We start from the raw sequence: 70,308 nt of genomic DNA, 5'->3' as shown, positions 1-70,308 counted from the left end.
GATTTAGTGTTTTTATTTAGAGCTTGATTGTTTTCAGTTGCTGAAATGGTTTCTGGCTTTTGTTTTTGAAAAATCACTTTTTTGCCAATCAAGATTTTGGAAAAAAATGATTCCTTAAAATTTAGGGAAACTAGTTTTTTTTAAAGTTACCACCTATTATATACAAAAACCAAAAGCTGTGTTTTCTTAGATTATGGCCAACGTTCTTTTTATTTAAATTATTTTATTTTAAAATATTTTATTTTAAATTTTTCCTTTTATATTTATTCCATGTTTATCTCCTATTTCTACTCCCACACATTTGTTCACCGTCATGTTATCAGTTAAACTATGCAATAGAGCACTAAAATAAAGAAAGAAATTAAAAATAAAATTTAAAATAACTCAGAATGCAAATGGTGGATGATTATATTCATGTAGTTTCGAGTTCCACAAAAATATTCTTTAAAAATTAAGTTATTGGAGTTTTATTTAGCTAAATTAGTTTTATAATTATTTAATTAATATTCATACTATACTATAAAATTAATTAAACTGTTATATAACTGTTATACATTAATAGATTCATTCTAAAAAAATAGATAGTCATTCTATTTTTACCATATTTTAAATTTAAATTTTTTTTTTTAATTTTGTTTTACTATATTAGCTATTATTGTGTATTGTTCTGAAGATATAGAATTAAAGTTATTTTAAAATATAGCTATTAGTTTTTATTCTATAATATATTTTAAAAACTTATAATATAAGTTTATTTATTTTAGTGATAATAAAAACAATTAATGGTGTCTAGAAGAAAGATTTTATATTATAATATTTTAATTCAAAAAACAAAAACCAAAATCTAATGTCACCAATCAGCTTTTTGAAAAAAAACTAAAATCTACAGAAAAAATCAAAACTAAAAACTAAAAACTAAAAACTAAAACCAAAATCTAAAGACTAAAAACCAAAAACCAAAAATAAAATCTAAAAAACTATGCAAACAATCATCACCTTAGAGTTTAGGATTTATGCAAGGGTTTTAGGGTTTACCTAAAAGTTTAGGGTTTAGTGTGATGTTAAAAAAAAATTTAAAATAATATGTTTTGTAACTACTATTATTTTTTTATTTTTTTTATTTAAAAAAAAACATATGTAACTTGACAATATTTTGTTTCATTTTCTAAAGATATCAATATAAAATAACAAATCATATTGGTTGGTGAACTTTTAGGTTCACCATACGTGGTGACCCAAGAATACTCCAAAAAAAGGAACAATAAATAGTTACAAAATATTTTTATCACCAAATTACATAGTTAGTTAAAAGAACAAAAATGTACAGAATATTTGTTTACATGCCTTAGATTTCGAGTTTTAACAGGAAGCATGTACAAATGTATTTAAGGCAAAGCGAAGCCCGCAGGAAGGATATTTTCGAGTCTTTAGAATTAGTGGCACCTCCGTCGACGCAAATGTGTTGACCTTTATATGAAGCCGCATGAAAAGAGATGCCACAAGCGATGAGACTTCGTTTGCTTCCCTGAAAAACATCTCCAATGAGACACAAAAATGTCCTTTATATTCTATATTAAATAGATTAACTTTTATTATAGAATTGAATTTACTTCAATGGTTCACTCCATAAGAACATCTTCAATGGAACACTATTATATCTTCTATATTTTACACTAAAATAGAGTAACTCTATTATAAAGTTAGATTTGCTACAATGTTTCACTCCGTAATAGAGTGAAATATAGAGGGATGTTGTTTTTTTCTCTATATTTGGAATAAAAAAACAAGATTCTTCTATATTTCACTCCTTATAGAGTAATTCTATTATAGAGTAAACCACTGGAGCAAATTCAACTCTATAATAGAGTTATTCTTAGTTTAGTGTAAAATATAGAGAAAAAAAATAGTGTTCCATTAGAGATGCTATAATAGAGTTACTCTATAAGACCATCTCCAATGGTTTACTCTATTTTTTCTTCTAAAATAAAGTTACTCTATAATAGAGTTGGATGTTGCTCCAATGGTATTCTATTTTAGAGTAAAAAATAGAGTATGAACAAAAAGTAAAGAAATTACTCTATATATAGAGTAAAAAATAGGTTTACACTATTATAGAGTAGAAAATAGAGTATCATTGGAGCATTTTTACTCTAAACTCTATTTTAAAGGATAAAATAGAGTGAAATTGAAGATGCCCTAATATAATAATATAGAGTAATATTTTTTTACTCTATATTTGAAGTCAAAAAGCAAGATTACTCTATATTTATTTATTATAGAGTGAACCATTGGAATAAATCCAACTCTGTAATAGAGTTACTTTATTTTAGTATAAAATATATATATAGATAATTTTTGTGTCCCATTGGAGATGGTCTAACACGTCTCATCGGTGTTTTACTCTCCACTTCTTCTTTTTTTTATCCAAACTCTCCACTTTTTATTTACTATCCTAGTATCGCAGAGATTTTCTGTAAAGTAATCAAAATTCACTTAGTGTCCTAGTATCGGAGAGATTTTTCATGTAAAGTAATCAAAATTCACTTAGTACGAAAAATCAACCAAAACCTTCTTATAAAACATAGTAAAAATAATATCTTACATTGCGATCAACCATGGACATCCTAAGTTAACCCTTATGTTGCCACTTTCCCACTCACAATCTATATATAAGTTTCTAGTCAGCTGATTCATAGCTCCTGGAATGTGTCCAAAGATTATGTTTTCTTTTGATTACCCTAACATTTCTGAATATCGTTAGGGGTTTTCATAGGTTTTAATTAATGGAGAGTTTTTTTGGATTAGGGTTAATTAAGTATATCGTTTTTTACTATCATAACATCTCAAAAATGAGACACATTTTTTACATCAGAAACACACAAAACAGATTATAATTCAATGTGTAAACATGTTTTTATACCCAACTTATTCACAAAAGTGTATCATTCAAATCAAGCTTATATGTAGTTATTTAGAGTCTGGGATGGAGATCACTAATCATATACTACTAGGTTTGAAAGTCCAGTAAAGAAGCTTCTCTACAAATGTTTGTCAGTATGCCTCTCTGTATTAAAGCAAGAAAACTGAAAGAACCAGAACTCCGGGTGATCATCCAAAGGTTTGACACAAGAAGACCACTAGTGATGCATGCATAAGGTCGGTTGAGTTTTTGGAGACCAAAAATACTTTAGAATAAAGCTTAATAACAATAATTTTTTAACAAATTGGAGGCATATATATATGTCAATGACCGGATGCAAAATTCATTTGATTTCTAGTACGACCAAGTACTGGAGTTCTACCGAAAGACGAACCCGATTCCGCTGGTTCAACCGGTCACAAGAGAAGTCATACCTAGGCCTGGCGCTTTTTTCTTTTTTTTTTTCTGATAATTTTGGTGTGATCTCAGAGGCTTTCTAGGCCAAAGACTAATCACCAAAAAACCCATAAAAATCTAAGTTTTTTTACCACTTAAGACGTCTATGGGTGGCCAAAGAGAATCGAACCCAGGACAGAAGCTCCAGCTGGAACCCCTTTACCACTAGGCCAAGACCATAGGCCTGGGCATTCGGATCGTTGGGTCGGATTCGGATCGGATCCTTCCGGGTCCGGGTCTTTCAGGTCTAAGAGTTTAGGACCCGATAGGGTAATTTTAAATTTTCAGTTCCGGATCGATTCGGATCGTGCCGGTCCGGGTCGGGTCGGGTCTTAAATAGTTAGACCCATTTGGGTAACTAGAATTTATCGGTTTGGATTCGGTTCGATTTCGGGTCAGGTTCGGTTCGGGTTCGATTAAAAAAGATCTAAAAATACAAAAAAAATATCTGAAAATATTTATATATCCGAAAATATTCGAAAATTTATCCAAAATTTGTGTTTTTATTATATTAAAATGTGTATATATATATTAAACTATGCGAGATACAACAACAATTTGTTGTCTCCTAGTGGTTGACCTCCATGTTCTCTAGACGAATAATCCGTCTTTGATTCCCCCTTCATGCATTTTATTTAATTTACATTATTAATTCGAGTACCCATCGGATTTGGGTCGGGTCGGATCCAAGATCCGCGGGTCCTCTGCAACAAGACCCGATAGAGTAATTTGATCGGATCGGTTCCTATCCGAACTGGGTTTTTTCGAGTCGATTTCGGGTCGGATCTTCGGATCCAGGTAAAATACTCAGGCCTACAAAACCACTTGGTTCCTGGCTCATTATTTTCATGGGCCCTATATATTAAGTTACGTCAAAGAACAACTAAAATAGTTATGCAAAAAGGTCCTAATTTTGTTGGTAAATGCTCCAAAATCTAACCAACAAATTGTAAAAAATATTGGACCCAGTGCACCTCTTGCACATGCCAAGAGCCAGGCCTGGTCATACCTTGAAAACTCCATCTTTTAACCATTTTTTGTTTGCATGTGATTAGTAATTACCAGAAATGCCACAGATTATAGATATACAATGAATGATTAAGTTGGTATTTGTGGTTGTAATTAAAAGAGAAGATGATTTAAACATGTAAACAAATGGTAGTCCAGATAATTTGAAACAAAAGAAGACGAAAAAATAACAAGCATCAATACATCTTAAATAAGATTGTACATTTAAGATGTATTAACTTTGGAAGTAGCTTTCAAGTCTCAACAATGAAAGTAAGAACTCATTTATTATGACAAACTGACAAAACGGGACAATGAGATTTTTATAGAGAGAGAACTCTGAGAACTGAAGGCAAACAGATAAAACGCGACAAGGTCATTTTTAAGCATGTGGTTGATAGGAGAAACCGTTAACCGTAAGGCCTCCATCAACACAAATAGTTTGACCTGTGATATAGGAAGCTGCAGGTAGACACAAGAATGCCACTAGTGATGCAACTTCATTCAGCTCACCAGCGCGCCCAAGTGGAGTTCTTCGGCATAATTCTTCATTGAACTTGACGTCATCAAGATACTTTAAAACACACAATTAAAAGATGATTAGAAGATTTGAGGTTGTTACATTCGTACACACACATTACACATAATATGTAAAAAACTGTTTTATTTACTGACAGATTGAGACAGAGGAGTCTTGATAACATTAGGTGCAACAGCATTGGCTCTTATGCCGTCTTTTGCCCATTCACATGCCAGATTTCTTGCTAGCTGATTCAGAGCTCCTATAATAAACTTTGTCTTACGATTTGTGGAATCAACAAAATAAAAGTTAAACTAGCGATAATTAGCTAGTATTGCCTCTATAATTGTATTTTGGTTACCTTTTGTTAAGTTATAAATGGATCCAGCGGTAAATGATAAAATGCCTGTAATAGAGGACATGAAGATGATACTTCCATAGCCTGAAGCCTTTAGTAGAGGATGTGAAAGCTGACAAAAATTGAAAGCAGGTTCCAAGTTTGTTGAGATGTGGAAATCAAAATCCTCTTTCGCATATTCTAACGTTCGCTTTCCACGAAGTACTCCCACATTGTTCACCTAAGTTGAACAGAATGAGAATATTTTTCAGTTTTCGTTAAACGGATATGCTTTGTTGTTTCAAGATTAAGATCATTTACTTACAAGAATGTTGAGCTTGCCATCGAACAGCGAGGAGACAGATTGTATTAATGATTCTCTCTCGGAAAGAGAGGTAACATCACAGACTGAGCCACTCACGTGAAACCCTTTATTTTCCCATTCGCTTAAGCTTTGATTAAGAATAACTTCAGATATGTCGCAAACATGGATTTTAGCTCCAAATCTAGCTAACTCCTCTACTATGGCATACCTAAACATTCAACAAGCATAGACTACTTAAAATCTTGACCATTCAAGATGATACAGAGAAGAAAGACGAACCCGATTCCGCTGGCTCCACCGGTTACAAGGGCAGTCATACCTTGAAGACTCCATCGCTTATCCATGTTTTTGAGTGTGACTAGCAATGGCCAGACATGGCATGTGTTATAGCGTGGATCAGATAAGTTTGAATGAATGAGTACGTTTGGATGTGTGGTGGAAATGTTATCTGAGAGAGCATGGCAATAATGTCTGTGCACGTTGTCCCATCACCCATGCAAAAACATACTGATAATGATCAAAATTGTCGACTAAAACAAATTTAGGACAATTCCTCAAATAGCCATTTAAGTTTTTGTCACAAAAATAGTATTTAAAAAAGAAAAGGACCAAAATAGTTCATTTTTATTTTGAAATTTTTATTTTTAATTTTTATTGTTTAAAATTTAAAATCTTATCCTCAAAACTCCACCCTTTAACTCTAAACCCTAAATTTAGATTAGTTAGCCCTAGAATAAAAACACATTTTTATTTTTTAATAAAATTTATTTTGGTCATTTTTTTCATTGAAACTATTTTTGTAACAAAAACTTATAAGGACTATTCTAAAGAATTTCTCAACAAATTTTCTCATTTGTCGTTTTCGCCTTGACGGAAAACGAAACCAGAAGTTAGAACAAAGTTTGCTTCATTGCACATTTTATAACTATGTGAGTTAGATGAAATCAAAACAATTTTGATATTGAAATTTTATTCACTTGAAACCAAACAGCATATAATAATAATTGTCTATCAAGTCAGCTCAATTTTCTCTACCTCTCTTTCGTGCACTAGTTTGCATAATAATTGGCTTGAATCAATTTCGGTTGCAGCAACTGTTCCTTGCATATGAGGAGGATTCTAGTGTCAAACTACTGGAGTTCTTCACTTTGGCTTTATTAACGATCGAAAGCAAAATTTTAAAACAAAACATAGGCTTTAATTGGTGACATGTAATATTAGATCTGAGTTATGATAAAAGTTATGGTTTGATGTAGTTTGCAGTAAAAACTTTGTGGTAAAAACCAAAACACAAATCGACTTAAGGGTAATCATAGACTAAAGCAAATAAACTGCTGACCCTAATAGAGAACCCAACATCAAAAGAAAAAAAAAAGAGAAAAAGGCTAAAGGAAGGAATTTTGAGACTGGTTAGTGAAAGTTACAAATGCTCTCTAATTTCAAAATGGTCTTTGAGCATTTCTCTTAATCGTGTTTATATGCTTATTATTGATTATTTGGAGACTAATTTATCATTTTAAGGCTCTCCATTCTTTAACTTAGAAGCAATTACAAACTACTTGGATATCAATAATGATGGGGAACTACATGAGTTTCTTCATTTTGGGTTTTATTAATGATCAAAAGAAAAGTTAAAAACAAAACATAAAGTAAAGCACGAATACACTGCCAACCCAAATACAGAACCCAACACCAGAAGAAAATAGGCTTGTACGCTGCATCACCACCACGCAACTCTCAGCTCAAGCATGTGGTTGATAGGAGAAGCCATTGACCGTGAGACCTCCATCAACACAAATGCTCTGACCAGTAATATATGAAGCCGCAGGTAGACACAAGAATGCCACAAGTGATGCAACCTCTTCTGGTTCTCCAGGGCGACCAAGTGGAGTTCTAGTGGACAAACTCTTGTTAAAACCAGCGTCATCAAGAAACTGATTATTCACAAGATTTAGAAACAAGAATGAGAAAAGTGCGTGACGTTAATTGGAAGGAGAAAAATAAAGTTGGAATGTGTCATTCATTACAGGTTGAGCCAGAGCAGTGTAGATAAAATTGGGAGCAACAGCGTTGGCTCTTATTCCATCTTTGGCCCATTCACAAGCCAGATTTCTTGCTAGTTGATTCAAAGCTCCTGCACAAAACAAGAATGATAGAAATTAACCTTTTCTTTTTACCAAAAAAATTTGAAATTCTCCTATATTGCGTCTAGTAATACTATGTACCTTTGGTTAAACCATACATGGATCCACAATCAATTGAAACAACCCCTGCAACTGAAGAAATGAAGACAATGCTTCCAGATCCTGAAGCTTTTAGAAAAGGATGTGAAAGCTGGCTAAGATGATAAGCAGACTCCAAGTTTGTTGAGATATGAAAGGAGAAATCATCTTCCAGATATTCAGTTGTTGGTTTTACACGAGCTGAGCCAACGTTGTTCACCTATGTAGAACGAAAACAAAAAGAAGAGTAACAAAAATCCTATTGTACAAAATTTTGTTTCCGAAAAGAATATCCTTCGTTACTTGAAACTTAAATTTGACTTACAAGAATGTTGAGCTTGCCGTTGAACATAGTTGAGACGGTTTGTATGAGTTTTTCTCTCTCGGAACGACATGATACATCACAGACCGAACCACTCACTTGAAACCCTTTCTTCTTCCATTCACATAAACTCTGATTGAGCAGAGTTTCGGATAGATCACATGCATGAACTTTACACCCAAAGCCGGCTAGTTCCTCTACTATGGCATGCCTAAAATATTAACGACAAAAAAAAAGAGATATATTAAATAAAAGCAGAAAACTAGCTAAATTTTGATATAAGCTAGAGAGTAGAAAGACTAACCCGATTCCGCTGGCTCCACCCGTTACAAGAGCCGTCATACCTTTGAGACTCCATCTTTTATCCATTTTTTTTTTTGTTTATGACTGGCAGAGACAAGAGATACCACATAAATATAGTTATATAACATCAAAGTAAATCAAATAATACAAGATGCGTTTCCTAATTAGCAATAGGGCCTATTGTTGACCACGGAACACACAGAACAGAACATGTGAAGCAGCTTTTTTAGACCACATGTTAATAGGATTGAAAATTCAGTAAGGAAGTTGCTCTACAAAAAGTCAGTGAAATTTTGTGTAGCATGCCCTCTCTATTCCGAAGCAAAGAAACTGATGTACAAATTATATTTTTTTTTTTTAACTAATATCAAACTAGAACTCTTTAACGAAAACTATTTGAAGAATTTATATTCTGAATATCACTTTTCTTCAAAAAACAATTATGAAAAAACAATAATCTTCTCTTTGAAAATAAAATATCACTTTCAGAATTTTTTTGGAGGGTTTCTTCTTCTAAATGAAAGACAAAGCAAATCCAAACAATGTTCATTTTGAATATTTATACCAAAACGGATTTGATCAACATATTAAATATATTCTCTGACGTATGCATTTTTTATCCAAAAAACTTCTTTATGACCAAAAACTTTATGATCTTATGAAATGTTACATGAATATACTTTGTGCTTACATATATGTGATTCTTATGTAGAAATAATGCACTACTATTCTGACACGCCCTTAAAAAAGGCGGATATTTTTTTTTGTTTACATTTTTTAGAAATTTAATTTTTATATTGTGTTTTTAGTTATATTTGTGTTTTTTGTATAATATTCTCTTAAATGATTAATAATAGGTTTTAATAATTGTATTAAAATAGTTGGACTACTCTATATCAATAGGTCATGTTCATGTTTTAAATGAGTATAATATATATTAGATTTTGACTCGCACTTCAAAAACACGGGTTTTTCTAGAATATAAACAAAATTTGATATGAATTAGTATTTGAGAATTGTTATACAGTATTATGTTAAAAAATCATATTATATCGAAAAAGCGAATATGTCTAAAACTATAATTTATGAATTACTTAATTTAAGATTTTTTATGTACACTCTTACATAACTATTTAGGCATGGCATATCCGGACCTGAGAAACCAAACCGAAATCGACATAAACATAATGTTTGGTTTGGATTCGGGTCCAGAAAAAAAATACATATTGGGTATTTTTGGACCCGCGGGTCTTGTTTCGAGTCTTGTTCCTACCAGAATCCCAATCGCGGGTACCTAAAATATTTTGCGTATATTAGTATATTTGGGTATTTCAATTTTCAGTATTACTATTTTTTTTCCAATTTTGGGTTCAGATTTTGATTAAAATGTCAAAGTTTTAAAAATATATGTTGGGCATTCGAATAAAATTTTGGGTGTTTTTTGGTTCTTTTATCAGATTTCGGGCAAACTTTGTGTTTTTCTGGTATTCAAATATTTTCAGGTATTTGTTTGAGTTTTCAGGTACTTTAAGTTTTTTGGGTCTTAAATACCCAAACCCATTACATATTTAAAAATTACATGTATCTGAATTATGGGACCTGAATTGTCATGGTCATGAAGTGAACCTATTTGAACATGAACCAAGAAAAATTTCAAATACCTAGTTAGATCCAAATGTCTAGGACTCGAAAGACTCGGAATCGAAAAGAAACAATATGTACCCAACTCCAAGATCCGAATGCACATGCCTACTCCATCTTATTATATTTTGTGTGTATTTTATAAGAGTTGTATTTATTGAGGTTACGAGACTTAAGATTTACTTGATTTTGACTAATTTAATAGTATAGATTTATATGATTTTTAATAGTTTTTAAGTTTATCTTAAATAACATATTTTTATTATTGATACTCTTTATAAAAATTAATTTAACGTAGTATATATAATTTTTAACAAATGGTTTGCTAAAGTGTTTTTATCAAATTTTATTTTGTCAATATTTGGAATTATATAATGTAAAATGAATTTAATGTAATTATGAAAGTAACTGTTGAATTATTCCCTGTTTTATAGGAATCACAATCGATACTACTTATGTCAAAATATGACATACTCAAAAAATATTAAATCTAGGAAATATTAATGAATAATTAAATGTTGTTAATATATATTAACCATTAGTTAAAAATATTAAATCACTATCTAAATCATTTCGGATGGTTATAATGGATTCTATATGTAAACCAATTTATAATTTGATTAGACCACTTATGAATTTACGACAATGTAGTATGTGAGATGGCGTGGATATACATATGTAGTATTGATGATTAATTGAATAATAGAAACACAGTATAATTAATTCGATTGATAACGGAATCAGTTTGTTAGATATGAAAATATTCTAGGAGTGAATATTAAGAAATATCATATTGATATATTTTTGATTGGTTAAGGTAAATATTAATTATTAAGTTTCTAGTGAATAGGTCCAACAACCTTGTTTAAGTAGATTTTTTCAGATTCATTCTCCTTGAATATAGATAGCTCAGCTCTACCTTAATCAACGCTCAACTTTGACACAAATAACTTAACCCGGTATTCTATCAATTTCCACTTACATAGTAGACAATTACAATTGATTACACCATCGGTCTTCAACAGATAGGAGGACCTCTTGCAAGGATAAAATTGTCTCATGAAGTATACATTGCATTACCTAAATCTCATGCATAATCCGAGTTCATGTTACTATAACTAAGCCACACTGTTGGCCTCTAAACATAAGCCTATACTTTGTACCCTTCAAAGTAAATTTATTACGTGACTAACCGCTTATACTGAATCTGACATGTGTAGACTCTTAACATATACAAATAACCAACTACATTAGCATAAACGAATTATGTCACATCTATGATATATTATAAATCTTTGGACATTGCGTTGTTGAAAGCATGATGTGCTCACCAAAAATGTGCAAACTGGGTTTGCTATTAAAATTGTCAAACCTTTCTAAGATCTTCTGTATATAACTTGATACTCAAGATCTTCAACCAAAACTTGTCACTTGTCTTTTCCAATAACTTTACGCACAAGAGTACTAGTGTCGAACATGCAATAAGCTTAAATCTGAGTCGGCGGAAGAACGCCGAATTCAACAAATATTGTAAAAAAAAAACAATTTGATATTACAGATCAAATAGCACAATATTTTTATAGAATATTTAGTTTCCGGGATGGAGATTGATAGGATTGAGTTTATATAAGATGTTGCTGAACACAATGACAAAGTAGAAAGTGCCTAGCTGATCGCAGACACTGAAAGCATCACAAGGTTTTAAAGATTTGATACGAGTTTTGAAGTGCACATGTATGAGTGTTACCAATGTTATGCTCAGTTAAACATGTTGATCGAGTTTCTCTCTCAGTTTTCTTGTTTTCTTCGAGTTTGATTCGCTTTTTCTTTGTTAGAACAAAGCAGAGTATAGAGGAGAAACTTTATGATGCATGAGAGTCTCTCTTGAGAGATATTGCTTTGCTTCAAGTTGTTGGTGCTCGCTAAGGTTCTCCTGTGTGATTGAATCTTCTATTCATACAAATGGCAATGTGTAGTCGTTCATATTTTTGCGCATGCATTCGTCGCGTGAGAAATTTTATTATTATATTATTTTTTTTTTTTTTTTGAGAAATTTTATTATAGATAATACTGTAAGAGTTTAAAGAAAAAAGAAAAACGAAACAAGGCTATTTCTTAAGCATGCGGTTGATAGGAGAAACCGTTAACCGTGAGGCCTCCATCAACACAAATGGTTTGACCTGTGATGTAGGAAGCTACAGGTAGACACAAGAAGACGGCTAGTGATGCAACTTCGTTTGGCCCACCAGCGCGACCAAGTGGAGTTCTACCAAACAATCCCTTCTTGAATCTAACGTCATCTAGATACTTTAAGAGCCAAAATATGAGAGATGATTAGAGGAAATGAGGTTGTTTAATATTTTTTTAAAAAGGTGTAAAACTTGTCTTGTTCATTACAGGTTGAGACAGAGGAGTCTTGATAACATTAGGAGCAACAGCGTTGGCCCTTATGCCATCTTTTGCCCATTCACATGCCAAATTTTTTGCTAGCTGGTTCAGAGCTCCTGTAAAAGACTTTTATGTGGAATCAACAAAAAAACACAAACACTCCTTGTTGACTACTGAATCTTGCCTCTAATAGTACTTTGGTTACCTTTCGCTAGACTACAAATAGATCCAGATTCAATTGATACAACCCCGGCGACAGAGGAAATGAAGATAATACTTCCATAACCTGAAGCCTTTAGGAGAGGATGTGAAAGTTGGCAAAAATGGAAAGCAGGTTCCAAGTTTGTTGCAATATGGAAATCAAAATCGTCTGCATCATATTCTATCATTGGCTTTGAACGAACTCCACCCACATTGTTCACCTATGATAAACATAAACAAAGTTTTCTTTGAATGTAAATGCTTAGTTGTTTCTATATCAAAGGTCATTTACTTACAAAAATATTGAGCTTGCCATTGAACAGGGTGGAGACCTTTTGCATCAAAGTTTCTCTCTCGGGTCGAGAAGTTACATCACAGACTGAACCACTCACTTGAAAACCTTTCTTTTCCCATTCGCTTAAACTTTTATTGAGCAAAGTCTCGGATATGTCACATACATAGATTTTAGCTCCAAAACCACCCAACTCCTCTACTATGGCATACCTAAACATTCAACACACATAATATAACTTAAAATCTTGACCATTCAAGACGATATAGACAGTAGAAAGACAAACCCGATTCCTCTGCCTCCACCGGTTACTAGAGCAGTCATACCTTGAAGACTTCATTTTTTTTTTCCATTTTGAGTGTGTTATGCATGTGATTTGCAATATCTGGAAATGCGACATTATATATACAGTGAATGTGGATCAATAAGCGTGAATATTTACTTATCAAAAAAAAGAAGAAGACAAATATAGGTCTGCACTAATGGGGTGAGTTTGTATGTGTGGTAGAAGTGTAATGTAGTTTTTTTTTTGGTAAAAAGGTGTGATGTAGTTGTATGCTTTAAGAACTTTATCACCAACAATGGTGGAATTTTAGCCGATTTAACAGCTGAGATTAACTCCCTATATCATTCCATCCTTTTCTACATTCTCTAGGATTTTCTATAAACTTATAGAATACGTTTAGATAATTAACATACGACAAAAGACTTAGAAAATGGCTTTCCAAGTTTTTTAAAGTTATCTCTTGGCTTTAAATTTTACTTACAAGAACGTCGAGCTTGCCATCAAATAAAGACAATTTCCTCGAGTGTTTCTCTCTCGGAACGTGAAGTTATTAAATCTCAGACTGACCCGCTCACTTGAAACGCTTTCTTATGGGAATAATTTGAGCTCAGATTTCCTCATATTTAATTATAGTTTTCATTGGACAAAAGTAATATCTATTATTCTTAAGGGATCAGGTGTTCCTAGAAACCCTCAACTACTTTGATTGACAAAATACCTCAACTACTTTGCACCACTTTAAATCAAGCTGTCCACTTATCATTGGCTTTGTCGAAAGCATACTAGAAATGTTTCTATATTGGGTAAGGGACAAAGGTACTACATGTACAACCTTTGTTTTAAAGTACGCACCAAACTCATGTCTATATGCAACTTCCATCTTTCTCAACCACTTTGTGTATAATGCGGATGGTAATCATTTACATTAACAAGGTACTACATGTATAACCTTTGTTTTAAAGTACGCACCAAACTCATGTCAATGATGTCAGAATCCAGAAATCATGACACAGAACAAACCAATGAAAGCTCACGGAATCAGGTTATAGCATGAAAAAGTTTCTCAGCAGCTTTCCACCACATAAGTTATCAGATGGTAATCATTTACATTAACAGTTATTAAATTAGTAGAACAACTTAAATCTCATGAACTATATTGAGTATCTCATATGAAGAATTGTCTTTCACAGAAACGAGATATACTAGTTAGGGATTAAAGAAAGGATCCCAAATAAATATCATAAATATGATAAGAGTGGCCTAAAAATAATGTGAACAGATAGCTTATGGTTTTGAGAAATATTCTTGGTCGCTTCATGACAACCTTATTACTCTTCCGAGAAACTTAATATTTCAAAGTACTAATCTACTCTATTTTGAATGATGTGTGTTCGTCATTTTAGAATGAATAGTATGAGTTCGAAGTTTTGAGATTAAATAGGGAACATGTATGAGTGTTACCCATGTTTTGCTCAGTTAAGACACTATCTGTCTTTTTCTTTGTAAGTACAAAACAGAGGATAGAGAAGAAACTTTGTGATGCATGAGAGTCTCTCCGAGAGAGATTGCTGCAAGCTGATGGTGCTGTGGCTTCCGGGTAGAAGAGTGGTGCTCGCTAAGGTTCTCGTGTGTAACTGAATCTTATTACAACAATGACAATGTAGACACGCTTATATTTTTGGATATAAACTCACAGTGTGACAATTTTTATTAGAGAGCAGACTTTAAGAGTTCAAGGACAGTTGCATGAAATAAACACGAGAAGGGCATTCTCAAGCATGTGGTTGATAGGAGAAACCGTTAACGGTGAGGCCTCCATCAACGCAAATTGTTTGACCAGTTATATAAGACGCCGCAGGTAGACACAAGAAGACCACCAGTGATGCAACTTCATTTGGCTCTCCAGCACGACCAAGTGGAGTTCTACCAAACAATTCCTCCTTGAAACTGACGTCATCAAGATACTTTAAGAAACAAAATTTGAGAGGGGATTAGAGGAAATGAGGTTGGTAATTCCAAAAAAAAAGTAAAAGTTGTCTTGTTGATTTACTGGTTGAGACAGAGGAGTCTTGATAGCATTAGGAGCAACAGCGTTGGCCCTTATGCCATCTTTTGCCCATTCACATGCCAAATTTCTTGCTAGCTGATTCAGAGCTCCTGTAAAACACTTTTATGTGGATTCAACAAAAGAAAAACACTTAATCTTGTCTCTAGTAGTACTTTGGTTACCTTTTGCTAGACTATAAATGGATCCACATTCAAAAGATACAACCCCAGCAACAGATGAAATGAAGATGATGCTTCCATAGCCTGAAGCCTTTAGGAGAGGATGTGAAAGCTGGCAAAAATGGAAAGCAGGTTCCAAGTTTGTTGCAATATGGAAATCAAAATCGTCTGCATCATATTCTGTCGTTGGCTTTAGACGACCTCCACCCACATTGTTCACCTATGGTGAACATAAAAAAAGTTTTCTTTGAATGTAAATGCTTAGTTGTTTCTATATCAATGGTCATTTACTTACGAAAATATCGAGCTTGCCATTGAACAGGGAGGAGACAGTTTGCATCAAAGTTTCTCTCTCGGGTCGAGAAGTTACATCACAGACTGAACCACTCACTTTAAACCCTTTCTTTTCCCATTCGCTTAAACTTTTATTAAGCAGTGTTTCAGATATGTCGCAAACATGGATTTTAGCTCCAAAACCAGCTAACTCCTCTACTATGGCATACCTAGACGTATTCCAAAAAATTAAATTACTTGAAATCTTGGTATTCATGATAATATAGAGAGAAGAAAGACGAACCCGATTCCGCTGCCTCCACCAGTTACAAGAGCAGTCGTACCTTCAAGACTCCATCTTTTATCCATTTTTTTTTAATGTGGCTAGCAATGGTCAGAAATGGCAGATATTATAGTGTAGATCAGATATGTGTGAATAAATGAGTATGTTTGGATGTGTGGTGGGAATGTTATGTGAGACAACATGCCAAAAATGTCCGTCGTCCCGTGAATAAAGTAATGTTACTAGTCAAAATCTTGGACGTAAACAAATTTGTCGTTCTGTGACGACGAACCTAGAAAGTCTGAACGGTGAACAACGTTTTGTCGGAACCAAATTTTACAAGTTTATTAGACTAATAACTACAATGTTGGATTATGGTTTCAATTTTATTGGATGTCCCCAAAGGGACCTCTTACATTTTCATGAAAAGCTATTAAGCGTACGTAAAAGATGTATAATACTTGTTAGAGATTAGAGAAAGGATCATAAAAGAACCTAATAAAAATTATAAGAGTGGCCTAAAAATAAGGTGAGCAATAGTTTATGGTTTTGAAAAATATTCTTGGTCGCTTGACAACCTTATTACTCTTCCGAGAAACTTAATATTTCAGAGTGAAAATAATAATAATAATAATAATAATAATAATAATGATAATAATTCAAAGTACTTCTCTACTCTATTTAGAATGATGTGTTCGTCATTTTAGAAAGAATAGTATGCCTTGTTTGTTAAATAAATGCTAAGCAAATATATCTCATGACTTATTGCTGAATACACATTAACGAAACTTGAGAGTTTAATTTTCGTTTATACATATATGGAACGTTATTGTGAGATATACATATACATTTTGCATGAAAACTTCTCTTAATTTGTACTTTATATATTTATGCATCCAACTCCGCAAACTCCAAATAAGAATTGAATGGTCAAAGTCTGCTTTTTCTTCGTTTTAAAAGAAAAATTATAGAGAAAAAGACTAAAATAGCACTAAATCAAATTTTTGTTCCCAAACTAGTACTCAAGGTCAAAAGTCACAAAAATAGCACTCAAGAGATGGGGTTTAGGGTTTAGAATTTAGGGTTTAGAGTTTAGGTTTTAGGGTTTAGAGTTGAGAAGTGAGGTTTTGGGGATAAGATTTCAAATTTTGAAAAATAAAAAAATTTAAATTTTTCAAAAGATAAAATGCTATTTTGGTCATTTTAGTTTTTGAGTGCTATTTTGTGATATAAACTTAGAAATGTGCTATTTTGGAGATTTGCCCAAAATTATTCATCTTTATTTTTTATAGGAATACTAATATTTGAAGTTCATTGTTTAGCAGTTTCAAGATATATTCATCTATTTCTTATATAGGATAGTGGCCATTACCAAAACCAACGCATTTTCTAGGCGACAGATACTGTGACGTTGTAATCATATTTTAAGTTGTGTATATAAAAACTAATGTCATTGTTGCAATTATTTAGATTAGAAAGGAATTTTGGAGGAAAGACCAAATGAAACTTTCAAGGATATTAACAAAAATATTTGTTTAGCCAATTTATAAGAAGTCAAATGCTCACCTGAGGTTTGTGTAGCGTCTTGGTATAAACAAAAAAGGTTTGAATATGAAATAGTCGAGCTTTCTTGAAGCTATAAATAGATATAGCAACTGACACAAGTAACTTCAAACTCTAAAACAACATAAAATGGCCATTACCTCCAAATCCATAGCTCTAACAATAATCTTCCTATTACTTTCTGTTTCTTGCGCCTCAAGTCAACAAGAAACCAAGTTTCTTAACCATGGCTTTCTTGGTGCTAACCTCCTCAAGTTCGGTTCTTCCATTGTCCACCCTAGTGGCCTCTTGGAGCTGACAAACACTTCGATGAGGCAAATTGGTCAAGCTTTCCATGGCTTTCCCATACCCTTCTCGAAACCTAACTCTTCGAATTCGATTTCTTTCTCCACAAGTTTCGTCTTCGCCATCACTCCAGGACCCGGCGCACCAGGCCACGGCTTGGCTTTCGTCATTTCACCCTCCATGGACTTTAGCGGAGCCCTTCCCAGCAATTACCTAGGCCTCTTCAACACCTCCAACAATGGAAACTCCTTAAACCGCATCCTCGCAGTTGAATTCGACACCGTGCAGGCCGTTGAGTTGAGCGATATTGATGATAATCATGTTGCTATCGACCTAAACGGAGTGGTCTCCATTGAGTCTGCAACAGCTGCATACTTTGATGACCGAGACGCGAAGAACATAAGCTTGAGGCTGGCAAGTGGAGACCCAATCAGAGTCTGGATCGAATACAACGCGACAGAGATGTTGCTCAATGTCACGTTGGCTCCTCTAGAACGTCCAAAGTCAAACGTGCCTCTTCTCTCAAGAAAAATGAATCTTTCCGAGACTTTATCCGAACAAAACTATGTTGGATTCTCTGCAGCCACAGGAACCGTCACGAGCACGCATCTTGTTCTAGGCTGGAGCTTCAGCATAGAAGGGAAAGCCACAGAGATTGACCTAACAAAGCTTCCTTCTATTCCAAAACCGCCTTCTCCACCGTCTCCATCCTCAACTCCTCCAGTTTCAGTCAAGAAGGATTCGAACAACACTAAGCTCATCATAATCTTCGCTGCATCAGCAACAGGCGTAATCATGATCCTGGCTCTCTTAGGGTTTTGGCTCTTCCGTAGAAGGCAAGTATTCTTCACAGCAGGCGCAAGAAAATTCTCTCACCAGATGATATCAAGCGCGACGGGAGGTTTCGACAACTCTAGACTTCTCGGAGAGAGAAACTCAGGAAGTTTCTACAAAGGGAACCTTACTCCTACAGAGATTATAGCAGTGAAGAAGATTACTTGCACCACAAGGCAACAGAAGACAACCCTAATAGGGGAGATAGCTTCTATCTCAAGGCTAAGACAAAGAAACCTTGTTAACCTACTTGGTTACTGCAGCAAAGGTAACGAGGTTTATCTCGTCTACGAGTACGTCCCCAACGGTAGCCTAGACCGGTTCTTGTTCAGCAATGACCGACCGGTTCTCACATGGTCAGACCGGTTCTGTATCATAAAGGGTATTGCGGCAGGACTTCAATACCTTCACGGCGAGGGTCAAAGACCTTTGATTCACGGAAACGTGAAAGCCAGCAACGTACTCTTAGACGAAGAGCTACACGCTAGACTAGGAGACTACGGACAAGGAATCAGGCACAGCAGCACCACGGGACACGTGGCTCCGGAGCTAGTCGAGACAGGGAAGGCTACGCGTGACACAGACGTGTTTGGTTTTGGGGTGTTGGTTATGGAGATAGTCTGTGGAAGGAAAGCCATAGAGCCGACAAAACCACCTGAAGAGATCAGTTTAGTGAACTGGGTGCTTCAAGGGTTCAAGAAAGGCGATCTTTTACAGAGATGCGACACGAGAATGAACAGAGACGAGTTGGTGGCTAGAGAAGTGTTACTGGTTCTGAAAACCGGACTTCTGTGTGCTAACCGGTCTCAGGAAGCTAGGCCAATGATGAAGCAAGTAGTTGGGTATCTCGACGGTACAGAACGTCTCCCTCATGACGACTAAAAGAGGTTGTTGTATTTGAAGCATTTTCGTTTTGTGGTTGTGTGAATTTAAAGATATGACCAAAAGTATTAAGCATGATGCATGTGAATAAAACAAGAATTGTATACTCCATTTGTAAATTTGAAAATAAGAAAGATAATACATTACTTTGTCTTGAATAATGGATACAATAAGTAGTGTGTGTGGCTATAACACAAGTCTCAAGAAACTTTGTGAAAATTTGACCCAAGAAAAAAAAAACTGTGTGAAACCAAATGTATTTTAAATGCAGTCTTTAGACAAAGCAAGGAAACAAACACGACAACAAAATATCCAAGGTGTTGGATCTTACGCTACACCTAAGCCACAGAGACTCCTCACACTAAATCTTCATCATTTCTAGACAGCACTTTCAGATTAGACGATCAAGTAATGGGCAACATAGCAGCGCTTCAGCTTGTGTTAAGTATTGGATTTAAAAGGGTAACGTATTAAATACTTCTGTTACAAGATATTGCAGTTTGGTAACGAAACATAGAAATTACCATTGTTCAGAAAAAATATATATAGGAGACACAACTGACAGAACAGAACAAAAGGTTGAAAATATGTTAGGATTTAAAACAAACAAACAAAAGCCATGACCTGCCGATTCTCACATGGTTAGATCGGTTATGTATCATAAAGACAATTGATAGCAACATACTATTAGACAAAGAGCTAAACTCTCGAGTATGAGACTATGGACAATGAAGCAGACACAGCTCAGGACATTCAGCACCAGAACTAATCAAGACGGGAAAATTGCAAGAGCTTAAGGTCAGGCCTATGCTAATCTAAGACGCACAAGAAAAGAGATTGTGTACTTCACCTTAACCAAGTCAAGACATAAATGAGATAAGCCACTTTCTTAGCCAAGTCCTGTAGTTGACACTACTCATCTAACAACAAAATCCCAAAGGACAAGCATGTTTCAGTATCAAATGGTATGTGACAGTTTATTTATGCAATATTACTACATAGAGCAACCGCATGAAGATGGTTGAGCATTCTAATATCAAACCCCAACTCAAAGCTCTGAATAAGCACATTCCCAGACAATCACAATACCAAATAATAATATATAACTCAATGCAAGAAACTTTTACCCGAAGATCAGAGCCATCAAATGTCTGCAAAAGTCTGTACTCAAGAATAGCAGCATAGTAATATCAGCCATCAAGTTGCTGCCACCAACAAACAGACTGACATAAGAAAGTTTGCAACATGTAAGACGTAGCACCACATGAAACATAGAAAAAGATAGTAAAGCATTGTATCTTCAGAAAAAAGATGTTCACATGACGCTGGATACTCCTCAATAACGAGATAAGGATTTAGTGGCTGATGCCCTTCTTTGCTTTCAGTGACTCCAGTGCTTTGTTTCGCAACTCAATCTCAAGCCTCTTTGGATCCGACTCCTCCCCATTTTTACTCTTCTCAGCTTCGCCTTCTGACGAATCAGAATACTCTCGATTCTTAAGTTTCTGCTTCTCACCCCGACGTTCTTCCCTTTTACGACGTCTCTCCTCTCGCCTGCGTTTCTTCTCCTCCTTTTTCGTTTTCTTTTCCTCCTTCCTTCTCCTTTTAGCTTCCTTCCTATCCTCAAGGTCAGAGTCGGAACTGCCGTTACTATCTGAGGCTGCTTCGTCCCTCTCAGACCTTTTAGTCTTTCTTCTCTTTTTATCCTTAGAATCAGAATTAAGTTTTGCATCCAGGTCGCTGTTATCCTCTTTCTCAACTTGCGAAGGACGCTGTCTCTTTCCTTCCACATTTTCTACTCTACCGAAGTCCTTATCTGAAACTGGAGACATCTGTGAACCGTGGTGCATTCTGTGACTAGAACGTCTCTCTGGCAACTTTTCACTGTTAAGAAGTTGAATAGACAAACATTTAGCTTACAATAAAATATTATGTCAAAAGATTATCATTTGAAAAAAGATCAAAATGCACCTCTTTCTCTCTTGCGCCTTAGCATGTTCAACACGTCCAACTTCTTGTACCGTCTCTGGTAATTGTTTCCTAGACAGCTTGGACTTTTGATCCCTATCCTCTCTACAGGCAATAGACAGATGGGTCAAGGAGTTAACAGCTATTGATAAAAAGCCTTTACCAAAATAAAAGGGTGAAAGGAGTCACCAAGAGCATACCTATCTCGCATTTCAGATGGATGTCCCGGAGATCTTCTGTCCCTCAGGTGTTTTCTTCCACTAGGTGAGGGAGGTCTACGGCGAACAGGAGGCGAGGGAGACCTAGACGAAGATCTGCTCCAAGATGGAGACCGTCTCCTTCGGCTGTCATCAGGTGATCGTGAACCAGATGGAGATCTTTGACTTCGCCGGGTGACAGGTTTTGGTGATCTACGCCGAACAGGAGAGCGCGCTTTTTGATGTCGAGAGGGAGGAGATCTACCTCGACCTCTGACAGGGGACATAGATCCACCCTGCTTGTCATGTGAAGGGGATTTTGCCACAGGACGTCCAGCTGGAGATAGGGAGCCTCGCTCTCTGGCAGGTGTCAGTGACCTGCGCCTTCTAACAGGTGGAGATGGTAACCCATTTTTCCTACCAGGAGGGGACAGTGAACTTGATGATGGTGATTTAAGATTATTAGCTGACTGAGGTCCTCCTAGCCTCATTGGTGATGGTGATCCTGCACGCCTAGGAGGTGGTGAAGGCAACCTTTGCCCAGCGGGTGGTGAAGGCAATCTTGGCCTAGCGGGTGGAGAGGGTAACCTTTGACCAGCGGGTGCCCTGCGGCTACCCACTAGTGACGGAGATCTCCCTGGTGAATCAGACCTTTCCCGCTTAGCCAGTGGTGATCGTGACCGTGATCTGTTACGCCTGTAGAGTGGAGATGGAGACCTGCGCCGTCTAGCTACAGGTGAAGGAGACCTGCGCCGCCTAAATGGTAATGGGGACCGCTGACGCCTAGCAGGCGGTGATGGTGACCTGCGTCTCCTAACAGGAGGGGATGGTGATCTGCGTTTCCTAGCAAGAGGGGATGGTGATCTGCGTCTCCTAGCAGAAGGGGATGGTGACCTGCGTCTCTTAGCAGGAGGGGATGGTGACCTGCGTCTCCTAACAGGTGGGGATGGTGACCTGCGACGCCTTGAAGGGGGTGATGATTGGCGGCGTCTCTCAGGTGTAGATACACGGCGGCGCCTTTGTGGTGATGGTGACCTGTGACGTCTGATCGGTGACCGCGACCTGCTTCCATAAGGAGAGCGTACCCTACGCCGCCGAGGAGACAGAGACCTACTCAAGGAACGTGACCTGGATCGACGCCTTGAATATGATGGTCTCCGCTTTCTAGGTGAGATGGAGGCATCTGACGATCGAGACAGGCTCCTTGATTTCCGTCCACTGTTGTACAAGATGAGCTATTAGCAAAAACTGCAGTTGTTTATAAATTAACCAACGCGTTGAAAAACAGAGGCTACAATTTCACTGGATTCATGAAAAGTAACTACAGAAGGCACATACCCAGAAGAACTTCTTGATCCTGAATTTGTTCTGCTGATCGACCTCGAACGTGAACCTCTACAAAGAAACCAATTAGTTAGACTCGCATATGCTAGAAGGCTAGACTAAATTAAGACTCCAAGTACACACCATAACAAAGAACACAAAGAGCAAACAGTGATGACCTAAAACTTGAGGTGCACTATCGAACTTCAATAAGATAACACAATATAGGTATTAAGAGAACTCTACCTCCTCCTTTCGTTGGCTCCTCCAACCTTCTCATCAACCTTTCTCTCATCCTCTGGACGATCTCTTGAAGGTTTTGCCTCCATGGCATTTGTCACCTTGTGTTCAACGCCGCTGTCCTACAGTAGTTTGAGGTAAAGCACATGAACCCTTATAATTGCAGAAGCTCTAAATAACATGAAAAGAAGAGGGGTTAAGAAACCAAAGGAACATCTATAAAGACCGAAACTCTAGCATGAACAAGTTAGTCTTACAATTTTCCCCTGTATGTCATCCTCATAGCACTTCCTCCTCCCAATTTCATTAACTAACTTATTGTTCTCATCTGCTTCTGCTTTTTTCCTTGCTTGTTCCTGCCACAAAAGAAGAGAGTCATTCACCATCATCAAAATCCAAACTTTTCTACAACAATACCTTAAACTTGATGGTTTCAGCGACAGAAGCATCAAGAAACTGCTGCGGGACACCACTAGAATTACTCTGGGCGCTGAGAAGAAGAGTCCAGAGCTCTTTCATGAACTTGACAGTGTTCTTCTCCATGAAGCCAGTGATAGCTATCTGAATCTCCTTACCGTTGACGACCTTGTTATCAAGAAGACCGTAGATGAAGTTGATGAGGACTTCATCTTCGAAACCAAGAAGCTCAGTGACTCTAGTCGCAATCCAAGGCTTCATAACATCCATCTTCACCTTGCTCACATCAACCTGAGGATAATCACAACAATCAAAACCCTATCCGATCTGATTTTTTTTAGAATTCAAGAAAACTAACAAACCAGAGTCTCCAGCTCCGAGGCGAATTTCTGGCTCTTCATCAGCTTGGCTTGCTTGTTGGAGAACCGAGTGTCCTGGTCCGCGGTAGTACCCTGAATCGAAAAGAGGAATCAGATAAAAAAAAAAACAGAGCGAATTGCGTCGATCTGGATCTAAGATGATCGGGGACTCACCCGGAAGAATCCGCCAGACATCTTTGTGGAAGCGACTCTTTCTTCCCTTCCCTATGATGAGAAAGATGGAGAAGGGGCTTGGGAGTTTTTTCGAACCCTAAAACTCTCTACTGAAGTTTTAGTTTCCATTTTTACCCTCAGATTTGTATTTAAATGACTTTGTTGCCATTTTGGAGGACATCGTATAACGTAACAAAATTATTAAGACTATGGGCTGAAGAAAGTAGTAGAAGCCCAGGCCCATAAGCCCATACTAATGTGAACATGCGTGAAAAAGCAAGCCAAGCTGACGAAGAGCCAGAAAATTCGCCTCGGAGCTGGAGAATTTGGTTACGGAGGCTACCGCGAACTATGGCCAAGCTTTTAACGTAACAAAATTATTAGACTACTAGTGTTACTGCCCATGCTACGCATGGATTAATTTTACTGTCTCTTAATTAATCACTAGTTTTTGACCCGCGCAGGCGCGCGGATGTATATTTTGAAAAATATGTTGATATTTGTTTTTCATGTAATTATTAGGATTTGGAAAAATGAATCCGAAGAACATAACCGATACCGATCCAAAGATATAGTACCAAACCCAAACATAAATTGATTAAATATTCTAATTATTCAAAATTTTGTTATTTAGAGAACTAGGGGTGGGCGTTCGGGTACCCGTTCGGGTTCGGATCGGGTATTTCGGATTTTCGAGTATTTCGGTATAGAGGTGTAGAACCCGTTCGGGTATTTCTGTACTTCGGGTCGGGTTCGGGTATTTTTAGTTCGGATTCGGTTATTTCTGATCGGGTTCGGATATTTAGATTTTGAAAAAAAAAATTAAAATTTTCATTTCTCAAGTTTCTTGTATTTAAAAGTATAACATTAAGTTAACTAATTTTTTTGTTTTTAATAGATTGAATGGTTAAATAGATTTGGACATAACATTTTAAAACTAAAAAGACACTAATTTAGTTATTTTTTTAAAAAAAAATTTGGTTGTAACTTTTTGTTAATTTTTGAAATAAAAAACTTGACATGCATTTTAAGTGAGTAGCAAATCATTTTTTCCGTAATTGTATGTATATCATATGAACTTAAAGTATGTGTAGTATCAATATAAATATTTTATATAAAATGAGAGATGTAAACTAGAAATATAAGGTTGATTATACATATGTTCGGTTATCTTCGGATATCCATTCGGGTTCGGGTATTACCCGTTCGGGTTCGGGTATCCAATCTCTCCTTATTCAATACCCGTTCGGGTATTTTGCTACTTCGGTTCGGGTTTCGGTTCGGGTTTTTCGGATCGGATTCGGGTGCCACTTCGGATATCGGGTAAAGTGCCCACCCCTATAGAGAACCGAATCTGATCCGAACCGAAGTATTTAGGTATCCGAATTTATCTAAAAATAGATTTATATACTTATATATATTAATTATTTTTAGATTTAACGTATATAAAACATCAAAAATGATACTTTTAAATTGGTTTAAATACTTGAAAATATATATAGATAGTCAAAAGTAAATATCTGAAATAGTTAAAGTATACTCAAATCACCAAAAATACTTAAAATAATTATTGATTTCGTATCCAAAATTTTAAATCAAGCCAATTGATATGTTAAGTTTAAGTATTATGACATATGTTATTCAAATTTATACGTAATATATTATTTTATTTATACATTTTGAGAAATTTAAAATATATAATGATTTAAGACTTTAAAAATAATTTAAATTAGTTATCCAAACCCAAACCAAACCCGCAAAGATCCAAATCGAACTCAAACTAAAATTTAGAAACATTCTAATAAGACTGAAATCTTTGACCCCGAAAATCCAAAATACAAACCGATCAGAACTAAACCCGTATGGGTATCCAAAAGCCCATCCCTAGTCATTATTATATATCGTATTTTATCATCATATAATTAATCGTATTTTATATGTACCATCATATAAGTAATCATATAATTAATAGTATTTTATACATACCATCATATAAATAATTACATATATTATATTTTTAAAACTTAATATGAAATATGAAAACCATAATTTGAGTTGGTATTTCAAATTGGGCTTTGTATTATATTTTTCTTATATATATTGACAATATTTTTTTATAATGGTTATTGAAAAATAGTTTAGTAAAAATCCATTTTTGAATATATGTATATTTTTGAATCAATTTTTGATATAAATCAAATTTGAATTATTATTTTGATTTGAAATATGTATATAAAGTTTAAATTTTGTTTTATGGTTAGTTTAGAAAAAAATTTTTAGGGAATTAGATTGACCCATTTTGGTATATTTTAAAAGTGGCCTAGATAACTTTCAATTTTTTAAAAAAACATAAGCTCATTACTTTTTTTCTTAATACTACTATCATTGTTTTCAAACAAAAATATTTTTTTTTAAAAGACTGCAATCCATGTTTCCAAACACTCCAAATTTTTAAAAGTCTTATTCAAGTCTCCAAACACTCCAATTTTGTACTTGAGTTTTAATAAGATAGATGTATACTTTTCAGTAAGAATAAGTTTTTCTTTTGTCAAATATTGTATGAACCTAAATAACAGTGTCTCAAATTTCAAAATTGTAAAGAGGATGGGGAAGGGTGTACAACAATAATTCTTTAGTATAGAAGCAATAATGTAATTATTATCCAAGTATATAATTAAATATATATTTAAATACTGAAAAGTAAAAAAAAATTGTTTTTATAAATACTGAAAAGTAAAAAAAATATTGTTTACCTGAAATTCTGAATGGTCAAATGGTTTGCAACTCTATTTAATTCTCTATCTAATCCATCTGTCTCCAACTTCCCCCAACTTAAGCTCTAGAACATACTTCATCCAAACTTGTCTTTCATTGCTTAGATCTTCTTCTTCTCGTACATGTCTGCAGCAAACTGAAATAATAATAAAAAAACTGAACAATACAAAGATTGATGCTTGATTTTCTGTTTACCTGTGAATTCTAGAAATTTTGGTTTTAGTGGCTCGTAAAGCGGCTGAAAGCATCAATTGGATTGTGGCTCGTAAACATCAAAATTGAACACTTCAGAAAAATGGTTTTAGTGAAGCTTATAAAGAAATTTGTTGATGTTTGTGTGAAACGAAGAGCGCTTTGTAAAAAAAAATATGTTGATGAAATGATTTTAAAGTTCACTTGAATTAGGTGTAAGCAGTTTATGTGAAAAAGTGGTGATCGTGGCTTTGATTGAGAAAAGGTTAAACAGATACATTTTAACTTTTTTTCTCTTTTTTTCTAACTAATTCTAAACATTAACCGTAGACACATAATTTGAATTACATAAAAAAAAGAATTTAAATTATATAAAAGAGAAATTAAGTGGAGTCAGACTTTTTCATTTTATTTTATTTAAAAACAAATTCCATGTGTCGGTTTTTGATTCGCCAAGTGACTTGTGCTTTAGTATATAAGGGATGGGCTGAGGAAAATGATAAAAGCTTGGCTTGCTTGTTGGAGAACCGAGTATCATTCTCCATCGTCTAGGCTCTAGCCTCCGTGAACTGATTCTCCTCCTACTCGCCCCTGGCTAAGTGTTCCCCGTGACTAGGCATGCCGGTTTGGGTTATTTGATTTTTAGTTAGGTCAGTTTATGTTGTCCAAACAAAATTTGGTTCAGTTCAACATTCGGTTCGTTTGGTTAACGAAAAATCTATCGAAATTAACAATTTTTGTTTGTTTTGTTTTAGCTGTCGTTCTAAACAGCTAATCATTTATGTAGTTTTTCCTATTATTTAACATTCAACTAGAATAGAACATGATCCATGTGCGGCTAAGTTTCATTTTAAACATTTATTTTGTTCTAAAGATAGTTTGAGTTCGTATTTTTTATATTCTAGAAGGATCATAAGTTGTCATTGGGATCTGAAACGAATATAAGTTTTTTATATGAAGTGTAAGCCAGAAGTCGATACCAGCTCTAACTCTAAATGAGTCATCCTGAATTAATAATTTTAATCTCAATTTTCCATCTAGTTTTAAATGGTACGAGATCTTATATAAATATTTTATATAATGAAATTTAAATGATTTAGATGAACCCGTGTTTGATAGTTCAAAAATTAAAATATAACATGTAAAGTCCAAAATATGATTTTAATTTAATAGATTAAATATATTTTTATTTTTTTTTTTAAATTCTAACAAAATATTTTAAAATTTTATTTCCAAAAAGCAATTGATTTCAGTTTCAATTATCAGTAAAATATAATTAAAATATTTATGTGATTTTAATTTTAATTTTTAAATCAAAACTGAATTAATTTTAATTTTTAATTATATTTTAATAATAATCGAATATAAATTAATTAATTACAAAAAAATAAATTGCAAATAGATTTTTGAAGATTTTGTTATAATTTTATTAAGGATTGTTTATTTTTATTTCAAATAAAAGATTAAGATATTATATTTAAATTATATGTAATTTTATAAATTTTCTAAAGGATAGTCTAAATAAAAAATTACACATAAAAACAGTATAAGACTCTAATTTAATAGATTAGATGCACCCAGACTTTTTATCTTCTCAATTATCCTTCTAAACTAATAATTTGATTAATAGCTTTTTCAAATTAACCTAAATAGGTTCGTGGATTAGAATTAAGAGTCGAATTTAAATTTTAATCGGATTAAACCATTAGAAAAATTGTTTATACAAAATTTGATTATGTTAATTAAACGTAGTTAATTGTATTGATGTTAGTAAAAAGGTTATTTTTCAACTTTAGTATTGTAAATCCAGTTACAAAAAGAGTATAATGATTATTTTCTCTTCCAAAAGTTACAACATATTAAATTTATTCATTTGATTCAATGACAAAAAGTTATATAATTGTTATTGGATAATGTTACTGGCTAACAAATAAATTCGGTGAGATGAAACAGTAAAGGAGAATTTTTGAAGTTGGTAAACCTACAACTAACGATCTACATTATTATGTTCTTTCTTACTTTTCTAAACCCATGATTTTAATCATCATTATTTACCATGATAACTGAAACACGCAACTAAACGCTGTTTTGAACCAAAATACCATATGAAGAACATAGATATTAGATAATACGGAAGAGGCATCGATTTTACGAACTCGTAACGTCTCGGCCATATCCACAACCAATAATTCCCTGTGATTGGAGAGAACTTACAAGAAAACCATACATAAACCAAGTGTCGACTCTGTTTTATAGCAAAAACAGCAAGAGCTAACCAGTGCAGTTTAAACCACTAACAATGCTAGTCAATTTTGTAATATCCTCTTTCAAGTTGAACTGAACCCTAATGCTGCTTAGTCTGCAACTCTTCTTGTAATTGAGATTTTAATCTCTGTTGCTTAAAACTTTTAAGATTTAGCTCCAATTTGAAACTTACTTCTTACAACCACTTTTTACTAAACTTGGTATTTAAAATTTCGATGAGATAAAAAAAAAATTCGATGAGATCTTAGCAAAAAAAGAGGTAAGAGTGTGACTATAAATTTGAAAATTTCCACAATCAAATGGAAGGACAGAACGCAGAAAAAATTATCGAATGAGTTACGTGTAGTGTGTTGACACAATAAGTCAAACCTATTGTTTTATGTAATCAAACCTACAAAAATCGTTTATGCAGATTGCGTAACATGGATACTAATAGTCTCATCACTTAACTCATTGATCAACCCACGGGAAGGTTGTCTGTTTTGGCAGTATTAGGGATGTAGTATGGTGAAATCTAATTCTGGATCCCTGGTTGGATCTGGAAAACATTGAGAAGGTTATGTTTTATTTACACGGTTATAAATGGTGTTTAAACTTATTCAACTATATTCATTTTCAATGTTTTTTATAGGTAGAAGTTAAAAACGAAACCCATTAAAAAATTTGGTCTCACTTATTTGTTCTCTACTCTTTTCCTGCTTAAGAACAAGACACCAATCTTAACTTACAGTTAAAAGATTCCTAATTAAATCCAAAGATTCCATGCTGTCAAATGAGATAAAAGAAAATGTAGTGTCTCATTTAACCAAAATTAAACATTGGATGCAACATCTTAATTGTAGTTACCAAATATCTAGAAAAAGTAGATGAGGCAGATAAAGGTAGAATATAAGGCCAAGTGAAGATTATTCCAACAATCGTTGTCTTATGTTGCTTGAAAGGAATGGATGAATTGGGTGAAGTGTCAAAGAGAGAGTCTTCCAGGAGACTGTGAAGATCCTCCTTAAGCTTAGAACCACTCAACACTCTCTTTTTTGTTGGAACATGTGTTTTCAAACAACCAACCGGCAACGTCCCATGTACTTACTGTTATATTCCATGTTTACTATAATTAATTAGTCTACTCATTACATTATTTAGTATCCTTAACTTGGTCTAACCACACATATATATATGATTATATTTCTTATCAAGTTTTCATATCTCGAAAAGCAAAAACGAAAAAGTTAGTCTTTTAGATTTATAAGTTCCTAAATTAAAATTTGATATGAAGTGTTGTATTTTTGAATTGCTATTTTGTATGAAATTAATAATCTTATTTATATTATTTTAGACTATGTTTTAGTGAGTTTTTGTATCCTATAAGCAATATTCATTGCAGAAGTTTTTTTTTAGTCATCTTCATTGTAGAATTTTATTAAGGCAATAAGTAAAGTACTGTTTGATCGTTAATTAGTGAGGCACGGGTATTCACTGATCAGAAGAGGGAGCGTAAGGTACAGACCAGACCCACATTAGTACCTCCAGGATGATGGTGTTTTATAAATGGTCCGTGGAAAGATAAGGAACTATTTTTGGGATAAGGATGGTATAGTATCTTACCGGGCTTTGATGGTTTATTAGGAGCAAGGAATGTAACGGCATGTATTTCACCTCTTCATTCGGAGATGGAGGCTTTGATTTGGGCAATGGAATGTATAAAGAATTTACGATAGTCTCAGGTTACATTTGCAACGGACTACTCTCAATTGGTGAAGATGGTTTCGAAACCAGAAGAATGACCAGCATTTGAAAGCTATCTGGAAGATATCAAGCTTTTACGATTAAGTTTTCTCAACTCATACATCGTTCATGTACCTCGGATGGAGAACCTACGGGCAGATAGCTTAGCACGCAGTGTTAGGAAACAACCATCTTTCGTCGTTCATATGGATACGAAGTTACCGATTTGGTTTACAAAGTCAATATGAGTTTGTGAATGTCTTGCTGTCAAAAAAAAAATATATAAAAAAATAGGAATAGTTTTGAATTTACTAGTTTTGATAAATATACATTCTAGTAAATACCAAAACATGAGTTCTTTAGAAAGATAATTGATATTTAGCTAATATCTCGATTATCTGTTTGTATCTTTTTTATTAAAGATAAAATTATCATTTTGTTGGTACACAAATTTAGATGTAGAGCTATGGTTACCATTGTTTATGCACTCAATTAGTTAACTTAGAATTCACTCGGACCGTCAACAATTGGACCAACTATAACATCAACACTAAATCATCTCATTCATCACTTATCCTAATAAATCACAAATATATTTTGTTCCTTGCTTTTGTTACCAACCACTACCTTACCATTCGCCTCTTTCCTTATATAAAAACAACATTCGACTTCTATTTACACACACACCACTTAAGAGCTTCACCAGAAAACGATATAACAAGAAAATCATACTTCTTACATAAATGTTCTGAAATTTAAAAACAGATTTTCCTTCAATATTCAAATAAATAGTATACATGGCTATGTGGGGTTTGCATTATCTTCTTGTGGCATTTCTGATCACCATAACTTACGGCATCAACGCAGAATCTGCAGGAATCACGCGACACTACACCTTCCATGTAATAATAAATTAGTCTCAGTTTGAGTCCATATATATTAGTTAAAGTCTTTGTTTTTTATATATGATATGTTTTAGTCGCTTACTCCAATTCCCCTCTGGCAGATTCAACTTAAAAACATCACACGATTATGCAAGACAAAATCAATTGTAGCAGTCAACGGAAAATTTCCAGGACCGAAGGTTACTGCAAGAGAAGGAGATAATCTCCAGATAAAAGTTGTTAATCATGTATCCAATAACATTTCCATACACTGGTAAATTATTAGTTGCTTTTAGTCTTACAATGATAATAAAATTTTAAACTCTTGTTTAATTTTCTTTAAGCCTCAATAAATAAATGAATGTATAAAATGTAGGCATGGGATCCGGCAGCTAAGGAGCGGATGGGCGGATGGACCGTCGTATGTGACACAATGTCCAATTCAGACGGGACAAAGTTATGTTTACAACTTCACGATTATTGGACAAAGAGGAACCTTGTGGTGGCATGCACACATTCAATGGATGAGAGCCACCGTGTACGGACCATTGATCATTCTCCCAAAACTCTATCAACATTATCCTTTTCCCAAACCCTACAAACAAGTCCCTATTATCTTTGGTAAATTATCTTCTGAACACATAAATTTTATATATGTCCCACAAGATTAGCGTTCTGTTTAAGGGATTGATGTATTTAATCTGAGTATAGGTGAGTGGTTTAATGCTGATCCTCAAGCAGTTGTACAACAAGCTCTTCAGACTGGTGCAGGTCCAAATGCGTCAGATGCTCATACTTTTAATGGGTTACCAGGCCCATTATATAATTGCTCCACAAAAGGTAATTATCATATTTCTTCTTGTTGTCTAAAACTAGAAACTGATTTAGTTTTGCAACGATTAAATATATCTATTTTTTTCAGACACATACAAGTTGGTTGTTGTTGGGGATGGATTTAACCCATCCACAAAGCCCATCGAACAAAGGGCCCAGTCCAGCAAACCGAGTCGACATCGGCGCAGAAGCCGATTCTCGAGAGATCGACTCGACAGGGAGCGCTGATAGTCGAAGCAGAGAGCAAGCGGAGCGAGGTTGATCGACTCAACGGCTCAGCGAGCATCTCATAATCAGGCCCGAAAGGCCGACAAAGCCCAATTAGTAAAAAGAGTTTAGGTTAAGGTAATCGAACAGAGTATAAAAGGAGAGGAAAGCAAAGGAGAAAGGCATCGACACTTAGCTACACAAACTTAGCGGCGAGATTAGGGTTTATCATCCGTACAATCATCTCTCTGCTATTTGTACTTTTCCGGTTTAAGCTCTCACGAGCTCCGGCTTGCTTTTACTTTCTCCACCTTTGTAACATCATCTCGAAATCTAATAAACGCCTCTGTTCGACCCATTTCTAGTATTGTTTACTTCTTCTGAGACCAAACTCACCTTAAACAATTGGCGCCCACCGTGGGGCAGGACAGACCCAGCGTTTCTAGACCGATATGACCACCGGAGGTACGAACCCTGATACCTCAGGAGAGGAGCCGGCACTCACGCCTCCTCCGCCTCCTCCCCTCCTCTCGTCGGAATTCATGAGTTCAGTCATAGCCCGACTTGCTCATCAAGAAGAAGTTCAGAAGACGACGAATGATCAGCTCGCCGCCATTGTCGCTGCTCTTAGCGCCTCCACCGGCAACTCACAACCGCTCCGTCGTTACCTCTTCAATACAAACCCTCCTACTCCGGCAGAAGGACGAACGACGAACCCAGTCGATCCCACTCTTCAACTCGCGGAAACCCTAGCCGCCGATGCTTCTCCTGCAGCGTCAGACCCATCAACTATCCGAGAAATCGCTGAGCTCAAACTAAATTTCCAACAAATGAGCTCGAGGATCCACCAAGCAACGAGCGCAGTACCCGAGATTGACAGTGTCATCGCATCAACATCGCGTACTCCTTTCACCGAGGAACTGACGGAGGTCAAACTCCGAAAGATGGACAAGTTGCGTCTTCCGGAATACAAACCAGGAGGAGATCCCGTCGAGCACTTGACGGCTTTTAATATTGCGGTAGCGAGGGCCAGACTCGCCCCCGATGAAAGAGACGCGGGATACTGCCAACTTTTCATTGAAACACTCAACGAGCAAGCCTTAACCTGGTTCTCGGGACTCGAAGAGAATTCAATTAGAAGCTTCAAAGAGCTCTCCTCGGCTTTTCTCAAGACTTATATCATGTTCACCAAGCGTGAAGCAACGGCGTCGACTCTCTGGAACCTCAAGCAAACGAAGGATCAGAATCTTCGCGATTACATGGAACGTTTTAAGTCGGTCGTGTCAAGAATCAATATCCCAGACCACATCGCCGTCGATGCCTTGAGGAACAATCTCCTTGTGGAATGTAAGTTCCGAGAAGATCTTTATCGATGCACCGCCACGACGTTGCAAGATGCCGTTGCTCGTTCTCACAACTTCATTCGTATGGAAGAAGACACTAAAGCCATCATGAGCAAGCACAACTCGGCGAAGCAATCAGCGCCTAAAAATGCCGTCACAGCTCACGTCGAACCTCGTCAGCATGCTCAAAGCGACAAAAATAACCGTAAGAGCGGTCTCCTTTACGTCGTCGACGAAAACGGGAAGAAGTGGAACACCTTTCATCGGGAAACCGATCCTCCAAGCGAATCCCCTCGAGCAACAGCGCCAGCCACGGTCGCCCAGGTCGATTCGGCAGCGGGATCTTCCCGGACCCCACCAGGGCTTACTAAATCGTGTAAACTCCACGGTGTAAAAGGTCACGACACTTCGGAGTGCAAAACACTTTTTGCGCAATTCCTCTCCTCACTCGAAAGCGGTGAAATTAAGATTCCTCCTCCGAAGCCAAAAAGCGAGAACAGTTGGAGCAGAAACAAGGACAGGAAAAATCAGCGAAAAAATCAAGCAAAACCGCGTCAAGACGACCAAAAACCAAAGGTCGCCGAGCAAATCCCACATCAAGACGATGACGGTGACGCCTCGGCTGACGAGGATCCGCCGGCAGCCAGACAAAGGATTGAAGTCATTCGAGCCCAACCGGAGTCCTCATCAGACGAAGAGAGCGATCTCGAGGAAGCCCTCGACCCGTTGGACTTACGTGTACTCCTCAAACGAAAGACCACGCCAACGACTGACAAGACTCTCGGATCATCCGACCTCCGAGTCGAGCTCAATGCTAAAAGAGCTAAGCATTCGCCGAGCCCAGGATCCTCATTGGCAACTACGGAAGGCAATCCTATCGTCGATCTACGAGATCAGCTTAACGCGCGAGTCGGTGATTTGCGTGCAAAACTGGACCACAAAAAGGCCGGGTCGCCGAAAGAAAGCGAAGACCTCCGAGCTCTTCTCACCAGGAAGCAATCAAGTGTCAGGCCGCGGATCAACGTGATTATGGGAGGATCTCCACCTTGCGGAGACTCCGTACGAGCAGTCAAAGATCACCGACGAATGGTGGACACCTCGCAGCGCTGGCCGCAGAAGTTCCCAACTGATCTCCCAATCTCCTTCTCAACTGGAGACCTTGTCGGAGTAACTTTCCCTCACAACGATCCTCTCCTCGTCGTTTTAGCCATCGATAAGTACGACGTCACCAAAGTGCTGATCGATACTGGTAGCTCGGTCGATATCATTTTTCGCGAAACTCTCGAAAAAATGGGAATCGACTTAAAAGACGTGAAACCGTCATCCAGGACTCTCACCGGCTTTAATGGTTCTTCCGAAGTAATCATGGGAACTATCCGTCTCTCGGTACAAGCAGAGGGAGTAGCACGGATGGTCAAGTTCTCGGTAGTCAGCACCAAGGCTCCCTACCACGTGATACTAGGCACTCCATGGTTGTACTCCATGCGTGCAATCGCATCCACGTACCATCAGTGCGTCAAATTCCCGGGAATGGATGGCACGACTAAAACAGTGAGAGGAGATCAACGGGCCGCGCGAGATCTCTTAATCGCTACGGTCAAACTGCAGCGATCTCAGTCACTAGTCAACTCGATCTCACCTCCTATCAGCAAGATCTGCCCACAAAAGGAAGAGGTGCTCGAAGTCCCAGTCGACGAATCGGATCCAAGTAAAGTGCTACGAGTAGGCGCTTATCTGTCGGACGAAATGCAACGTGATATCACGGATTTCCTGAAGCAAAACTTGTCTACCTTTGCCTGGTCGATGACTGACATGCAGGGAATCGACCAGTCCATCACGACTCACGAGCTAAACGTAGACCCAAATATTAAGCCCATCCGACAGAAGAGACGAAAGTTGGGTCCCGAAAGATCCAAAGCAGTTGTCGAGGAAGTCGAGCGCTTACTAAGCGCGGGCTCAATAGCAGAAGTTCGTTACCCGGAATGGCTCGCTAACCCAGTGGTTGTCAAGAAGAAAAACGGCAAGTGGCGCATGTGCGTCGATTTTACTGACCTCAACAAAGCCTGCCCAAAAGACAGCTACCCACTTCCGAACATCGACAGACTGGTCGAGTCAACTGCTGGCAATGAAATGCTCACGTTTATGGACGCTTTCTCGGGATACAACCAGATCATGATGCATCCCGACGATCGAGAGAAGACGTCGTTCATAACTGATCGAGGAACTTACTGCTACAAAGTAATGCCCTTCGGGCTGAAGAATGCCGGTGCGACGTACCAGCGACTTGTCAACCGCATGTTCGCTAAACAGCTCGGTACAACGATGGAAGTCTACATCGATGACATGCTCGTCAAATCAGTCCGAGCAAATGACCACCTGGCACACTTAAGGGAGTGTTTCGACATCCTAAACGCTTACAAGATGAAGCTAAACCCGGCCAAATGCACTTTCGGGGTATCGTCCGGAGAATTCCTTGGCTACATAGTGACGCAGCGGGGAATCGAAGCAAACCCGAAGCAAATATCAGCTGTCCTTGATCTCCCCAGTCCGAGAAATTGCCGAGAAGTCCAACGACTAACAGGCCGAATCGCAGCGCTTAATCGTTTCATCTCCCGATCCACCGATAAATGCCTCCCATTCTACGATCTCCTCCGAGGAAACAAGAAATTCATTTGGGACGATAAATGTGAGGAGGCTTTTAGTCAGCTCAAACATTACCTGACGACGCCCCCTATCCTGGCAAAGCCGGACATAGGCGACGTTTTATCTCTCTACATTGCGGTCTCATCCGCCGCAGTCAGCAGCGTGTTAATCAAGGAGGACCGAGGAGAACAACGACCTGTTTTCTACATGAGCAGGAGGATGACCGGACCAGAAACCCGGTACCCGACACTTGAAAAGATGGCCCTGGCCGTCGTCGAATCAGCGAGGAAACTCCGCCCATATTTCCAGTCACATTCGGTAGAAGTTCTCACCGACCAGCCGCTCAGAACTGTCCTGCAAAACACGAACAGAGCCGGCCGTCTTACCAAATGGGCGATCGAACTCGGAGAGCTCGACATCACCTATAAGTGCAGAACCGCTGCTAAGGCCCAAGTCCTCGCCGATTTTCTCGTGGAGCTATCTCCGGAACTCGCTCAAGATTTGGAAACCTCGGATTCAACATGGATCCTGCATGTCGACGGTTCCTCGACAAACAAAGGCTCTGGAGCAGGAGTTCAGCTTCAATCCCCATCGGGAGAGCTCATTCGACAGTCGTTCAGCTTCGGTTTCCCAGCATCAAACAACGAAGCAGAGTATGAGTCACTCATCGCAGGCCTTCGCCTCGCCAAAGCAGTCAAGGCTAAGCGACTCAGTGCATATTGCGACTCACAGCTCGTCGCCAGTCAGTTCAGCGGTGATTACGATGCGCGCAACGATAGAATGGATGCTTATCTCCGAGTTGTACAAGCATTGGCTAAAGAGTTCGAATTCTTCGAGCTCACCAAGGTTCCTCGTGGAGAAAATGTCTGTGCGGATGCGCTAGCAGCACTCGGAAGCAAGCTACGCGATCAAGTCAAAAGGACTATTCCAATTCACCGAATCGAGAAACCAAGCATCGACATCTCAACGGAGTCAGCTAACTTCGTCACCACAGAACTCGAAACAACGCCCTTATCTGAGACCAACGACGACTCCGAGATGACAGACCAAGATCAGACCAAGATCCGACCTCTGAATTCATCCAATATCTCACCGCGGGCACACTTCCAACGGATAAATGGGCCGCAAGACGATTAAAGAGGCGCAGCGCGCATTACGTCGTCATGGAAGAAGAACTCCACCGAGTAACGGCTAACAAGGTCCTCCTGAAATGCATTTTCGCCGAGCAAACACATTTAGTAATGGCAGAAACCCACGAAGGAGCGGGAGGAAACCACTCTGGAGGTCGATCATTAGCCTTGAAAATTCGGAACTTGGGATTTTTCTGGCCAACTATGAATACCGATTGCGAAGCATATGCCCGGCGATGCGACAAATGCCAACGACACGCTCCGAGTATCCACAGTCCAACCGAGCTACTGCGAACTTCCGCAGCACCTTACCCATTCATGCGATGGGGGATGGATATCATCGGACCAATGCCGAATTCTCGCCAACGTCGCTTCGTGCTGGTATTAACCGACTATTTCACCAAATGGATCGAAGCAGAAGCCTTCGCGCAGGTTACAGAGAAGGAAGTTCGTGGCTTTGTCTGGAAGAACATCATCTGTCGCCACGGACTACCATACGAGATCGTGACAGACAACGGATCACAGTTTATGGCCGGAAGTTTTAAAGATTTCTGCAACAAATGGAACATCCGACTAAGCCCTTCGACGCCAAGATATCCTCAAGGAAACGGACAAGCAGAATCCTCGAACAAGATTATCATCGACGGAATCAAGAAGCGCCTTGACCTCAAAAAGGGACATTGGGCCGATGAACTTGACGGCGTGCTCTGGTCGCACCGGACAACCCCCCGAGGAGCGACAAAATCTACTCCTTTTTCACTCGCTTACGGGATGGAGGCAATGGCTCCAGCCGAGGTCAATGTAACAAGTCTCCGCAGGTCCAAGATGCCCCAGCATGTCGAGCTTAATCAAGAGATGCTGCTAGATGCCCTAGATGGGCTAGAGGAGAAGCGCGACCAAGCCTTACTTCGAATCCAAAACTACCAAAACCAAATCGAGAGTTACTACAACAAAAAGGTCCGATCGCGTCCTCTCGATCTCGGCGATCTGGTTATGAGAAAAGTCTTTGAGAACACCAAGGAACCCAATGCTGGAAAACTCGGCGCAAATTGGGAAGGACCGTATAAGATCACTCGAGTCGTCAAACCAGGAGTATATCGACTCGAAACTTCCCGCGGAGCAGCAGTTCCACGAGCTTGGAACTCCATGCATCTTCGTCGCTTCTACTCGTAAAACGAGTACCCTTTCGGAACGAGTAAAATGATCTACATCACCGTTTTACTCGCAAAAAAAAAAAAAAAAAAAAAAAAAAAAAAAAAAAAAACCGAGTAGATGCACCCTACGGTCACTTCTACTCGATGATGAACTCCAAGTAAATGACTACCAAGTTACTTTTACTTGGACCAAAATGAACTACGAAAGGCTTGATCCTCCCCGGAGGTACGTAGGCATCCCCTCTACGGGGTCCAGCCCCAACCTAACAAAAAATACATCTCGTCTCACTCCCTCGAGTAAACAATGACGAGAGCCAAATGATGCTAGCCCCTTAACTCGAAAGCGGCGCACGAGCACTCATCCCACTTAGTCGACGATATCCTGATCAAATATCGAACGAAGGGAAAAACAGAGTTCCGCGTCACCGATGCTCAAGGCATTGACCGACTCACGAGCGAAATTTCTGGATCTTACTGCAAATCGAAGAATAATGAGTTGGCCGACCAAATTCCTCTCGGTTACCGCGGGGCATCCAGATACCTTTTCCTCGGAAACTCGTTAAAAGTCCAAACATTTAAAACTCGTTAAAACTTAGTTACGGACAAGGCAAACGGGAACGACTTAACGAGAAACGAGTTACGATTCGAAGCAAAGCAAACATTTGATAAAAGCCTTTAAAAAAAAAGGGGAAAAACATCCCGAGTATCGAACAACAAGACCCATATGGGCCAACGGTACATAAAGGTTCAAAGGTCTCAACGAGACCAAAGCACAACATAAGGAGAAAAAGTCTACTAAAAAGCAAACTGCGAAATTACAACAGGAAGAGAAGGTCCTCGACCAGATAGCCCTATTCGTCACCAGCGGGAAGGTTCTTGCCACCATCACCGTCTTTTTCTCCGGGACCCGAGATGCGACCAAATTTGGCTGGGGCTGGAGCAGTCGCGTCCGCAATAGGCATCCCCGCGGGATCATCGTCACCCTTCTCCGGGTCTTCCGACGAGGAAGCAGATGAGCTGGCATTCTTCGACGCCTTAGCGGGGGAATCTGTTAGCACAATGGTCGGCACTGCCCCGTCCTTGTGAACAACCGCTCCCGCCGATGTCTGCTTCGCGAGATCAGCATCTTGATCGGTGGGTTGGTTGGAAGATACAGCAGTTTGAGCGGGCTTCTCCACCGGATCTTCAGGACGAAGAGGAGTACGCAGAGCAATAGCGGCCTCCGAATCGATCAGATTAATATTCGACCCAAACGGGTCAAGCTGACGCCAAATTTCCTCGATCAAAAATCGAGACTCCAACACTAGCGGAGAAAGGCAAAGATCTTCCGCCGGAATCTCCTTTACCTCCAAACGCTCTGCTTCTTCCTCGTAGTGCTTCTCTTGCCCGATGAAGAAGTCGATGGTTTCCTGCGGGATCTCAACACCAGAGGCCTTGATTTGCTCGAGACATTTCCTCGTCCCGAAGGCTTGACTATAGAGACACCGAGCATCGTCGTATTTGTCCCTTTTGTCTTCACGAAGGGAAATCCTGTGAAAGCGTTTCTCGGCTTTAGCGATCATGGCAATCAGCACGCGAACCCTCTCGTGCGTGACCTCGTATTTACGAGATTTCCGAAGCCTGTCCATCTCCTCGGAATGCCTTAGCAATTCCGCAGCCATTTTTGCCTCTAGATCAGCCTTTTCCTTCCGCTGCTTATCCACCACGAACTCGAGATTGTTCATCGCCTCCTTACACATCTGCAGTTCAGCCGCATCAGACGTTCGCGTCTCGTCAAACGCTTTCCTGAGAGATTTCTCCCGAGCAATGGCTTCAGCCTTTTCCCGCGAAGACACCCGAAGAGCCTCCTCCGCTTTCTTCTTGGCTTCTTCGCTCTCACGGATCTGCTCTCTGGCCCGCCTAAGGGCTGTGTCATACTTCCCGACCAGAACATTCCAGTCGCCGTGGCTCTGATCAAAACACCAAAAGACTTAGCCAAAATAATTTAAGGTTCGGAAAAGAAGGGAACGAACAACCGCTTACCTTTACAGACGAGCAAGAGGCGTGCTCATACTCATCTTTGAAGATGAGATCTCCCACTGAAGGGAGTTGATCGGGACCGCCTTTGACCAACCGTAACAGGCGAGCACAATCTTCCGGGTAGCAAGCCAGCGGAAGCTCACGGTTAAACTCGAATCTGAACTCATCTGCCGGGGTTTCCTTAGGGCGACCGGATACTCGGGTCTCAGATCCCTCCGTGACATGAGCAGGGGACTCATTCCTCGAGCGGTCCCGCTGTCCTCCCAAAGTCGATATTCCCCTCGGAACCTCAGTAGAAGGTAGATCACCGGCCAAGGTTCCACGGGATACCTCCTCGGTGACTCGACTCTCCCGTCTCCGTCGGCGGAGGGCGATAGTCTCATTCTCATCATCCTCCGAGGTCCCAACCTCAGGGATAGCTTCAGGAACTAGAGCCTGAAGTTCCTCTTCGCAGACCGAGGATGAGCGGGGCATAGCCAATTCTTTCTTCTTCATCTTTTTCTTCTTAGGAGCGTCCTCGGCGGGCAAATCTCCGGCTTTCCGTTTCTTCCCCCCTTTTTTAGAGGAACCGTCTGCCCCAGTTTGCCCGGGCTCAGAAGATTCCTTCGGATCCTCGGCCTTTTTCTTGCTTTTCTTCGAGGAGCCACCAGTACGCGTTTGCTCAGCAGCAATTGGGGTCGCCTCTACCGCTTCCAACCCCGAAGGGCCAACCCTGCTCCCAGAAGCGCCTCGCTTGGCGCCTATCTTTTCAGCCACAATAAGGCTAAGGTCGGGCAATTGCTTCATTGTCTTGGCTCGGTTGATCTCTTTCTGCTCAGCTTGAGTAAAGAGGGATAGTCTCTTCGAAGTCGATTGATTGACGAGGGGAAGCAAGTTTGAGATCCAACGTTCTGCAAAGAAAAATTCTTAATACACGCTATTCACTTGCTAGGAAAAGCAGAAGGAAAACCAAAGAAAACTCACGACTAGCAATTTGATCTATGGATCTTTGAATTCTCTCCCGAGTAAAGTCCTCCCAGTGATCTTGCTTCTGCAGCGCAACGATCCGAGCACTCTCCTTCCAATCCTCGGGATAAGTGGCGAGATTCGGATGACCAACTACAAAAGGAAAAGAGACGCGTTAGACGAGCACATGCTACAATTGTCACATAAGATACTGCGCAGTACCCATCTCTGCATTCCAGAGAACGCGATAACCAGACTTCGGAGGCTCCTCGAACGCTGATCTGTTCGACTTCACATAAAAATACGAACGCTGCCAGTCTGAGGTTTTGGTCGGGTACCCCGTGACCACGTTATAATTTGGGCGCATCCTCGTCGAGACGAGCCCATCATCGGAAATTGAGACTGAAGTCAACTCCTCAAACGACCTCACACTCATCGATGTCCCTGCCTCAGCCGCGATCACCGATAGAACGACCATTAACCGAAGAAAACCGTTCATCAACTGGCTTAAGGCGACTCCTCTGCGAAACGCGTAAGCCGTGACAATTCGGGGAATTGGAAACCACAACTTCGTGTCGCTCCGAAAATACGATTCGTAAATGCATTGATATCCCTTCGGAGGCGACCAAGGCCTCTGATCCCGTTTTGGAACGATGAACGAAACCCCATGTGCATTGAGATCTCGGAGGAGAGCTTCCACCGACTCCACGGTAGACTTCGTCCTCTCGACGTTGGACCAATTTTGTCCATCGACGACCGAAGGTCGAATTCTCCAAACCTCCAGGGGGCTCTCCTCAGCAAAGATGTTCCCAGGGTAGTAGCTGATCGGGACAATCGAGGCGTCGACCGCTTCTTGACCGTCGTCGTCACCCCGGAACTGTTCTCTCGCTTCCGAGACCAAGAGACGCTGCGATAAATCCATATTCCCCGTATCCATCATCGCTTCGTGATGGATATCGCCGGAGTCCCGAGAAGAGACCGCCCCCTTTCCCTTTTGTTCTCGCGTCAAACGATGAGATGACGACATCTCGGATACTCGCAGATCTAAAAACAGAGATAAAGAGAGAGAAAGGAGCGTAGAGAGAGAAAGTACCTTTAGCGCTGCGGAGGAAAATGAAAAGAAGTGGAGAGGGGGTCGCTATTTATAGAGAGAGATAAGCGCGGGGATCAAAGCGTCATCATTACGCCTAATAAGGCCTAAGTGGGCCTAAACCCAATTAGGCGCGTGATCAACAGATGCGCCGGTCCGTATTCTCGACCCGTAAGCGTTTATCTCACGATCGCAACGCGTGAGAAACGGACGCATCAATCCATTCCCTCGATCGAGGAGTATCAATTGAACGGATTGACTCCCCAACGACCTGTCATTTGCTCGGATTGAACCTTTTGTTCTCCGAACCACAGGCACCAAATTCATCAAAGATCGATTGCTCGACCATCAATGAACTGGGGGGGGACTTACTGTTGGGGATGGATTTAACCCATCCACAAAGCCCATCGAACAAAGGGCCCAGTCCAGCAAACCGAGTCGACATCGGCGCAGAAGCCGATTCTCGAGAGATCGACTCGACAGGGAGCGCTGATAGTCGAAGCAGAGAGCAAGCGGAGCGAGGTTGATCGACTCAACGGCTCAGCGAGCATCTCATAATCAGGCCCGAAAGGCCGACAAAGCCCAATTAGTAAAAAGAGTTTAGGTTAAGGTAATCGAACAGAGTATAAAAGGAGAGGAAAGCAAAGGAGAAAGGCATCGACACTTAGCTACACAAACTTAGCGGCGAGATTAGGGTTTATCATCCGTACAATCATCTCTCTGCTATTTGTACTTTTCCGGTTTAAGCTCTCACGAGCTCCGGCTTGCTTTTACTTTCTCCACCTTTGTAACATCATCTCGAAATCTAATAAACGCCTCTGTTCGACCCATTTCTAGTATTGTTTACTTCTTCTGAGACCAAACTCACCTTAAACAGTTGTGAAACCTGGAAAGACATATCTACTACGACTGATCAATGCTGCACTCGATGATGAACTCTTCTTTACCATAGCCAATCACACATTGACAGTGGTCGAAGCTGACGCTAGCTACGTTAAACCATTCCAAACCAACATTGTTCTTCTCGGTCCGGGACAAACCACCAACGTTCTACTCAAAACCAAACCTATTTACCCAAATGCAACCTTCTACATGCTAGCAAGACCTTACTTCACGGGCCAAGGAACAATCGATAATACAACCGTCGCAGGGATTCTCAAATACCATCACAAACCTACTTCAAACCATTTTAACTCTTCTAAAAACCTTCCTGTTATTAATCCTTCTCTACCTCCTATCAACAGTACGAGCTATGCAGCGAACTTTACAAAAATGTTTAGAAGTTTGGCAAATTCTAGATTCCCGGCAAACGTTCCAAAAATCGTGGATAAGAAGTTTTTCTTTACGGTCGGTTTAGGAACCAACCCTTGTCCTAAAAACCAGACCTGTCAAGGACCAACTAATACCACAAAATTTGCAGCAGCTATCAACAATGTGACTTTCATCTTACCAAACACTACTTCTTTATTACAATCATACTTCTCTGGCATGTCTAAGAAAGTTTTCACAACCAATTTCCCAAGTGCCCCTGTTTTCCCATTTAATTACACGGGCGTGCCACCAAACAACACAATGGTCTCAGGAGGGACCAAAGTCGTGGTCTTGAAGTACAACACAACTGTCGAATTGGTCTTGCAGGGCACTAGCATCTTGGGAATCGAGGCACACCCTATTCATCTTCATGGCTACAACTTTTATGTGGTAGGTCAAGGCTTCGGTAATTTTGACCCGACCCGTGACCCAAAACAGTATAACCTAGTTGACCCGGTTGAACGAAACACTATTAATGTCCCTTCCGGTGGTTGGGTTGCCATCCGATTCCTCGCTGATAACCCTGGTATTGGTTTAAGTTTTTTTTTTTAAATGCGTGTTACAAGTTGCAACACATATTATGCGGTTTTGAATATGACTGTGATAATTTTAATGTTTATTAAAACTGTCGTTTCTTAATAGTTTTTGTTTGATGGTGTCAGGTGTGTGGTTTATGCATTGCCACATTGAGATTCATTTGAGTTGGGGTTTGACCATGGCTTGGGTGGTTCTGGATGGAGACCTTCCAAACCAGAAGCTCCCTCCTCCTCCCTCGGATTTCCCTACATGTTGACTCTGACCAATCCAACGCCTATACCGTTGCCACATCACTTTTCCCTTTGTCGATTGATATTTCTTTAAATTGTGCAATATATGTTTTTGTTTTCATTTTATTTTTGTGTGTTTTTGATTCACCACCTGAGAATTCTGAGTTTTTATTTTATTTTTTTTCTCTATTTTTATTGTAAAAAGATCAGTGAACTGAAGAGCTTTGTTCGCGGTAATAATTTCTTGGTACATTATTTTGACGCAAATAAGTAATTATTATAATCAACGAAAAAAACCCACTGGCAAAAACTCCGCAATGCTCTTTATCGTGACTAGAGAATTTTTCCGCGCTTCGCGCGGATTGTGTCTTATAAATTTATTTTATTTATAGTATTATTTGTCAGTTTTTTTCTTTTATATTAACTTCTTGTTTTTCTAATGTTAGTTTTTCTTAATTTAAATTTATATGTTGATAATTTTTTGTTTTTTTTGTCGTAGATGGAGAATTATATTTTTTATTGATGGTTTTTTGTATGTGACAGTGACATAAACTTTTTGAAATTTTAAAATAATGTTATATATAGTACGATTAACACATTAAAGAACAGAAACATATTCAGACACATTTTACACAGCTTTTATATGCATAATTTTAAACATTATATATGTATATATTATAAGTTTGAAACATGTAAATGCTTTCTAAAAGTAAATACTTGTTCAGAGTTTACATAACTTATCGAAAATTTTATCTCTTTTTAAATTCAAATCACTAAAAATATCAAAAAGTCAGTATAGATGGGTTTTTTAGGCTTTTAAATCAACACTGAAAAATTACATGAATTAGATAACAACAGTTTTATAAACAACTGGATAAAATTTGACCGAGCCAAAGATTTTCACACAATATATTCTTTCTTCTTCAAATTGCGAAGAGCCTATAGGCACAAGAAAAAAAATCATAATTTTTGTTTTCACTTATATAACATTTTTTCTCCATTACACACGGAGTTTATTACACTACTATAAGCAATGGAGAACTCTATTCATATAAGATTCACATCTATGCATTTTGACAAAGATGAATTTTAGCCATCTTTAATTTCAGAATGGACCAACTTCAATCATATACACTATATTTTCTCTATGATTCAAAACTTACAATTTTAATTATTTTCTCTTTATTTATAACTACAATATAAGGTTATAAACTATATATATTATAAATTAATAATTTATTTATCCTTGAAGTCTAACGATTAAAAATAGAACATAATTCAATATAGATATATGATTCTATTAATAAATTAGAAGTTACAAATTTGAAATTTCTAGAAATATCAAAAGTTGTATGTTAGTTAATTATTTTCTAAATGATATTTATTTTTAATTCTTTTTGGATGAAAATATTTTGGATGAGGTGGATAGTTTCAAAAGCCTTAAATTTAGTCCCTTTTATATAGTAGGATTCATTATCTAGAAATTAGTGATGAGCAAAATAGCTATAAGTTTTGATTCGACTCATTACTTGTTTTTATTGAAACCAAAAGATCCAAATATCACTAACTTTACAGAAAAGCAAATATACTAATATATAATATCTATGAGAAAAGAAAAAAAATTATAAATACTAATATTTTTAAGGATAGATATCCGATCCGATCCATTATATGTATGTATGTACATATATTTCAAAAGTATATATATAAATTATATAACTGTTTTATTTAAGTAAGTTTTAAAATATTTTTATTTGAGTTATTAGAGTCATAAGAAGTTAATAACTTTAATTAATAAAATTCTATTAATTTTTTTTATTTGTACAGATCGAATTGGATATATGGTTAAATTTTCCAGAACATCAAATATCCGTATGGATATTGGATTGAATAATTAATTATTCATACGAAATACCTCTAAAAACCGGATATTCGTTTTTTGTCCACCTCCAATGGAAACAAACAGTTTTATTTATGGCAAAAGACCAAAGAAGAAGTCGTTGGCAACTTTTCACTGGTTTCTTATTTAATCAATTAATTTAGAATCTTAATTATCTGATCAGCTGGTTTTTGGACCGTCATTAGAGTTGTAATGTTCGAACTAAAATGGATACCAATAATTAGTATTCAATATCCAATGTATTATATTTGATATTTTCATATGTAAAATTAAATTAAAAAAAAACATAAAACACATTCCAAAATATTAGTGACAAATCAATTTTACCAATATATTTTAAATTTTATTTTTTCTTATAACAAAAAATATTAAGAAAATATAACAAAATCATGCCAAGAATTTTAATTTGTTTAAAAAAAATAAAGCATCAATTGTTTCATAATTATAATTTAATATGAACTAAGATTTTTTATAATCCGAAAAATAAAACTATATACTACTTTTTATAAATTTGATAATTATAGTATGTTTTATTTTTAAATAGGAGTATTATATAAAATTAAATATAGAAAATTATATTAAATTGGTAAGTTAACCTATTTTTTAATACTTTTCATTTACTCTAAATTAAATGTTTCAAAAATATGTATGTTATAAAAATATGTTGACTTTTACGCTCAAGAGGTAGTTTACTGTGATATTGATTTCAGTTATATCCAAAATATGATAGTTCTCATATGAGCGGAACTCTTATTTTATCAAATATATGTAAGTGTTGAGACTTTGAGTTTCCAAAGCATCATCTATATCGTTTTTTTTTTTTTTTTGTCGACAACATTACAGACTCATATTGACCCTGTAAACCAAACTGGGAGATGTTGATCCATGTGAACGACGAAAGACGGCTGAATCCTGACACTGCGTGCTAGGCTATCCGCCTTCGTATTTTGCGTTCTTGGGACATGAATAATCTCTGAGCGTATGACTCTTGATATCCTCCAAATAGCTTGCAAAAGCTTGCCATTCTTCTGGTTTCGAAACCATCTTCACCAATTGAGAACAGTCCGTTGCAAACGTAACCTGAGATTGTCTTAAATTTCTCATACATTCCATAGCCCATAGTAATGCCTCCATCTCTGCATGCAAGGGATTTAGAGATGCCCGTACGTTCCTAGCTCCCAACAGTCCTTCAAATCCTTTTAGAGTACTGAACCAACCCTGACCAGAGAAAAGATCGCCCTCTTTCCATGATCCATCTGTAAAACACCATCGTCCGGGAATTGCCGGAAGAGACGTAACCGGTACGTGTGTGTCCGTTTTCTTTTCGTTCAACAGCTGTGCCTCTGCCCAAAGTGTTGCTTCCGTTTCTGCCAACTTAAGAGTATCCTTAGGATCCATATCCAAATTACTAAATACCTTATTATTCCTTCCTTCCAAATATACCATAATATCCAAGCAAACTGATGATCCTCCAGCTGTGGGATAACCCGCCAGAAGAGATGATCCATATTCGTAAAGAGAGAGCTCGTGGGGAAGATGGCTGGATTTGTTGGAATCTTTGAAAGAGCCCAAACCTGAAGTGCTGGGGGACACTCAAAAAATACATGATTAATCGACTCCTCCTCCGCTCCACATCTTGCACAACATATCTCACCTTGCATCCCTCGCGCCTTCAGATTCTTCTTAACTGCTACACACCCTGAAACCAGTTGCCAAAGAAAATGCTTTATTTTAGGTGGACACCGGATTTTCCAACAAAATACCTTCAGTACATCAACTGTTGATCCCACCAATAATGGTAATCGTTCCCTATCCGGATAGATCCGTTCCACTTGATATCCTGATTTAACCGTAAATTTTCTATTATTTGTGAAATGCCATCCTTCTCTATCAACCATCTGATTCCTGCTCAGTGGTATTCTTTCTATAATTTCCACATCCTGAGGATCTACCAAATCCCGGAGAACCTGCGAATTCCATCTTCGCGTAGTGGGGTCAATAAGTGAATCCACTGTGAGATCGGGATACAAATTATGTTGATTTTTATTGGCTGGTCTCGGGCGAGTGGTTGGGATCCAAAGATCATTCCATACAGAGATAGAAGATCCTGTTCCCACCCGTTTGATTAGTCCTTTGCTTACCAGAGATCTAGCAGATACAATACTCCTCCAGCCATATGACGGGGAGAATGAACGGATCGGATCAAGAGGTGAGGCATGACGAAAATACCTCCCCTTGAAAACGCGAGAGAATAAAGTGTTTGGCTGTTCTATCAGCCTCCATAACTATTTACCAAGCATCGCTGTATTGAAGTCAGTTATATCCTTGAAACCTAAACCTCCTTCTTCCTTACTAACACATACTTTATCCCATGATTTCCAATGCAGACCTCTTGAACTACCCCCAGGGCTCCACCAGAATTGTGCTACCGCACTCGTCAATTTTCGTGTAATGGCCTTAGGTAAACGGTAACATGACATCGTATGATTCGGCAATGCCGTAATCACTGACTTAATAATCACTTCCAACCATTGACCCTGTTATTTAGACGATCCTGCACAAAACTGAAAAATTGAATCTTGGAACCCCCTAAATTTTCCGGTAATCCTAGATAGGATCCCACGCCCCCCAAATTCTGAATCCCCAAAATATCTCTTAGTTCTTGCCTGACCGATTCCTCAATTTTGTGTCCAAATTGAATCGAGGATTTGTCGAAATTTATCAATTGCCCAGAAACTACCTCATACTCCTTTAAAATCCTGAGAATAGTGTGACATTCCTCCTTTTGAGCCTTGCAGAAAAACAAACTATCATCCGCAAAAAACAAGTGTGAAATCGATGGGCAAGCTCTAGCTACCTTAATCCCTGTTAATTGTTTCCCTCGCTCCGCTTTCCTTATATTGGCAATCAAAGCCTCAGTACACAGAATAAATAAATAAGGGGACAACGGGTCTCCTTGTCGTAAACCTCTGTGTGGTACAATGAGTCCCCGTGGTTGTCCATTGAGGAGAATCCTATATTGAACTGACGATATACACTCCATCATTAATTTAATCCAGTGTTGATGAAAACCCATCTTCTGCAGTAATGCTTTAATAAAATCCCATTCGATCCTATCATACGCCTTGCTCATATCCGTTTTAATTGCCATATACTTCCCCTGACACGCTTTATTTGTCCGTAATCCATGAAACATTTCCTGAGTTATAAGAATATTGTCGGAGATCAACCGCCCTGCCACAAAAGCCGATTGAGTCTCTGAGACGAGAGAGGGCAAATAGACTTTCAACCGTTGACACAAAACCTTCGATATAATTTTATATCCCACATTACATAAACTGATTGGTCGCAGCTCCGTCATCCTTGTAGGCCTTTCTATATTTGGAATCATACATATATTAGTAATATTTAACCTGGAATCCATTTCACCCGATACCAGAAAGTTATTCACCATCTCTACCAAATCCTTTTTAATAATATGCCACGAATGTTGAAAGAAAAGCGCCGTCATACCATCCGGTCCTGGTGCTTTTTCTGGATGCATCATGAATAGCGCCTCTCTAACCTCGGCTTCAGTTGCCGTCCTCAATAACCATCGATTTATCTGAGGAGTAATCCCCGGTGTTATTTCCGAAAGAAAATCGTCAAACTCCGATGGAGATGTGGTACTAAAAAGTTCTTCAAAATAGTCTACCGCTACCTTTTCGACACCATTATCCTCTGTAATCCAATTTCCAGCTACATCATGTTGTCCTACAATCCTATTACGTACTCTTCGTTGCTTTGTCAAAGCATGGTAAAATTTTGTATTAAGATCCCCAGATGAGTACCACATATTTCTACTTTTTTGGTGCCAATACTCCTCCTCATCCCTATATGCCTCTTGTAACTTCCTGGATACCTCTAATATATCCTCCTGAGACCTAGTATCATCAGTTTGTACCTCCTCTAATGCCTTCTGCAAATCTGCAATTTTTTCCTTTCCATAAGGTGGATTATTTTTCCGCCATTTTCCAATTTGGCGACGAAAATTACTAATCTTTTCCACTATGCCATTTGCATTGCCTTCATTATATTTCGACCATCCCATTGTAATTGATTCCATTAAACCCTCTTGACCAACCCATCTCTTATCAAACCTAAATTGACCTTTTTTCCTTTGAACTTTATCATCGAGGAAAGCCACCAGAGGTCTGTGATCAGATGCCACCATCCCTAAATATTCAGTATGAGAGCATGAAAATAGCGTATGCCATTCCTCATTAGCGAGTGCCCGATCTAATCGACAACGAACCATTACTGCCCCCTTTCCTTTACCTCGTCTCCCTTGCCATGACAATTTGTTACCTTTTGCCGGAAATTCCAGTAATCCACTATTCCTGATCATATTATTGAAAGGTACAAATGAATCCGCACTCCTGATAGCTCCACCCTCCTTTTCATGATTTCCTGTAATTTCATTCAGATCACCAATAATGAACCACGGTTCCGATCTTGACAGTCCATATCTAGTTAAGCGTTCCCACACTTGTTCCCTCAAATCTTTGACAGGATCCCCATACACAAAAGTAAAAAAAGCTGTTTTTTCCAGCATCACTGCTTCCATATCTATCATTCGATTACTTGAATATAAAACATTAACTTGATAATCATTATTATAGTAAAGCGCCAGACCACCACTCCGCCCTACTGGGTCAACTGTGACTAAATTATCAAATCCAAAATGTGATTGGTATTTTTGAACAAACTCAAAATCCTGCTTTGTTTCCGATAGAAATAAAAAATCCGGTTTATATTTATGCCATATCTCCCTTAAATAGGCTGTAGTCCATTTGCTTCCCATTCCTCGACAGTTCCAACTAAGCACTCTCATTTTAAAAATGTGAAAAAAACTCTGTAGAGCTATGTAATTTGGGTTTAATGATATCCGAAAAACTCAACCACCATTCTGTAATAAACAAACAAAAATACGGCACCAATGTTTTTAAAACCTTAATACTCTCCCATATAGTCACTCTCCCCAAAACTCTCAGGCTGATCCTTCGATACAATAAAAGACCTGTAGTCCGTGGAATTGCCATCCACGTATACCGTGTACCAACAACCTTCCTCAGAGACCAAAGTGTGATCAATACCTTAGCCTGTCGTAAATGATTGCCATCCGGATAACCAATTCCAATCTTGTATGAATAATATAGCCTCTCTTTCTGGTTTAATGAGACCAGAGAACATGCTTTATGTCCATCCATTATGTTGAACCTTATTGATCTCCCGAAGACCCCATGTATCCCCACCGAACACCAATCCTCCTTGCCCCTATTTCCATAACGCATCACCATAGTATTCCTCTCAGTCCATTTTATCCATTTTCCGATAGACATACCAACCTTATAATTAATATTAACATTCATCCCAAGCCAAGAACACATCCAAACAAAGCCAAAGCAACCAAAAAAGCCAATATCATTCCATAAACCAAACTCATAACCAGATAAAACAAATAGCAAATAGCCACCACATAGCCAGATAACAAGCAAAACAACCACAAAATAAAATCTTAAAGAAATGCTCACAGAGCTTATTAAAGACCAAACATAAGAAAAACCAGAAACTCCAAAAGAACCACTCCTCAAATCTTCATAAATTTTACTATCCATGGGGCGCATTTAAGGGTTTGGAAGAGGTTGGTTTGGGGTGTAAGGGACCCTTTTCCTCCTGCGATCTTATACCTTCTCCCTGACGCTTGCCTTGTCGAGATTGAACACTCTTGTTCTGTGAAAGTAGCGCTTGAACAAACTTCTTCTTGGAGGTTCCAGCAGCCATGACTGTCTGTTTAAGCAACAACTTACGAGTTCCTTTCTTCTTTTCATCCTCCCCTGCTTGAGTACCCTTCTCTCCAACTTCCTTTGCGTGTGAATCTTCCGCAACCTCCACTAAGGCCACCTCCTGTGTCCCAGTAAGTTCCTCCATCTCTCCATCAGTTAAATTTTGGAAGCCATCATCATCGCACATAAGCCCCACTTCACCATCAATGTGATTCCCTGTCTCCTCCAAATCCATACCCTCATTCACTAAGCTATCATTACCAACTCCTATCTGCTTCTGAGCCAGCTCTAATCCAGTACCAATATTTTCCGAAACCATTGCAGTAATTTCACTATTCACCACGCCCACGGGTTTACTAATTACCTTAACCACATTGCCATAGCCTCTTCGATCCTCCTGTTGTGACAATTGCAGGTTGTTTGATGCAGAAGTATTTCCCTCCCTCGTCACACCCCTGTTAGCACTACCCGTGTCTTGTATCTCGCCCTCTTCTTTTGGCTCCTCCCGAGGACTCCTCTCACGTCGTGTGCCCCGATGACCCCTCTCTCTTGCGTCTTGCGTGTGGTTCCGAGGTTGCTCCCACCTAGAATTCCGAGACCTCATGTTTCCCTCATCAGCTCTGTTGCTGCCACGGTAAGTTGAGTATCGCTTGTGCCCTCTCTCAGGAACCCGCACCCACTGTGACTCTTCCTCATACATTTTTCCTTTCCCCTTCCCCTGGTAACTCCTCTGATCTTTACCCTTGTCCTGATGATTCTCTTCACTGTGGGAACCGAAATTCACACTGTCGATTTCCGTTTAAATAAGGAAACTAGGAAAACCCTAATTTCCCAGAGGACCCGGATATCTGTTAATTACCACACGTCAAGCAATCAGAACACGAGAATAACAACGATAAAGTATAATAAATCGAGAAAGAGAGCAAAGAAGATCTTATTCCGAATTTGCGTATGAGCGTTTACAACAAGGTATAAGCCTGGGCTCGAGAGCTGTCGGCGAGATTCCTAGTTCTAGTAACCCTAAGACGGCTAAACCTAATTGAGTCGCAGCTCGAAATAACAAAAACGGAAAATTGCCTAAATTGCTCTAAGTGCTAAGTTTGCTCTGAAAAAGTTCTTCCCCTTGCTCCTCGCCTAGGACTCCTTATATACTAGCTCCAAGGTCGGTTTACGCTTTTACTCTTCTGCCCTTAAGCCGTCATAGCGTAAAAATGGAGATATTCCATTTTTCCCGATCTTCACAATTATCTTCAAAACTTCCGTATTTATCCGCGGAAACTTGACATTTATCCTTTCTCGTGGGCCAAGCGTGAACCATGCTGTGGTTCACGGGCTTTTGGTTAGGAAAAATCGTAGGATGGGCCTCGAGTCGTGTTTTAGGTCCCTTTGGGCCGTCTTCCGACTCGACACGTTTACTACGAGTTTTCCGCGGTTTCTAATCCGCGAAGTTTGATCGATGAATTAGAATAGCGGGAAACATGGACTGAGCTTGCTACGGTCTTCGGGAGATAGCATTCGAAGGTTTGACGAGAATGCAAGGACTGGTGTCGTATCGATGTTCGGAAAGGTTCAATCGCTACACAGCGACCAAACTTTGGCTCGAGCCCGGTCGCTACGTAGCGACCGAGCGAGACGAGTGCTCGGTCGCTACGTAGCGACCGAGCTTTGGCTCGAGCTCGGTCGCTACGTAGCGACCGAGCGGGACGATCGCTCGGTCGCTACGTAGCGACCGAGCTTGGCTGAGCTCGGTCGCTACGTAGCGACCGAGCTTGGCTGAGCTCGGTCGCTACGTAGCGACCGAGCGGGACGGTCGCTCGGTCGCTACGTAGCGACCGAGCTTTGACTCGAGCTTGGTCGCTACGTAGCGACCTGTTTCGAGCCTTCGTCGGACATCTCGATTCTTTCTTCCGTAAAGCTTTTTCGTAAGAAAGAGTCTATTTTCGAAAAGTACTCTTCGGAGAAATTCTTACTTTCTTCCTCGGATGTTTTGGATATTAAATTTGTCGTAACCGTTTTTAACCCTAACATTCACCATTAATCACAACCCCTCTGTAGCTCCTGGCTCGATCCTCTCTCCTGCCCACCGGCTCATCTCTGATATCTTTCTTCTTCTCTGTGCTCTTTGGATTCAGTGGGCATAGATCTTCCTCGTGACAGAGACTAAAACAGAGTTTACAGAAGCCAAACAGTTTCTCGTATTTAAGAGAAACCGACACCTCTTCCTCATCATAAAATTCTCCCCCTTTGAACTCCACAGTTGTCTCCAATGTTAGCTCCTTAAAGCCATCAACCACGACACGCATCTTTCCATAGTCCAAATCCACGTCCGTTGTCTCGCCACTCGCATCTCCGATGCTCTGAAATGCTGGTGTTGACCAGAACTCTGTTGGGAGACCCTCCACTTTGATCCAAAAAGGAATTTCTGATGGGAAAGTTCTTGACATTCTTGGCTGCCACCGAGCCACTGAGATCATCCAGTAATCAAAATGGTATGGTTGTGACTCCAAAACCGCTTCAATGTCCTCCTCCTTCTCAAAATGGAACTGGAACATCCCCTTTCCCAAATCTGCACCCGTCACCCTCTCCTCCACCTTCCATATCTTCGGAATCATCACCAATAGCGCACCAATCTTTTGTTTCTCCGGGTTCATGCACCGCCCAATCAAGGTCATAGCATAACTCTTGATCAAATCAGAGTTGTCAAAGTGGGGAACAGAAACCTTCAGCTTTTTGCGGACCCCTTCTCCAGTCGTTGAAACGCCCCCCTTTCCCACAAGTTGACCCTGATTCATAGTCGCCAGAAAAGGAATAAGCACCCACCAGTTTCGTAAGATAGAAAAAAAGAACTTTGAAAATATGAATCTATAGCTCAAGACCCATTCCCTTATATATTGATACAAACTCGAATCGATATTGATCTTGAAATCTAGGCCATAAATAACCCCTCCATTCCACTTGATTCGTAAAATCGTAATCATCCGATTGCTTAACGAAATCAAAGTTTCCAACTTTCCATCAGTATTGAAAACCCAAATCCAGACTTTCCAAACTCCATAGTCACAGAATCGACTTATAGAAAAAAAAATCCCCCACTAGGAGAAGGAAGGTTCTCGTTGTGAAGATAACAAGAGCCTTACCTCGAATCTTCCATGATTGAGTCTCCCAATTCCAGATTTCCACCGATCCGAAATCATTACCCAATTGAACCTCCATAACTCCCAAAATCCGTATCACCACAAATCCATCTTGATTCCATACCCTGCCGATCGCGAAAGGAAGAAAGATCTCCCTGCAAATCCCAATTTCCCCATCAGTACCAGGATCCCATCCATGAAACATATTTGAGACCCTAGAAAATCGCCATTATCGTCGCCTTTTTTGTTAGAGAATATAAATAAAATTCTCCTCCTCCTCCTTTTCGTTATCTATATCGTTTTGATGGGCTTTTCATATCAAAAATTGGCTGAAAAAACACTGTATACGCACTACAAAAGAAGTGCATATTAAATCACTTAAAATGTATCACAAAAATAGTGATTGTATTTTAAATTATTTATTTATATAAATCATATCATCATACAATAACTAAAAAGAAAATATCCTCATCAAGGAGGCCCTCCACGTCGGCATTTAATTCACACCACTTATGAGTTGCCACGTTTGCTTAAACTCCACGTCCTTTACAAATTGGACAAAGCAAAACCAATCCGTATGCATTTTTCAGGCCCGAGTTTTTTAAGTATTGTTTGTGTAACATAAGCCCATTCTCAACCCACAAAAATTTACGAACAAACTTATCTTCTATCTACAGGCGGTGTCCCATCTCTTCGTCTACTGTTATCCTAACCTCACCGCACGTTCCAAGTCGCCGTATAAAGGCTCCCATCCACAACAATGATTCATCAAATCGAATTAATTAATGTAGCTCTTCACATCCCTTATCTTCCCCCAAACTTATCTATCCTCTTTTTGATTCTCACCACTCTATAAGCCTTAGATTATATATGAACTCAATATAAAGAAACTCTTCTTTATTAACTTAAGAAACTTCTCAAAAGTTAAGTTCTCAATCTCAATCTCTAAAACTCATGTGTTATGCAACACTCTCGCATATACTATATATAGAGATTAATGTTTCCATATTTCCTAAACTCTTAGGAAGTAACTTTCCTAAATACATTAGGATTGCTTTAACTTCTTCTCTAAGTTAACTTCATGTTTATCTGTAACATTCTCCCCTTTAAACTTGAAGTTAGCTTCTTCAACATCTTGAACTCCCACAAGATCTTTCATTTCCTTGAACTTGATTCTTCCTAATGCTTTAGTTAGAATATCTGCCTTTTGTTCAGCTCCTGGTATGTGTTGGACGTCGACTAGCTCGTTCTCAATGCACTCTCGGATAAAGTGATATCGTTTGTGTATATGCTTGCTGCGACCATGGAAGACCGGGTTCTTTGTGAGTGCTATAGCTAATTTGTTGTCAAGCCATATTACCACCTTCTCATTCGTTTTTCCAAGAAATTCTTCTAGGAGTTCTTGAAGCCATATGGCTTGTTTGGCAGCCTCGGTTGCAGCCATAAACTCAGCCTCACATGATGACAGAGCCACATTCTCTTGCTTTTGAGAACACCAAGTGATTGGACAATCATTCAGGTAGAATATGTGGCCTGTAGTGCTTCTTCCGTCATATTCGTCGATGTTGTGGTTTGAATCACTGAATCCCTTGAGTACAATCCCGCTTGTTTGCTTGTACACGAGGCCTAACGATGTCGTCCCTTTTAGATATCTCAAAACGGGTTTTAATGCTGCGCCATGTGATGCTTTAGGATCATGCATGTATCTGCTGAGAAGTCCTACACTGAATGATAGGTACGGGCGAGTGTGGAGTAGGTAGCGTAAGCACCCAATCTTACGTCTAAAGTCTTTCTCGTCGATGCTCTCTTCATCTGCCGCCTTTGATACCTTCAGACCAAATTCCATAGGAGTTTGCGTGGCATTACACTCGGCCATACCTGCTTCACTTAGGATCTTGTTCGCATATCTTCGCTGATTCAACGTGATCCTCCCTTCTTCTTGATACACTTCAATACCAAGGTAGTAGCTCAATAGCCCGAGACCACTCATCTCAAAGTTACTTGACATCTCCCTTTTAAACTCGCATATCAGGCCCTGATCAGCACCAGTTATCAGAAGATCGTCAACATATACGGCCACGAGAAGACAACGATTTTCCTCTTGCTTGCGGTACAATGCAGGTTCTTTCGAACATCTCGTAAACTTCAGCTGTCCAAGAACTTTGTTGAGCTTCTCGTTCCATGCCCTAGGGGCTTGTCTCAGACCATACAAGGCTTTATTAAGTTTATATACCTTATCTTCTTCTCCTTCTACCTCAAAGCCCTCAGGTTGCTTGACATATACCTCCTCTTTTATTTCTCCAAGGAGGAAAGCGGTCTTGACATCTAAGTGATGGATTTCCCATCCATTTGATGCAGCTAGAGCAATAATGAACCTAACAGTTTCAATGCGCGCAACTGGTGCGAAGACTTCCTCGAAGTCAATACCATGACGTTGAATATATCCTTTTGCTACTAGTCTCGATTTATGTTTGTTGATTCTCCCGTCTGCGTTCCGTTTGATCTTGAAAATCCACTTTAAACCAATTGGTTTGGCTCCTGGTGGAAGATCAACGAGATCCCATGTCTTGTTCTTCACAATCGATTTGATATCTTCTTCACAGGCATCACGCCATACCTTCTCTTCCATTGCGCTTTCGAAATCCCACGGTTCTTCGTTTAACAGAAGTAAGAGACGCTCTCCTTCCTCTTCTGCAAGAAGGATATAATCATCGAGATAAGCAGGTGTTTTACTGATTATGTTTGACCTTCGAGGTTGGTAATGCTCTGTTTCTTCATCGGTTTCCTCTTGAGAGTTGTGCTTATCTTCCTCGACTCCATCTTCGTGCACAACACTGCTACTAGGTTAAATGTTGCTTGATTCCTCAAGTCCTTGATTCCCATACTCTCCAAACGTAACTGTAAGTGTTTTTGTGTTCTTGGCTTCTTCACTACCAGTTTTGTTCCATTCTCATGTTTTATCTTCTTCAAATACTACGTCTCTGCTCACGAATATTCATTGTTATCTGGGATCAAATAGCCTATATGCTTTAGAGCCGGGCTCGGTCCCGAGGTGTACTAGAGTGCGAGACCTACTATCCACTTTTCTCAAGCTCTTTGACTCTATTTTAGCATGCACAATACATCCAAACACTCGCAGATGTTGGATATTAGGTTTCTTTTCTTGAACGCTTCATACGGGGTTTGACTGCTCAATGTTTTCGTCGCTAATCGGTTTATGAGATAGGTTGAGTGTCTTACCGCTTCTCCCCATAGGTAGTTTGGCACTTGCATGTGAGTTAAGATGCTCCTTGTCATCTCTAACAAGGTTCGGTTACGTCTCTCTACTACTCCGTTCTGTTATGGCGTGTATGGGGCGGTTAGGTGTCTTTGTATGCCTGATACTTCGCAGAAATCTCGAAACTCTGAGCTTGTGAACTCTCCCCCTCTATCTGTTCTCAATGTCTTAATGGTTGCACCGGTCTCCTGTTCCACAATCTTCTTAAACCGCACAAATTTGTCGAAAGCTTCTCCCTTCTCTTTCAAGAGAATAGACCACATGTAATGCGAGTGATCGTCTATGAGCACAAATATATATATCTGCTTCTTCCTGCAGTGGGTGGTGTTATTGGCCCGCAGAGATCAGCGTGTACGATCTCCAGGATTGTAGATGCACGATATGAGGTTGAAGTTTGAAAGGGTCGCCTTGTTTGCTTTGCACGCAAGCAAGATTCACATGTGTCTTTCTCGACTTTCAACTGAGGGAGTCCGGTAACGAGCTCCTCTCTTACCATGGTTTTCATAGCATTGTTTCCAAGGTGTCCTAGACGTGCATGCCAGACAGAGAATTCACATTGTAGTTGGGTTTGTAGGCACTTTGATTATTCTATCTCCATCACCACTTTGTATAATCGATTCCTTGCTCTTGAGGCTTTCACAATCATATTACCATCCTTATCGTGTAAGGTCAGGTAGTTCTCTTTCATCCTTACGTCACATCCCGATTCCATGGCCTGTCCGAGAATGATGATATTACTCTTAAGTGCTGGGATGAAGTAGACATCTGCAAGAATTTTTCTTTTCCCGTCTTGACTTATAAACAAAATAGATCCTTTGAATGTCTATTCTTGATTCATCTCCAAACCGAACCTTTCCAGTGATTGTTTCGTCGATAGAGTTGAAGTAGCTTCGATTTCCAGTCATGTGATTGCTGGCTCAGTTCTCTAAATACCATATTCTATCGCCATCGGTACTGGATTCAAATTCTTTGAGATTCACATTACGTTCATTGAGGTAAACGATTTCATGCATCATGAGCCTATCGGCTTCTTGGGTCTCGTCTCCATCCCTACTCTCAGTTGTCTCTTGTAATTTGAGTAATCTATCAGGACATGAGGCTGCAAAGTGTCATATTTTATCACATCTGTAACAAGTGATCTTCGTCGCGTCTCGACTGTCCCATAATATCGGCAACCTCGACCACGCCCTCTGTATTCTCCATACTCGCGTTGTGTTTGTTGTTCTGAATTAGCGTACATGAGTTTGCTTTGACTCTCCTGTGTATCTTCTTCTTCATCATGAATACGTTCTTCGTATGTTTTCAGACGACCTACAATGTCTTCGAAGCTTGTAGTCTTCAAATACAACATCTGTTCTATGGAGGCAATGATGTGAATGTACTTCTTACGTGGTAAACACGATAAGAACTTCTTCACGAGCTTTGATTCATCCATACTTTCGCCTAATGCAGCTGACTTTGATGATAATTCTGATAGCTTGGCCAGAAAGTCATCAATCTTATCAGTGTCCTTCATCTTTAAGCGGTCGAATTCAGTCATTAGGGTTTGTAGTCGCGCCTCTCGAACTCTATCAGCTCCCACATAACGAGTTTTGATCGCATCCCATACTTTCCTTGCGGTGTCGAGTCCTCCAGTTTGTAAGATCATTGTTTCCGGGATGGACTGAAACTGAAGAGCCGTCGCAATATCATTCTTGTCGCTCTCAGCAGATTCATTCTCAATTATCTCCCATACCTTATGAACCCTAAGTAAGAGCTTCATTCGAATTGACCACACGGTGTAGTTCGTTGCCGTCAGCATCGGGCAACTGATAGAGGATGATCCGCCATCCTTCTTAACCGTTGTAGTAACCAAATCACCCATGTCTCTTGATCGATTTTTCTCTGATACCAAATATAAGCCTTAGATTATATATGAACTCAATATAAAGAAACTCTTCTTTATTAACTTAAGAAATTTCTCAAAACTTAAGTTCTCAATCTCAATCTCTAAAACTTATATGTTATGCAACACTCTTGGATATACTATATATAGAGATTAATGTTTCCATATTTCCTAAACTCTTAGGAAGTAACTTTCCTAAATACATTAGGATTGCTTTAACTTCTTCTCTAAGTTAACTTCATGTTTATCTCTAACACACTCCACAGGGCCACCAAAAGAAATCCCATGCATCAATCAAAGAAAACGTCAAAATATACGAGATGGCTCTGGCTTCTCTAATCTTCAAGGCTGTTGTCCCAGGCTTAGGGGGGCGAAGCTGAACTTCAGTTGACATCCTTCGAACAGATACTCACAAGTTCCTTCGTTGATCATCTGTTTGCTGACCCTCTTACTCTTTATTTTCATATTTTCTGCTACTAATCCCGACACCTGCTGTTAAATTAACACACTGTTATTCATACCATCGGGTTCAATCCAATAAAATTATTAATTGAATATGCGAAATCTTCGAAGTAGAAAATCTGGGAGTAGTGCAGCAACAAATATGTTTACAGTTGAGTTTGCTCAATTCTGTTACGCCAAATAACTGTAAGTTCATATCTCTTATATACTAAATCACAAGTCACTACACCAATAATATTTTGCCACATAGATCAAGAAATAAAAGAGTTTAAATACAAAAACAAAAATGAAAAAATGCAAAACAAAATATTTACGCAAGAGACAAAAATCAAAAATATTATCATTCCATTTTGCGGAGCAGTTCCTCTTTCTAAACTCCATGATCACCACTCACTCTCCTAATAACTATCTCTATTTCCTTTAAATACTTTTTGAAGTTATCCAATGACCGATTGTTAACTGACACATTTTGTCTCTTTCTCTAATCACAAATCTGATGTGGGTATGGATTGATTCTTCCCAGAGGTAAATAGTTAATTTGTGTCATTTTTATGCTCTTGCTTCATCTATTTTCTTCTACGGCCTTTAATCAAGTGTCACTTTTCGCATTCAAGGTTTTCTTCAAAAGATCAAGCTTATATTCTGAAAATATGAAAAAGTTACTTTCTATTTTGCTCCCTTTCAAAAATCTCTATTCTGGTTTTTTCTAACGTTTATATGCTTGAAGAGATCGTATCCTATTACTAATTAGTATTGATTGATGCAGAAACTGAAAAATGTAAAAAGAGAGAAACTCCAACGCTTTATTGAGAAAACTATCAGCAAACTAAAATTACAGGTATATTATAGTATTTACTAACTTTTTTGTCCTAACGAATGATCATATTTTGCATGGTTTCCATGACACTGATATACGACAACTTCTTAGATTTGTTGAAAGGCCATTTGAATAGGAATTATATATTTCTTGGTTTTTTTACTAGAAATATTGAGAAAAAAATGAGAACAGATTCTAATTCATATAACTTTTAAAGTAAAAAACAATCATGTTGATATTGACTTATATAAGTGAGATTTTATATTTCTTGGTTTATCTATTACAGTGAATAGGTAACTAAAATAATAATTTGTTTTGATGTTTTTAGTTATTAAGTTTTGATCAGATAATTTAGAAAACAATGAAATTGACCCATGCATAGCATGGGAGCTAATACTAGTTGTTATTGTAAAATTGAAGTCTGTTTATTTATTTTGGGCCTGCACTTTCGTCTGTATATGGAGAGAAAATATGTTATGATTCGAACTGAGGCTCTTTGTACTATCAGATGTACTATCAGATCGATTGAAATATGATTTATATTGTAAATTGAGTTGTGCTCTAAATCATATTTCTGTGACAAAGATTGTGTGTTTCTTATGTTCCAATTTATGTTTTTTTTTCAGCCTGCAAAGCCTGAGACTGTGACCAAGCGGAGTCAGGTGGGCTTAATCAAGGAGAAGAATAATTTCATAAGGCATCCTCATATGTCTGCTTCATAATTGTCTATACATGATAAGAATGTCACAATAGAGGTTGCAGAGATCTGACTGTAACTTTGGTAGATATACAGTGGTATTCCATTTATAGTTTTTGGTTGTCATACAATGGGATTTGAGCGTAAATGTTGCGCTCCACTGAATAAGGCACTTCTTCTAAATTGAGCAGATGAATAAAGAAAATGGGTGCAAAAGTACATAGGGTGCAAAAGTATATGGAGCAATAAAGAAAATTAGAAATGGAACTTATTTAAGAAAACAGAATTGTGTTGATCCAATCGCTACTGGGTACTAAAGGGTTACTCTTACGTTTTGGTTGAACTTGCATTTTATTGATTAATGTCATTGAGGAATATACTGTTTCACTTCCTTCTTATAAACCATCAGCAAGTATAATATGTTTTCTGTCATGACAGCTTTTCGCCTAAGTTCATAGCTAAGAAGGAACAATTGATAACATGGTTGCTTGATTGCCTTGGTTAATCACTAGGTCTCTTAACTTTGGTGCAGCTTCAACAATTACGTCAAAAGAAGTCTGTCACAAACACTGCTCATAAACAAACAACCCGAAAGGCAGTACAAGCCAAGTACAATCCTCCAATCAGAAGCTCCGTCTATTGTGGCAGCGTGAGGAGCTACATACCTAAGTCTCATGTGAATATCAGTGATAAGATTATTAACTCCCCCACAAACTTCTGCAAATGTATCACCTTACGAGTATGTTCCAGTCCATGGTTCATTATCAGAACCTCATATGTATGAGATAATCGGCTGAAATATTTATCTAATACAATCCCTTAGCTTACCCAACGGCCGGCACTGTAGGAAGCTTGGATTATTGTTGATCCCTCTTTGCTCTCCACTACTACGACCTTTACAATGTTCGATTATTTTCACAAGCTCACAAGCAAAAGAATGTTTATGCTTATACATATGTTCTTGAAATTGTTATTTCTAATGCTAAAATAATAAAATCAGCATTTATATGATTACGATCGGAAGATGACAGATGTGTACATCACTTTTTCTGAGTTGAGAAAAAAACCAAATGCTTGATTGTTGATTTGGTACACGATAAGTTTTATTCCTTTCAACCACTAAAAATAGATCTTTAGACTAACATAAAACATTTTAAAAGTATGAAATTTTCAGAAAAAAAATTATCAGAATAAAGTTAAAATCAATATTAAATTACTAGCAGCAAGAAAAATTCAGATTAAAATTATTTTAATATCTAAGTTAAATTTATTTAAGTGAAATTTTGTAAAATAAAACTTTCATATGCATGAAACTGAATTTAGAAAATTTTTAGGAAATCATGTAAATATTTTAACTAACAAAATAGTGTCCTAAGAATGTAAAATCACTATCAATATAAACTTAAAATCATTGGGTAGTGATTAACATTTATAAAACGAAAAATCTATCAAATTTATATCACAAATAAAAAAAAACTGCCAAGTTACAAAACCAAAAGGATAAACTGAAGACAGCAATAACTAATTAATAAAACATATAGAGATATACAGAAATTATTATAATTAAACATATATAAAATGAATAAAACATATACAGTAGAACCTCTATAAATTAATAATGTTGAAACTTTAAAATTTATTAATTTATAGAGATATTAATTTACAAAAGTTTTTTTTTTTAGATTTTTATTTTAAGATATATTTATTCTAAGATAAGAAAATAGTTGATTTTAGTGTATAGACATTAATTCTCATTTTTTAAAATTTGACATTTATATTAATTTTATTATATTATTTGGTCTATATATATATATTGTATAGAACTTAAATGTGTTTTAGGTATACTATTACTAAATCTCATCAAAAATATATTAAGTATAAAAAAAATATTAATTTCATTGTGAATATAATACAAACAATATAATAATAGGTTCTTACTTATATAAATTATGTATACATACAAATTATTAATTTATAAACTTAATGGAACCATATATTTACATAAAATTTTATACAAAGTTATTATCTTATTATTTATCGATTTGTGTAAAATTTTGAACCAGTCCAAATTAGAACCAACGAAATTTATTAATTTATAGAAATTATTAATTTTTGAATATTAACTTATAAATTTCTACTGTAAATGGTAAAATACACATCAAAGAATAAAGCTCCAAAATAGAGAGGCGGAACGAAGGTGGAGATTAACTTACACACTTAGGTAGATACATAATAAAAAAAAATATGTAACATAAATGAAGATTTAATGTTGTTCGGAAGAAAAATGAAGATTTTATATTTAAATTTATTGTAGGTTCACATTATGCAGCTAACTATATATGATGAATATATATATATTTATTGAAGACCAAAGAGTGGAAAGGACAATCATATTGTTAACGAACATAAATTCTAAAATATATAAAGATCAAAAACTTAGATTAATTAGTCATATATCATATGACAAAAAATATTAGTCATATACCATATAATTTTAAAATTAATTAAAACAATGTAGAAAAATTAGTAATTGTCATAACACCATTAACAAGATTTTGCTTTAACAATTATATAAATACTATTTCAAATAAAATAAAAATTAACAAAAAAAATAAAATACAAAAGAATATACATCATACCACGTATAAGGTCATCGAAGCTAAAATAAAATCAAACTAACTGTTCACATATAGTGTGTTAGTTATGCTACTTATTTTTTAGTTTCAAAATTATAATCTTATTGTGTAATATGTAAATATATATATGATACTTAGTAAAATAATTAACAAATCCTACTCCAAATTTACTCTGTAAAAATAACAAAAAATAAAGAAAATTATTTAACGGGAAAAACATTTTTAAAAATTACAAACTCAAAAAAAGAAATTTACATTTTTGTCAAAATAATAAGTTAACAATTTAAAATATATAAACCGCGCGTAGCGCAGTAAAAAACTCTAGTATACATAATATGACACTTTCCTCTCTTTTGAAAGTGTCTACATATGCATTTTTTAATGATAGTGACGTCCGCGTACATTTAGTTTTTTTGGGCGACTGATTTGTTTGGTTTGAGTCTAAGGAAATAATTGTTGGTCAGTTCTCAGTGTTTGGTTCGATAAATAAGGAAATAATTGTTGGTCAGTTCTCAGTGTTTGGTATGATTGAAAAGAAAAACATGAAAACGCAGTGTTTTCTACTTTAGTTGACTGGGGCGTCATCGCTTTCCCTCTTCCACAGATGAACTCACCGTCTCCGTTTTTCTAAATCTTCAAAGTTTCTGTTCTCATCTCTTCACATTCCCTGAAGTTGAATGATTCGTAAAATTAGGAAATAACTGATAACCACCTTAAACTCTGTAACGATCCTGACCTCTTTGTTTCTTCTCCCGTCAAATCTATAAATAAGGGATGGTTGAGATATGGCTGCGATAGACTATGGATTTGATCCACTTTTATCCATGGTTTATAAGTATTTTAACTACTATTTATTATATTATAGAGTCTAATTATAGGATCATGAGTGATTTGGAAGAAAATGATGATTTTGGAGCATTTTGGAGATATTTGGAGTAAGCATCCGAGATGACCATCAAGCACGATCTTAGGTCGACATTGAAGAGGAATAATCGATCGATGTTCACATCATGACATTGATCGACAGCGAAACGCGCAGAAAGCCCGTTTGGTCTCAGCCGACTTAGAGCCCAAGTCTTCACCAATTTACAATATTACCTCTGACGAGTTTTAACCTAATTATATAAGCTTTGCCAACATGTTAGAGATAAAGTGTGCTTTCTTGTTTTACTATTTTCATAGCAAAGGTTTTTTAAGATTTTTAGTAGATTGGAGAGAAGATCCAAAGATATTTGTGATTGGAACTCCGTTGATATCTATTTATTATCTATGCAGTTTTTATACCTTATTGCTGTTATGAATTGCTTAGCCATGTCTGAGTAGCTATATTTGTTAGATTTAGGGTGTCAATAGGTTATGAGGGATTAGCCCCAACTATAGATTGCTAAGTTGTGATACTCATCTTTAGGATTGTCATTAATGCCTGCTTCTAGATTAGCTACCTAGAACTTGCCCTAGGAGTTGTAGACAAAAGCGATAGCTTGCATCTCACCCTAAATCCATCCTAACTGAGCTAAGATTGTTAGAGTAAGGCGAGAGCTGATCTAGGAAGCTTAGTGAGCACATTCAACCCGCACATTAATGCTTTGACCAAAAGCATCGATCGATATTTTAATCAAATAATCGGTCGACGTTGCAACAAGTGTATTGATCGATATTCTTCTAGAATCATCGATCGACACTGGTCATTAGAAAAACCTAGAAAACAAGAGCCTAAATGTTTGTTTATAAGTGTTGAGCTCTATAACATCATGCATACAACTTATTAGGCATCTGTAGGATTATAATCCTAATTACCTGAATAAAAACCTTAAGTCGAGCTACTTTCAACTTATTAGGCATCTGTAGGATTATAATCCTACTCTATAATCTTGTTCATTTATACGTAATATAGTGTTTTTGTGAATGTGTACAATTAAGTTTTATAATACAATTAAATTTTCCTGTATAATTAAGTGAATGTGTACAATTAATATATTGTTTATGTGAGAGTGTACAAGTAAGTGCAATGGTAAAGGGCTTGTTTCTAGTCTTCTTAGTTTCTCGTTCAATTAACATTTGTATCATTTAAATTTAACTTAAGTTTTTTTTTCAATGAGCGGCAATGTTGTAATAATATCATCCTCTTCGTATTAGGGTTTCTGATTTTCCTGCAAATATATCTCAAAGCCACCATTGATTTTTAACATGCAATCTTCATTATATTTTGTATTTTTACCTCCAGAAGTTACAAATATTATAAATATTATATTATTTTTAACATGCAATCTTCATTACTGTGTGACTCATGATTTACTGGTTTTTTTTATAACTGACTTATCTAAATTGGGAGAAGAAAACATATGAAAAAAAATCAAAAGATGATAGATTTATGTTGTAGAGGGTTGAAGAACATTAAGTTTTCTAAAATCAATTTTCTATTTAAATAAAAAGAAAGAACGAGATGAATGAAGAAGAAGTCAGGAAAGAGAAGATGATTAGAAAATGTAACTTGGTTTGATTTTAGTTGAGAACATCAAAGTAAACAACCAAAATAAACTGTTCTAGTAGCTGAAACTGCCATATTATGTAATAAAAACTTAGAAATTATCGTATGGTGTAAAAAACTCTTTAAAACAACTGTTTTTAATATATAGCAACTACATGATTTGTTATCTAACACTACAAAAAAAAAAGTTTTCTTAGCAGACGACGAAAACGCTATCTAACGATATGATAACGGTTTATGAAATGTTGTATCATCGCCCGTCATAATAGGTCAAACACATTAGATAGCGGTTTTTTGCATTGCTATCTTATTGTTATATATTATAGCGTTTTTCTGTATGCAATTAAATATGTTTTAATTGCATATCTTTACTGTTATTATTTACATTAAATTATTTATTTTAGAATTAATTATTTAAAATTTATTTATTTAAAATTTATTTATTTGTAGGTTTAATAATTAAAAACATAATAAATTATTTTTTATTAAATTATAAATTACATTTGATAGAAGATAAGAATCGGTTACACTTAACACTAAACCAAATGTTTTAAAAATTAAATCTAATCTAACCTAATCTATCTTATTAAAACTCAGGTACAAAATTGGAGTGTTTGGAGACTTGAATAGGACTATTAAAAAATTTGGAGTGTTTGGAAACATAAATTGTAGTCTTTTAAAAAAAAATTAATTTTGTTTGGAAACAAGGATAGTAGTATTAAGAAAAAAAAAGTAATGGGCTTATGTTTTTAAGAAAAATTAAAAGTCCATCATATTATAAAAAACTATCTATCTGGGCGAGATTTAAAATATACGAAACGGGTCAATCTAATCGCCTAAAACTTTTTCTTTTCTAAACTAACCATAAAACAAAATTTAAACTTTATACACATATTTCAAATCAAAATAATAGTTTAAGTTGATTTATATCAAAAATTGATTAAAAACTAATACATATATTCAAAAATGGATTTTTACTAAACTATTTTTCAATAACCATTATACAAAAATGTTGTCAATATATATAATAAAAATACAATACAAAGCCCAATTTGAAATACCAACTCAAATTATCGTTTTTATATTTCCTATTAAGTTTATAAAATATAATATATGTAATTATTTATATGATGATACGTATAAAATACTATTAATTATATGATTACTTATATGATGGTACGTATAAAATACAATTAATTATATGATGACAGTATACGATATATAATAATGAATAGGGATGAGATTTCGGGCACCCATACGGGTTTGGTTCTGATCGTTTTGTGTTTCGGGTTTTCGGAGTCAAAGATTTAAGCCCTCTTAGGATGTTTCTAAATTTTGGTTTGAGTTTGATTCGGATCTTTGCGGGTTTGGTTCGCGTTTGGATAACCCATTTAAATTATTTTTAAAGTTTTAAATCATTATCTATTTTAAATTTCTCAAAATCTATAAATAAAATAATATATTACCTATAAATTTGAATAACATAAATACCTAAGCTTAACATATCAATTGTTTGATTTAAAATTTTGGATACGGAATCAATAATTATTTTAAGTATTTTGGTGATTTGAGTATACTTTAACTATTGCAGATATTTACTTTTGACGTATCTATATATATATATTTCAGTATTTAAACCAATTTAAAAGAATAATCAATTA

At 37.5% G+C, this 70,308-nt stretch overlaps 9 protein-coding genes across 11 annotated transcripts; 3 read left to right on the top strand and 6 right to left on the bottom strand.

Moving 5' to 3' along the window:
• Positions 1-4,562: 4,562 nt before the first annotated feature.
• Positions 4,563-6,063, bottom strand: LOC106436183 (tropinone reductase homolog At2g29310). Of its 2 annotated transcripts, none has more exons than XM_013877140.3 (5): positions 5,846-6,063; positions 5,567-5,774; positions 5,266-5,482; positions 5,060-5,166; positions 4,563-4,958 (listed from the first exon to the last, which is right to left on the bottom strand). In XM_013877140.3, exons 1-5 carry the CDS (start codon positions 5,908-5,910, stop codon positions 4,767-4,769), a joined length of 789 nt encoding a protein of 262 aa, XP_013732594.2. In that variant the 5' UTR covers positions 5,911-6,063; the 3' UTR covers positions 4,563-4,766. The 2 variants fall into 2 exon arrangements, with proteins under 2 accessions (XP_013732594.2, XP_013732595.2); XM_013877141.3 differs by having other exon boundaries at positions 5,829-5,899.
• A 1,091-nt stretch (positions 6,064-7,154) lies between these two features.
• LOC125575073 (tropinone reductase homolog At2g29330-like) lies at positions 7,155-8,564 on the bottom strand. The gene is made up of 5 exons (XM_013877139.3): positions 8,415-8,564; positions 8,114-8,321; positions 7,792-8,008; positions 7,594-7,700; positions 7,155-7,500 (listed from the first exon to the last, which is right to left on the bottom strand). Exons 1-5 carry the CDS (start codon positions 8,477-8,479, stop codon positions 7,309-7,311), a joined length of 789 nt encoding a protein of 262 aa, XP_013732593.2. The 5' UTR covers positions 8,480-8,564; the 3' UTR covers positions 7,155-7,308.
• Positions 8,565-14,842: 6,278 nt separating this feature from the next.
• Positions 14,843-16,199, bottom strand: LOC106436184 (tropinone reductase homolog At2g29310). The gene is made up of 5 exons (XM_013877142.3): positions 16,025-16,199; positions 15,743-15,950; positions 15,451-15,667; positions 15,272-15,378; positions 14,843-15,185 (listed from the first exon to the last, which is right to left on the bottom strand). The coding sequence occupies exons 1-5, from the start codon at positions 16,087-16,089 to the stop codon at positions 14,994-14,996; spliced, it is 789 nt and encodes a 262-aa protein (XP_013732596.1). The 5' UTR covers positions 16,090-16,199; the 3' UTR covers positions 14,843-14,993.
• A 998-nt stretch (positions 16,200-17,197) lies between these two features.
• LOC125603212 (probable inactive L-type lectin-domain containing receptor kinase III.1) lies at positions 17,198-20,561 on the top strand. The gene has a single exon (XM_048774385.1). It carries the CDS (start codon positions 17,696-17,698, stop codon positions 19,565-19,567), a length of 1,872 nt encoding a protein of 623 aa, XP_048630342.1. The 5' UTR covers positions 17,198-17,695; the 3' UTR covers positions 19,568-20,561.
• A 92-nt stretch (positions 20,562-20,653) lies between these two features.
• LOC106436179 (serine/arginine repetitive matrix protein 1) lies at positions 20,654-24,391 on the bottom strand. 2 transcript variants are annotated; one of them, XM_013877137.3, is made up of 10 exons: positions 24,246-24,391; positions 24,075-24,164; positions 23,713-24,003; positions 23,553-23,651; positions 23,302-23,417; positions 23,071-23,127; positions 21,736-22,950; positions 21,539-21,640; positions 20,887-21,451; positions 20,654-20,772 (listed from the first exon to the last, which is right to left on the bottom strand). In XM_013877137.3, the coding sequence occupies exons 1-9, from the start codon at positions 24,264-24,266 to the stop codon at positions 20,923-20,925; spliced, it is 2,520 nt and encodes an 839-aa protein (XP_013732591.2). In that variant the 5' UTR covers positions 24,267-24,391; the 3' UTR covers positions 20,654-20,772; positions 20,887-20,922. The 2 variants fall into 2 exon arrangements, with proteins under 2 accessions (XP_013732591.2, XP_013732590.2); XM_013877136.3 differs by having other exon boundaries at positions 20,654-21,451.
• Positions 24,392-31,851: 7,460 nt separating this feature from the next.
• LOC106436175 (laccase-2-like) lies at positions 31,852-33,482 on the top strand. Its single transcript, XM_048774384.1, has 5 exons — positions 31,852-32,101; positions 32,206-32,357; positions 32,460-32,704; positions 32,795-32,923; positions 33,006-33,482. Exons 1-5 carry the CDS (start codon positions 31,997-31,999, stop codon positions 33,143-33,145), a joined length of 771 nt encoding a protein of 256 aa, XP_048630341.1. The 5' UTR covers positions 31,852-31,996; the 3' UTR covers positions 33,146-33,482.
• A 6,573-nt stretch (positions 33,483-40,055) lies between these two features.
• On the bottom strand, positions 40,056-44,318 carry LOC125603211 (meiosis-specific protein ASY2-like). Its single transcript, XM_048774383.1, has 4 exons — positions 42,581-44,318; positions 42,377-42,511; positions 41,417-42,303; positions 40,056-41,343 (listed from the first exon to the last, which is right to left on the bottom strand). The coding sequence occupies exons 1-4, from the start codon at positions 43,383-43,385 to the stop codon at positions 40,246-40,248; spliced, it is 2,925 nt and encodes a 974-aa protein (XP_048630340.1). The 5' UTR covers positions 43,386-44,318; the 3' UTR covers positions 40,056-40,245.
• Positions 43,829-45,552, top strand: LOC106432597 (laccase-2-like). Its single transcript, XM_048774382.1, has 3 exons — positions 43,829-43,970; positions 44,326-45,285; positions 45,422-45,552. Exons 1-3 carry the CDS (start codon positions 43,829-43,831, stop codon positions 45,550-45,552), a joined length of 1,233 nt encoding a protein of 410 aa, XP_048630339.1.
• Positions 45,553-55,272: 9,720 nt separating this feature from the next.
• On the bottom strand, positions 55,273-56,043 carry LOC125603210. The gene has a single exon (XM_048774381.1). It carries the CDS (start codon positions 56,041-56,043, stop codon positions 55,273-55,275), a length of 771 nt encoding a protein of 256 aa, XP_048630338.1.
• Positions 56,044-70,308: the final 14,265 nt, after the last annotated feature.

Source organism: Brassica napus, unplaced genomic scaffold (assembly GCF_020379485.1).
Source record: "Brassica napus cultivar Da-Ae unplaced genomic scaffold, Da-Ae ScsIHWf_30;HRSCAF=58, whole genome shotgun sequence".
NCBI lineage: Eukaryota > Viridiplantae > Streptophyta > Magnoliopsida > Brassicales > Brassicaceae > Brassica > Brassica napus.
This window is presented reverse-complemented; position numbering and strand designations above follow the sequence as displayed.

Coding starts and splice junctions, on each gene's coding strand:
- LOC106436183 (XM_013877141.3), bottom strand. CDS start 5,899: ATGGAGTCTTCAAGGTATGACTGCCCTTGTAACCGGTGGAGCCAGCGG. Junction 5,775..5,828: donor CGGGTTCGTCTTTCTTCTCT/GTATCATCTTGA, acceptor TTGAATGTTTAG/GTATGCCATAGTAGAGGAGT. Junction 5,167..5,265: donor CATTTATAACTTAACAAAAG/GTAACCAAAATA, acceptor AGTTTATTATAG/GAGCTCTGAATCAGCTAGCA.
- LOC125575073 (XM_013877139.3), bottom strand. CDS start 8,479: ATGGATAAAAGATGGAGTCTCAAAGGTATGACGGCTCTTGTAACGGGT. Junction 8,322..8,414: donor GGTGGAGCCAGCGGAATCGG/GTTAGTCTTTCT, acceptor TTAATATTTTAG/GCATGCCATAGTAGAGGAAC. Junction 7,501..7,593: donor ACACTGCTCTGGCTCAACCT/GTAATGAATGAC, acceptor GTGAATAATCAG/TTTCTTGATGACGCTGGTTT.
- LOC106436184 (XM_013877142.3), bottom strand. CDS start 16,089: ATGGATAAAAGATGGAGTCTTGAAGGTACGACTGCTCTTGTAACTGGT. Junction 15,668..15,742: donor ATGGCAAGCTCGATATTTTC/GTAAGTAAATGA, acceptor TGTTCACCATAG/GTGAACAATGTGGGTGGAGG. Junction 15,186..15,271: donor AGACTCCTCTGTCTCAACCA/GTAAATCAACAA, acceptor TGTTTCTTAAAG/TATCTTGATGACGTCAGTTT.
- LOC125603212 (XM_048774385.1), top strand. CDS start 17,696: ATGGCCATTACCTCCAAATCCATAGCTCTAACAATAATCTTCCTATTA.
- LOC106436179 (XM_013877136.3), bottom strand. CDS start 24,266: ATGTCTGGCGGATTCTTCCGG. Junction 23,128..23,301: donor GGAGCCAACGAAAGGAGGAG/GTAGAGTTCTCT, acceptor GTTTCTTTGTAG/AGGTTCACGTTCGAGGTCGA. Junction 21,641..21,735: donor CCATCTGAAATGCGAGATAG/GTATGCTCTTGG, acceptor TATTGCCTGTAG/AGAGGATAGGGATCAAAAGT.
- LOC106436175 (XM_048774384.1), top strand. CDS start 31,997: ATGGCTATGTGGGGTTTGCATTATCTTCTTGTGGCATTTCTGATCACC. Junction 32,705..32,794: donor ACAAGTCCCTATTATCTTTG/GTAAATTATCTT, acceptor ATCTGAGTATAG/GTGAGTGGTTTAATGCTGAT. Junction 32,924..33,005: donor ATATAATTGCTCCACAAAAG/GTAATTATCATA, acceptor TATTTTTTTCAG/ACACATACAAGTTGGTTGTT.
- LOC125603211 (XM_048774383.1), bottom strand. CDS start 43,385: ATGTCGTCATCTCATCGTTTGACGCGAGAACAAAAGGGAAAGGGGGCG. Junction 42,512..42,580: donor TCTCTGGAATGCAGAGATGG/GTACTGCGCAGT, acceptor TTCCTTTTGTAG/TTGGTCATCCGAATCTCGCC. Junction 41,344..41,416: donor CCTCTTGCTCGTCTGTAAAG/GTAAGCGGTTGT, acceptor TGTTTTGATCAG/AGCCACGGCGACTGGAATGT.
- LOC106432597 (XM_048774382.1), top strand. CDS start 43,829: ATGGATTTAACCCATCCACAAAGCCCATCGAACAAAGGGCCCAGTCCA. Junction 43,971..44,325: donor CAGAGAGCAAGCGGAGCGAG/GTTGATCGACTC, acceptor CACCTTAAACAG/TTGTGAAACCTGGAAAGACA. Junction 45,286..45,421: donor ATTCCTCGCTGATAACCCTG/GTATTGGTTTAA, acceptor TGATGGTGTCAG/GTGTGTGGTTTATGCATTGC.
- LOC125603210 (XM_048774381.1), bottom strand. CDS start 56,043: ATGAATCAGGGTCAACTTGTGGGAAAGGGGGGCGTTTCAACGACTGGA.